Consider the following 69,584-nt stretch of genomic DNA (forward strand, 5'->3'; position numbering starts at 1 on the left):
GTAAGTACCATCCGCCATACGAGTATACTCGTAATGAGAAACAACAAATGTGTTATTGCTGGATATTGAAAGCCTTTTGATTTATACGATCTATAATTCTATACTTATACTTACTTACATTACTTACCTATTTAAATACACTGCTTTGTAATAACCACATTTATTATGGGTAATATGTATCTGTACTTACTCTACTTTAATATAAATAGATATTTTTTTAAAGCCTCCAAACCAGATATAATTGGAAAGCAGCTGTCAAGTGTTATTTTGTAATAGGATCAATTCCATCTCATATTTTATTCTGAACTTCACAAATAACTAATCCGGAATCATGTCGTGAGCATTATTACTACAGGTCTCAGGGTGAATCTTTGTGGAAATTGTATGACTTGACTAGAACTGGAACCACTAATTTCTGAAGTACACCGCGGAAGGTTAGCGCGGAAGTACACCGCGCTAACCACGGAATCATGTAGTGAGCATTATTACTACAGGTCTCAGGGTGAATCTTTGTTGAAATTGTATGACTTGACTAGAACTGGAACCACTAATTTCTGAAGTACACCGCGGAAGGTTAGCGCGGAAGTACACCGCGCTAACCACATCACTAAGGTCATATTACACAGGTCAGTGATACATTCTGCTTTCTCCGACCTCTCCAATACACAAAAGAAGGCGTGTATATTGTGCACGTACACAAAAATCGGTTCTATCTTATCAAAGTTAAAACAATATTTTTCTTATCGTTTTTTTTCCTTCCTGGAATATGGACTGACAGATTTGGGGTTCCCTTTCGCCACAGTTCCTTTGTATTGCGAGTTAGGGGTCTCCCGGGTGTTCGTACTTGAACTTTTAACCAGAGGTCATCGAGTAGATTGTAACAGACAGTACTGTCAATAAATGACAATATGGTCTATGTAGTAGTGGGGGATCTAAGGATCTATTGCTAAAATTGTTTGACTATTCGCAGATTCGTATAAGCTTAACAGTTTTTTGTGTAAGGAGTTAGAGTTAAGCTGGACTTCCTATTACTTTTATGAGTCCAGCCGCATTGCACATATTGTAATGCATTAGCTATTTCTAGGTAGGATCAAATTTCTTTTATTTCCTCAAATGTGCATGCACTGACACATTCCGCGGTATCCTTTCTCCCGTTCTGAATTGCAAATTGAAGGCTCCTCTACTGACAAGCTCTAGGTAAATAGTTTAGTATCTACCTACATTATGTACACTTTGTATGCAATAAATACATAATCAAATCGTTATGAACGTTTTGCGTTGTAAAACTCCGTTAATAATTCATTGGGGAATGTCAATATGTGCCCTTTGATGACGTTCGATTCTCACACGACCCAAAACAATACCTTGAAAATACGACGTAAAACGTGACATTTTCTATGAAATTTTCTACGAAATTAGATTTGTAATAGACTGTAAGCGGCAAAATTGTAAAGAGTGAGACAATAGCTATTAGTAGACACGAGTTGATTGTCAAAGTGGGTAGGTATAGGTACCTAACTAATAATTGCAAATAGATAATTATCTTTAGTCTGAATGGATAATTACCAAAGTTAAGGTGGAGGGATGAGGTGTAAGAGGATTTGAGAGAGAAGGGATGGAGAATAAAGGAAGCAGTGAATAGAGGATTGTGGAGGGGGAGACTAAAAGAGGGAAATGTCGACCCCCAAATTAAATTGGGAAAATGACAAAAAAAGTGAAAGAAGAAAAACATAATCATCTGAAATAAGTAAATAATAAATAGACTAGGTAATTCTAATATGTTTGATTCTCTAGGTGAATAATTAAGATTCATTGGGACCTTTTTGACCTCGTGTAAGCCAAGGAAATCATAACTTGGGCACTTAGCTAACTTGGCGTACTTTTGAGAGTTCATTGTGGCCACTTGCATCTAACGGGGTTTGTCAGACTCCATCGCTGAGACGAGGCTGAGTGCGCGAAAGTGGACTCCTACTTATCCTGTATGGATCACAAAAAGCCCACTCTGAGGCTTAGGTGTAGGAGCAAACGGCCCTAAAGGATGGGTCAAGCTTCTACGAATCTACGAAACAGCCCTCGTCAGACTCCATCGCTGAGACGAGGCTGAGTGCGCGAAAGTGGACTCCTACTTATCCTGTATGGCTCACAAAAAGCCCACTCTGAGGCTTAGGTGTAGGAGCAAACGGCCCTAAAGGATGGGTCAAGCTTCTACGAATCTACGAAACAGCCCTAAAGGATGGGTTAAGCTTCTACGAATCTACGAAACAGCCCTAAAGGATGGGTCAAGCTTCTATCAATCTACGAAACAGCCCTAAAGGATGGGTTAAGCTTCTATCAATCTAAGAAACAGCCTTAAAGGTTGAGTTAAGCTTCTACGAATCTACGAAACAGCCCAAAAGGATGGGTTAAGCTTCTATCAATCTAAGAAACAGCCTTAAAGGTTGGGTTAAGCTTCTACGAATCTACGAAACAGCCCAAAAGGATGGGTTAAGCTTCTATCAATCTAAGAAACAGCCCTAAAAGTTGGGTTAAGCTTCTACGAATCTACGAAACAGCCCAAAAGGATGGGTTAAGCTTCTATCAATCTAAGAAACAGCCCTAAAAGTTGGGTTAAGCTTCTATCAATCTAAGAAACAGCCTTAAAGGTTGGGTTAAGCTTCTATCAATCTACGAAACAGCCCTAAAAGTTGGGTTAAGCTTCTATCAATCTAAGAAACAGCCCTAAAAGTTGGGTTAAGCTTCTATCAATCTACGAAACAGCCCTAAAGGATGGGTTAAGCTTCTATCAATCTAAGAAACAGCCTTAAAGGTTGGGTTAAGCTTCCATCCACCCAGTCGCGGTCCTAAAGTTTAGTGTACCCGGGGGTGTCATCCTTACCCTTCGTCACTGACAATTATAATATTGCATCCTTGTCTAACCCTACCTCTCTCTCTCACTCTTTCCCATTGGTTCTATTTATAGGTTTCGTGTTTATTTTCGAAATATTTTTATCCGTAATGTTTCATTATGTTCGGAGATTTTCAGTTCTATTTCGAGAGTTCCAATCCTCTCTCTCACTCTTTCCCATTGGTTCTATTAATAGGTTTCGTGTTTATTTTCGAAATAATTTTATCCGTAATGTTTCATTATGTTCGGAGATTTTCAGTTCTATTTCGAGAGTTCCAATATACACTATGGAATGCTTGAACGCAAAATGAAGCGCGATTATTGCATCGAGTTGTAACTGATGGTCATTTCGGGGAGAGGAAAATGGATTCCCTACGATAATGAATGATATATATGACGTGACGTATGGACAGCTACTGTCAGAGAGCTTTAAATCTCAGGCCAAAATATTTGTTTACAAAAGTTAAACATTGAGAAGACTTTTGGACAGATAAAGATTACAAATTCTTACAAATCCAAACCCAATTACCCCATCATTGTATCATATGTACGTACCATCTCAATGGGACTGAGGAAAAGGATCCGAACAATTCCAGGAGCTTTAAACCTCAAGCCAAAATATTTGTTTACAAAAGTTAAACATTGAGAAGACTTTTGGACAGATAAAGATTACAAATTCTTACACCTCAAGCCAAAATATTTGTTTACAAAAGTTAAACATTGAGAAGACTTTTGGACAGATAAAGATTACAAATCCAAACCCAATTACCCCATCATTGTATCATATGTACGTACCATCTCAATGGGACTGAGGAAAAGGATCCGAACAATTCCATGAAAAGACGGGGCCCGCTTAAAGTTTGGACTTTAAAATGTCCTTGGCCTGTTGAAGGCAAGATATGATATCCTTGGCTTACAAGAGGCCAAAAAGGTTCCAAAGAATCTTAATTATTTACCTAGTGAATCAAACTAATTAGAAATGAATCAAATTCTACATTTCATTCCTCTCCAACGACCACTGAATTGGATTTGCTCTCAACTCTTAATCACATAAGGCCTGTTGAAGGCAAGATATGATTTCCTTGGCTTACAAGAAGCCAAGGAAATCTATTTAATTACGAAAAATTTGGTTTTTAAAGTATCTAGTTATCCTCCTCTTCATTTCTTTTGATTGATTAAGTAAGTGCTTAGTACACAAGTGAATAATTTATTTTTTCTTCCTTCTAGTTTTCCACGATTTACCTAAAAACACAAATCGCATGTCAGTTGAGATAAAATACCAGAGTGGACCAGGAAGGTGCATTTGCACTTTGGCTGGCAGGCCTGTTGAAGGCAAGATATGATTTCCTTGGCTTACAAGAGGCCAAGGAAATCTATTTAATTACGAAAAATTTGGTTTTTAAAGTATTTTTAGTTATCCTCCTCTTCATTTCCTTTGATTGATTAAGTAAGTGCTTAGTACACAAGTGAATATTTTATTTTTTCTTCCTTCTGGTTTTCCACGATTTACCTAAAAACACAAATCGCATGTCGCATATCGATTTTTCTAAAAACACAAATCGCATGTCGGTTGAGATAAAATACCAGAGTGGACCAGGAAGGTGCATTTGCACTTTGGCTGGATAGAAAACTCGTTTCCAGAAAACTCATGATTAAATTTCTAATTCGGATTGGACAGAATTTGGCTGAACAGAAATACAGAAAACTATAGTTTCCAGAAAACTCATGATTAAATTTCTAATTCGGGTTTCATTTCCCACCACACAGATCTCACAATGAGAACACACTGTATGTGTAGATTGTGTAGTACGTGTGTAGCGCACCTGCAATCATATGAGCGCACATTCCGAGAATGACGAGCGCACAAATTGTGTAAGTGGAGGGAGGATTTTCCAAGATGGAATAGGTACACCATACATTTCTATTTCTATTCTACACTTTACATTGTGATTTCTTAGGTGATTTAGTCTGCTGTATCAAGAAATCATTCAAATTCAGAAAGTCTTTTTGTACGGGGTAATTCCGTAGAGTCTGTACACAATTACACATCCTGTAAATACAAAAAGGGCTATTTAATTACGAAAAATTTGGTTTTTAAAGTATTTTTAGTTATCATCCTCTTCATTTCTTTTGGTTGCTTAGTACACAAGTGAATATTTTATTTTTTCTTCCTTCTAGTTTTCCACGATTTACCTAAAAACACAAATCGCATGTCAGTTGAGATAAAATACCAGAGTGGACCAGGAAGGTGCATTTGCAGGAAATTTTGACTGGACAGAAAACTCGTTTCCAGAAAACTCATGATTAAATTTCTAATTCGGGTTTCATTTCCTACCACACAGATCTCACAATGAGAACACACTGTATGTGTGGATTGTACTTGTGTAGTACGTGTGTAGCGCACCTGCAATCATATGAGCGCACATTCCGAGAATGACGAGCGCACAAATTGTGGAAGTGGAGGGAGGTTCCTGCGCAAATTTGTGTTGGAGCGTCTCATAGTATTAGGATCTGGGTAGGGCAAACCTCCGTGTGGCTCCCTAGAGTCTAGCAACAGAACACCTACGGGCAACAGGCACTCCGAGGTCATCTGTATTGTGATTATCATGGTGAATCACATTCGAAACATTATGTTGGAGCGTCTCATAGTATTAGGATCTGGGTAGGGCAAACCTCCGTGTGGCTCCCCAGAGTCTAGCAACAGAACACCTACGGGCAACAGGCACTCCGAGGTCATCTGTATTGTGATTATCATGGTGAATCACATTCGAAACATTTTCCATGTGTAGTGTTATACTGGGTACTGGGTGGTCCATCCGAATGACTAGTTGGTTCAGTGAACTGAAGATTTCTAGCCAACCGCAGAGGTGAAGTAGTTTTGGACGACTTGGTCCATCCGAATGACTAGTTGGTTCAGTGAACTGAAGATTTCTAGCCAACCGCAGAGGTGAAGTAGTTTTGGACGACTTGGGATCTGGAGCTTGGTGGTTTGGATCTAAATCATAAAAAACTCACCAAGATGTAGTGTAGGTGGGGAACGATATTTGTGACAAGCTTCATAAACATGCTTAACACTATCAAAATTCCTGTTGATTTCTATTTAAACTTAATGGAAACAATTATCGACACCCAGTATTCTGATACACTGTAAAAGGGGTGTGTCTTGCGATACTTTGCATGCACAATGTAACATGTGGACATCCATAAGAATAGGTATTTACGGTGATCGGATTTCGTTGGATCCTGTATGAATATTTGTGACAAGCTTCATAAACATGCTTAACACTATCAAAATTCCTGTTGATTTCTATTTAAACTTAATGGAGACAATTATCGACACACAGTATTCTGATACACTGTAAAAGGGGTGTGCCTTGCGATACTTTGCATGCACAATGTAACATGTGGACATCCATAAGAATAGGTATTTACGGTGATCGAATTTCGTTGGATCCTGTATGTGATTAAGAGTTGAGAGCAAATCCAATTCGGTGGTCGTTGGAGAGGAATGAAATCTAGAATTTTCATTCATGTTTGATTCACTAGGTAAATAATTAAGATTCATTGGGACCTTTTTGACCTCGTGTAAGTCAAGGAAATCATAACTTGGGCACTTAGCTAACTTGGCGTACTTTTGAGAGTTCATTGTGGCCACTTGCATCTAACGGGGTTTGTCAGACTCCATCGCTGAGACGAGGCTGAGTGCGCGAAAGTGGACTCCTACTTATCCTGTATGGATCACAAAAAGCCCACTCTGAGGCTTAGGTGTAGGAGCAAACGGCCCTAAAGGATGGGTCAAGCTTCTACGAATCTACGAAACAGCCCTAAAGGATGGGTCAAGCTTCTATCAATCTACGAAACAGCCCTAAAGGATGGGTTAAGCTTCTACGAATCTACGAAACAGCCCTAAAGGATGGGTCAAGCTTCTATCAATCTACGAAACAGCCCTAAAGGATGGGTTAAGCTTCTACGAATCTACGAAACAGCCCTAAAGGATGGGTCAAGCTTCTATCAATCTACGAAACAGCCCTAAAGGATGGGTTAAGCTTCTACGAATCTACGAAACAGCCCTAAAGGATGGGTCAAGCTTCTATCAATCTACGAAACAGCCCTAAAGGATGGGTTAAGCTTCTATCAATCTAAGAAACAGCCTTAAAGGTTGGGTTAAGCTTCTACGAATCTACGAAACAGCCCAAAAGGATGGGTTAAGCTTCTATCAATCTAAGAAACAGCCCTAAAAGTTGGGTTAAGCTTCTACGAATCCTGAACAAATTCAAGTGAACTTGGCGGAATAAGAAGTGAATCGTCGCTCCACTGAAAAGGTTAATAACCCCCGAGTAGCCGACCTTAGAGCCATCAATCAAACCCGGTTCTAAGTTATGAATCATCGCCCGGGGCAAAGTGGTCGGAAAGTACTTAAACAAATTGACCTGGGTAGTGATTCGGACACTAGGACGGATGGGTGGTAGGAAAGAACAACTTGCTCATCATATCAAACTTTACAACGATTATACACTTTACCATAACTATGACACTAGGACGGATGGGTGGTAGGAAAGAACAACTTGCTCATCATATCAAACTTTACAACGATTATACACTTTACCATAACTATGATACACTCTTTACAATGAAGATTATAAACTTTACATTAACGATTAGCAAACAAGGCGTCACTTCATAATGGGGCTTTCCAACTGTGGAAAGAATACAATCAAGTGAGTAATATTCTGAATTGGAAAGAATTTAGCATGCTAAAACTCTACCAAGTCAGTCTGATAATGATCTATTATAATTAATTTTACAGTCTATGGATTAAGATTCTAAATAATGGAATAATATAACCCACTTTTATACATAAAAATTGGATTGGATTAGCAAAGTTCCTATTTGCATACCTCAAAGATGATCAATGGCCGGGACCACCCCTTTCGTGGAAAGAATACAATCAAGTGAGTAATATTCTGAATTGGAAAGAATTTAGCATGCTAAAACTTTACCAAGTCAGTCTGATAAAGACCTATTATAATTAATTTTACAGTCTATGGATTAAGATTCTTGGTAATGAATAATATAACCCACTTTTATACATAAAAATTGGATTGGATTAGCAAAGTTCCTATTTGCATACCTCAAAGATGATCAATGGCCGGGACCACAATCTGAAATTAAGCTTGGTTAAAGTTAAACTGATTTCTGATTGATTCTGAAACTTTGTTAAAGCTAAACTGAATCCAAAGCGTAAACGTCCTTGTCACCTTTGCCAAGAAGATCAGTGTAACTGCCCATATGTTTCTGCCATTGCCTTCAAGAGGACATGCACACTAGTCCTCCGTCCATACCTGCAGACATCAATAACATAGCTTAAATGGCCAGATTTCCTATGAGAACAACCTTGCTAATGTCAACAGTCAACACTGGTCAGAACTAAGAATGCTTATGGCTTCGTCGCTGATTGACGATTCTGAAACTTTGTTAAAGCTAAACTGAATCCCAAGCGTAAACGTCCTTGTCACCTTTGCCAAGAAGATCAGTGTAACTGCCCATATGTTTCTGCCATTCCCTTCAAGAGGACATGCACATTAGTCCTCCGTCCATACCTGCAGACATCAATAACATAGCTTAAATAGCCAGATTTCCTATGAGAACAACCTTGCTAATGTCAACAGTCAACACTGGTCAGAACTAAGAATGCTTATGGCTTCGTCGCTGATTGAAAATTTATGACTTGATTATCTAGCATTTGTCTCAAAGGCGACATTCAGAAGTGTAGCAAAACCTCACTCAAAGTCCTTGAGGGGAAGTTGGCAAGGTCTACGTTTATACTCGGGGTGGCGTTACAATTCCTATCAAAGTATTTATTTATACTGAAGCTTTCGCTGAAACTTACTTCTTCCTGACAAATTACGGGGCGGGCTTTGAGTGTAAAAAAAGCCTGTTCTGGCGTTGAGTGTAAAGGCTTTTCAGTCCCTATTCCAGGATAATCAATGTATATTCTATTCTTTTCTAGCCAACTAACCAACTGGACAGCATTAAGCAAAAAAATCCGTAAGGGGAATTAATTACCTTATCTTATGGATGGTTCTTTTCTGCTCAATGCTGTCCAGCTATCAAGAAGGTAATGCATCTAATTATAGCAAATAGCAAGTGTAAACATCCTTGTCACCTTTGCCAAGAAGATCAGTGTACAGTTACCCATATGTTTCTGCCATTGCCTTCAAGAGGACATGCACACTAGTCCTCCGTCCATACCTGAAGACATCAATAACATAGCTTAAATAGCCATTCCTATGAGAACAACCTTGCTAATGTCAACAGTCAACACTGGTCAGAACTAAGAATGCTTACGGCTTCGTCGCTGATTGAAAATTTATGACTTGATTATCTAGCATTTGTCTCAAAGGCGACATTCAGAAGTAGCAAAATCTCACTCAAAGTCCTTGAGGGGAAGTTGGCAAGGTCTGCGTTTATACTCGGGGTGGCGTTACAATTCCTATCAAAGTATTTATTTATACTGAAGCTTTCGCTGAAACTTACTTCTTCCTGACAAATGCAGGGTAAAGCTATTTCTAGTCATGAAGCCCGGGGTGTAAAAGTTTTCTCAGTGGTAAGCAAATAAATGGTTTTCAGTTTTACTATTGTGAAGTTACCAAACAAAGTGTATTGAGGGTGATTTATTTAAATACAAGTCAGAGCTTTCAAATTCATTTATTTGTTTTACTTTTCATGGTAAGGGGATGAAATATTATATTGATTTTTATCCGATTTCAACAATTACGTCTTGCGCCAATAGACGCCCGCCGTGCATACAGTTTACCCATTCACCATTTGTACAATTGTCCTACAAAATCAAATGAAATCATACAGCATCCATTGATATCTTTATACTTTCTTTTTCGGATGCACTGAGATTGAGAACAAACATGCTTGCAACATATCTCGGAATTGTTTTGAATAGATAATTAATTCATTATCTAGCATTTGTCTCAAAGGCGACATTCAGAAGTAGCAAAACCTCACTCAAAGTCCTTGAGGGGAAGTTGGCAAGGTCTGCGTTTATACTCGGGGTGGCGTTACAATTCCTATCAAAGATCAAAGTATTTATTTATACTGAAGCTTTCGCTGAAACTTACTTCTTCCTGACAAATTTATTAATTAACAACAAGGGGGGATATGTTATACGAATCGTGAACAAAGGAATACATAAAAACGCACGATACTTTGCACTCTCAACTCCTGACCTCCCTTCATTTGATAATTTAACAGCTAGCAGCACGCGAGTATATTTGCCTACGAATATGGCACGTGTAAGTGTAATTGCCTGCTAAAATAACTATTTTCGGTCTCACATGACATTGATTTCCATAATTATCGCACATGTGTTCAGCTGTGATCAAAATACATATTTAAATTGTACTCGTTTTTCGACTGCAAAAAATGTCAACGGGTTACTTTCTGGTGTTCTCGTGTCTCTTCTCGCTCCATCTGAAGAGGCATACTCATGGATGGGCCCTAATCTCACAGCCGCAGCAGTAGTTATCTACATTTTCGGATTTTCCTTAAAATCAGCAGTGTCTAAAGTCTAAACTCTAAATCAACTGTTAAATATAAATACTTTTCGGATATGAGATGGAAACCAAAATCCACTCGTCCTGAAAACCAGCAACCGGGAGACGAGACGTGAAGATGTTACAACTTCGAAGCCAAGGTCGGCCTGTTATTATTAACATGAAACATAAAGCTGTGTCCACTCACTGTCGACGCCGTCAATCGACGAGGTGAAGAGGTTAATCTATGTTGTCGAGGCAGTGTACGATTTCAGTCGACGTCGATCGACGGTGTCGTCTATGTTCATGGATGGGCATGCTACGACACAGACCACACGCGTCTAATGTAGCAGTTGATTCATTGCTACGAAATAAAAACGGCGGTGAAGATTTTTTCAGCAAAAATGCTGCATGAGCTAATATGAGATTCTACATAACTCTACTTTGAAAGTTTAGACTAGGATTACTTAATGTTCTTTCAAACTTCAAGCATCCATCAAGGTCAACGCTTGAAGAAGGTGTAATCTTAGAAGCTTAGTACCTAATCAAGTAATTATAAAAGTTAAATTTGATTCAGTTTGCCTACTATAACATTCTAATAGCAATAAACATATTATAAATTATTATAATCGTTCTCATTTTATAGTCAATACACCCAGATGTAGGGATTCTTGGAAGCTCTGAGAAAGTGTGAGCGGTAGACAGAAAAATCGTTTTCCTCATTCAAAATTATTCAGATCAAATTTCATGTTTCCCGCCTAATATTTGAATGAAAATTATCCCCTAGTCTGAGCAACTCCTAAATTGGGCCCCACTAAACCAGAATACGTTCATTTCAAAATTGGTTTGAGAAGTTCGGCTTGTTCGGATCAGGTTTTCTAGACTAGCCAAGTCCAAAAGATACCCTTCACTCCTTCAGTATACTAACCCCGAAGTACTACAGGGAAAAGAGTCGTGGATCGTTACGGGGCGAGCTTTGAGTGTAAAAAAAGCCTGTTCTGGCGTTGAGTGTAAAGGGACTTTTCAGTCCCTATTCCAGGATAATCAATGTATATTCTATTCTTTTCTAGCCAACTAACCAACTGGACAGCATTAAGCAAAAAAATCAGTACGTACATAAATATGTACAGGCAAGTGCATGGGGAAATGGGAGGGTGAAAACGGTATTTCAAACATTTGTTTACAAAACACGAAACGAAGAGAGGGAGGAGGGACAAGGGAAATTCTACCATCCCTCTTTATATGGGAGAGAGGGAGGAGGGACAAGGGAAATTCTACCATCCCTCTTTATATGGGAGAGAGGGAGGAGGGACAAGGGAAATTCTACCATCCCTCTTTATATGGGAGAGAGGGAGGAGGGTTAATCTACCACTCCTTCTCCAATGAGAGAGATGGAGGAAGGACGAGGGAAAATCTACCAGCCCTTCTCCTATGGAAGAGAGGGAGGAGAGACGAGGGAAAATGTACCATCCCTTCTGCTGTGAGAGAGGAAAAGGGAAAATTCTACCATCCCTCCTCCAATAGGATGGAGCCACCGTATTATTCTATTCTGGTCATTTCTATTCCATTAGGTACATTTAATTATGTATCTATCGACACACCGATCATTTTATTCCATTCTATTCCATAAGTTTTTCTATTCCACTGTTTTCTATGATAATGAGTACCCACCTAAAACCGTAATACCTACATGTAGACAGCAGTTTTGATTGTTATTTTTGCTGGTATACCTACCTAATCGTATATCATAACTACCTATGCAAGCATAAATAATAAAAAATATTGAACTGAACGTTTAGGTATATTTGAAACTCTTCTTAAATGTAAAAAGCTGAAGATTAAAAAAGAAAAATTGAAAAACAAGGGACCGATATGGCGGGGTCAAGAGGGTTTTACGGCGGGGGAGGGGGAGAGGAGGTAGGATTGGATGGAAAACCTAGTTTCCCTTCTATAAGAGGGGCAGGGGATAAATTTACCATCTCTTCTCCAATGAGAGAGAAGGAAAGGGGAAATTCTACCTTCCCCTTTCCAATGGGAGAGAGGAAGGAGGTACGAGGGGAAAATCTACCATCCCATCCCCTATGGGTAAGAGACGCGAGGGAAATTCTACCATCCCTTCTGCAATGGAAGAGAGGGATACCCACCTACATTTTATTCTATTCTACCAAGCTAACACTCTGTCTCACGGCAAAGATGTATCTGTAGAGAGGCTTTGCAAAATCTCATCCCGCACGCTATTTATATCGATAACGCCGAACCATTCTATTCTATTCCATTTTCCATCTCACTTCCTCGTAACCTTGCGTTCTATTTGCGTCCTCGTTGCACGTGTGGGAGGTTTGGTGTTCTCACATATGTACATGTCGAACACATTTGGCGAACGGAGCACAACGCTTCCTCAGTAGTGACTCCCGAAAAGGGGAAGCACCTTGAGTACCCCGCGCTCGACAAATAATTCAAGCGACACAAGATAAATTTATCAATGGCATCACTCTACTACAGAGATATAACTTACTAATTCAAGTATTGGTACTAGGTGCTCACTGACCGAGTGTAATTGCCTGCTAAAATAACTATTTTCGGTCTCACATGACATTGATTTCCATAATTAGCGCACATGTGTTCAGCTGTGATCAAAATACATATTTAAATTGTACTCGTTTACTCGTTTTTCGACTGCAAAAAATGTCAACGGGTTACTTTTTGGTGTTCTCGTGTTGACCGAGTACCTACATCGGAAGTATTGTGTCTCTTCTCGCTCCATCTGAAGAGGCATACTACTGGGCATGCTACGACACAGACCACACGCGTCTAATGTAGCAGTTGATTCATTGCTACGAAATGAAAACGGCGGTGAAAAATTTTTCAGCAAAAATGCTGGATGAGCTAATATGAGATTCTACATAACTCTACTTTGAAAGTTTAGACTAGGATTACTTAATGTTCTTTCAAACTTCAACAGTGTTGTTACGCTCGAGACTTGCAATTGTCGTACCAAACTGTTGAAAATGTCGTATTTTAGACAAAATAGTCGTACACTTACATTTTGCATATCTTCATCTTTTTGAAGGGGAAACATAGGACAACTCTTGATAGCACATAAGCACACCTACCTTTACCTTTAGATTGCGAGTTCGATTCCCGCCTTAGAAGGACTTTTCTCACAAAGAAGAGTCCGCACAAAGCACAATTCTATGACGATATTACCTATGATGTTAAAGTCTCTTTAATCAATAATAATAGATAAATATAATAATGGCTAGTAAGCACTAGGCCTCGGGTTCGATTCATACAGGGGTTCTTTTTTTTCAAGAGCTGAACCAATGAGATTCCGCTTTGGACGTAAATACAGCGAAATCTCACAATCTCATTGGTTCAGCCATGTTTGATCCAGTTTTGTTTCACATAATAAAATACACCTACAGAAGATACATGCAATGTTGCCCCTATTACTTCAAGCATCCATCAAGGTCAACGCTTGAAGAAGGTGTAATCTTAGAAGCTTAGTACCTAATCAAGTAATTATAAAAGTTAAATTTGATTCAGTTTGCCTACTATAACATTCTAATAGCAATAAACATATTATAAATTATTATAATCGTTCTCATTTTATAGTCAATACACCCAGATGTAGGGATTCTTGGAAGCTCTGAGAAAGTGTGAGCGGTAGACAGAAAAATCGTTTTCCTCATTCAAAATTATTCAGATCAAATTTCATGTTTCCCGCCTAATATTTGAATGAAAATTATCCCCTAGTCTGAGCAACTCCTAAATTGGGCCCCTCTAAACCAGAATACGTTCACTTCAAAATTGGTTTGAGAAGTTCAGCTTGTTCGGATCAGGTTTTCTAGACTAGCCAAGTCCAAAAGATACCCTTCACTCCTTCAGTATACTAACCCCGAAGGCCCGAAGTACTACAGGGAAAAGAGTCGTGGGTCGTTACGGGGCGGGCTTTGAGTGTAAAAAAAGCCTGTTCTGGCGTTGAGTGTAAAGGGACTTTTCAGTCCCTATTCCAGGTATATTCTATTCTTTTCTAGCCAACTAACCAACTGGACAGCATTAAGCAAAAAAATCCGTAAGGGGAATTAATTACCTTATCTTATGGATGGTTCTTTTCTGCTCAATGCTGTCCAGCTATCAAGAAGGTAATGCATCTAATTATAGCAAATAGGACAAAGTGGGATTATTATCTCTCCACACAGCTATACATTGCCCATATGGCCATAGGTATTACTCTCATAAGTTTGTAATACACAAACCTACTGTACTGGAATCGCATGCTCACTTGGAAATGATTATAAATAGAGATTAAAATAGGTATCACAACATCATACGTTTGCAATCAGATCTATGCACGGAACTATATCTTTATAGCATTAGCTGCTGCACATATTATGCAGTAAGTACCATCCGCCATATACTCGTAATGAGAAACAACAAAATGTGTTATTGCTGGATATTGAAAGCCTTTTGATTTATACGATTTATAATTCTATACTTATACTTACTTACATTACTTACCTATTTAAATACACTGCTTTGAAATAACCACATTTATTATGGGTAATATGTATCTGTACTTAATCTACTTTAATACAAATAGATATTTTTTTAAAGCCTCCAAACCAGATGTAGTTGGAAAGCCGCTGTCAAGAGTTATTTTGTAATAGGATCAATTCCATCTCATATTTTATTCTGAACTTCACAAATAACTAATCCGGAATCATGTAATGAGCATTATTACTACAGGTCTCAGGGTGAATCTTTGTGGAAATTGTATGACTTGACTAGAATTGGAACCACTAATTTCTGCATAGGAAGTACACCGCGCTAACCACATCACTAAGGTCATATTACACAGGTCAGTGATACATTCTGCTTTCTCCGACCTCTCCAATACACAAAAGAAGGCGTGTATATTGTGCAAGTACACAAAAATCGGTTCTATCTTATCAAAGTTAAAACAATATTTTTCTTATCGTGTTTTTTCCTTCCTGGAATATGGACTGACAGATTTGGGGTTCCCTTTCGCCACAGTTCCTTTGTATTGCGAGTTAGGGGTCTCCCGGGTGTTCGTACTTGAACTTTTAACCAGAGGTCATCGAGTAGATTGTAACAGACAGTACTGTCAATATTCAATAAAAATGACAATATGGTCTATGTAGTAGTGGGGGATCTAGGGATCTATTGCTAAAATTGTTTGACAATTCGCAGATTCGTATAAGCTTAACAGTTTTTTTGTGTATGGAGTTAGAGTTAAGCTGGACTTCCTATTACTTTTATATGAGTCCAGCCGCATTGCACATATTGTAATGCATTAGCTATTGCTAGGTAGGATCAAATTTCTTTTATTTCCTCAAATGTGCATGACGCATTCCGCGGTATCCTTTCTCCCGTTCTGAATTGCAAATTGAAGGCTCCTCTACTGACAAGCTCTAGGTAAATAGTTTAGTATCTACCAATGACAATATGGTCTATGTAGTAGTGGGGGATCTAAGGATCTATTGCTAAAATTGTTTGACTATTCGCAGATTCGTATAAGCTTAACAGTTTTTTGTGTAAGGAGTTAGAGTTAAGCTGGACTTCCTATTACTTTTATGAGTCCAGCCGCATTGCACATATTGTAATGCATTAGCTATTTCTAGGTAGGATCAAATTTCTTTTATTTCCTCAAATGTGCATGCACTGACACATTCCGCGGTATCCTTTCTCCCGTTCTGAATTGCAAATTGAAGGCTCCTCTACTGACAAGCTCTAGGTAAATAGTTTAGTATCTACCTACATTATGTACATTTTGTATGCAATAAATACATAGGTAATCAAATCGTTATGAACGTTTTGCGTTGTAAAACTCCGTTAATAATTCATTGGGGAATGTCAATATGTGCCCTTTGATGACGTTCGCTTTGTATGCAATAAATACATAATCAAATCGTTATGAACGTTTTGCGTTGTAAAACTCCGTTAATAATTCATTGGGGAATGTCAATATGTGCCCTTTGATGACGTTCGATTCTCACACGACCCAAAACAATACCTTGAAAATACGACGTAAAACGTGACATTTTCTATGAAATTTTCTACGAAATTAGATTTGTAATAGACTGTAAGCGGCAAAATTGTAAAGAGTGAGACAATAGCTATTAGTAGACACGAGTTGATTGTCAAAGTGGGTAGGTATAGGTACCTAACTAATAATTGCAAATAGATAATTATCTTTAGTCTGAATGGATAATTACCAAAGTTAAGGTGGAGGGATGAGGTGTAAGAGGATTTGAGAGAGAAGGGATGGAGAATAAAGGAAGCAGTGAATAGAGGATTGTGGAGGGGGAGACTAAAAGAGGGAAATGTCGACCCCCAAATTAAATTGGGAAAATGACAAAAAAAGTGAAAGAAGAAAAACATAATCATCTGAAATAAGTAAATAATAAATAGACTAGGTAATAGAAAAGTACTTTGGTAAGATTCATATATCGGTTTATTCTTTATTTATATCCAAAAAAATGTTAAATTAAGGAATTTAATATTAATACATATAATAGACTCTTTTGTTGAAAATAACCACTAGATGAGGTGAATGCCCGCCGGAGGCGTTCTCCACTTCCTAACAATCCTAGCCCTTAGAACTCTATTATTGTGATCAAATTATTCAAATGAAAGCAGTTTAAAAGGGCATCATTAAATGAACGCCAGATCAAACTACTTCTTACCAGAAAGTCTCATTTCGTCAGTTCAACGCATCGGTATCGTCGCGTTTAATTGGGGACTTCCTGCAAGATCTACATCACGGCGTCATGATAAACAAAAGCAATCTAGATCTATTTGTAGATCCTAATTCCTATTCCTATCGTAACGATTTATACTACGCCATTCCCTCCTCCCATCACTCTACGCTCTACTTTACTATCAATCGACAAAAATACTGCGTTCTTCATTCTTTAATCCAACACATCATAGGAATTATTAGATTGACATCATCTGAAAAACAAAACATAACCCTGATTCTACTCTACTATGAAGTTATGAACACAGATGAGATTGAGCAATGAGACAGTGAATCATTGCCCGTGCATATTACGGAGCGATGGAAGTTGCACAGGAACAGCAGTCGAAACAGCAGGTGCATGAAAAGGCGTTTTTATCGTGAAATATTGCGTTCTTCATTCTTTAATCCAACACATCATGGGAATTATTAGATTGACATCATCTGAAAAACAAAACATAACACTGATGCTATTCTACTATGAAGTTATGAAGACAGATGAGATTGAGCAATGAAACAGTGAACAATTGCCCGTGCATATTACGGAGTGATGGAAGTTGCACAGGAACAGCAGTCGAAACAGCAGGTGCATGAAAAGGCGTTTTTATCGTGAAATATCGCGGTAATTTTGAGTACAAACTGGTTTTGAAATGAAAAAAGTAATTTGTTTCTAATCACAAAATACTGGTCTTCCTCCGACTCAATTATTGTCGCTGCTAGGATTCGAACCAGGATCCTCTCGGTTATAAATTCAATGCATTAATATAACTGCATCATTCGGACTGTTTTGTCCTGAAAGGAATGCGCGAAACAATCAAGAATCAGAACGATAACCGTATTATTCTATTCTGGTCATTTCTATTCCATTAGGTACATTTATTATGTACATATCTATCGACACACCGATCATTTTATTCCATTCTATTCCATAAGTTTTTCTATTCCACTGTTTTCTATGATAATGAGTACCCACCTACCTATTATTATTGGATTGACATCATCTGAAAAACAAAACATAACACTGATTCTATTCTACTATGAAGTTATGAACACAGATGAGATTGAGCAATGAGACTGTGAATCATCGCCCGTGCATATTACGGAGCGATGGAAGTTGCACAGGAACAGCAGTCGAAACAGCAGGTGCATGAAAAGGTGTTTTTATCGTGAAATATCGCGGTAATTTTGAGTACAAACTGGTTTTGAAATTAAAAAAGTAATTTGTTTCTAATCACAAAATAATGGTCTTCCTCCGACTCAATTATTGTCGCTGCTGGGATTCGAACCAGGGTCTTCTCGGTTATAAATTCAATGCATTAATATAACTGCATCATTCGGACTGTTTTGTCCTGAAAGGAATGCGCGAAACAATCAAGAATCAGAACGATAACCGTATTATTCTATTCTGGTCATTTCTATTCCATTAGGTACATTTAATTATGTATCTATCGACACACCGATCATTTTATTCCATTCTATTCCATAAGTTTTTCTATTCCACTGTTTTCTATGATAATGAGTACCCACCTACATTTTATTCTATTCTACCAAGCTAACACTCTGTCTCACGGCAAAGATGTATCTGTAGAGAGGCTTTGCAAAATCTCATCCCGCACGCTATTTATATCGATAACGCCGAACCATTCTATTCTATTCCATTTTCCATCTCACTTCCTCGTAACCTTGCGTTCTATTTGCGTCCTCGTTGCACGTGTGGGAGGTTTGGTGTTCTCACATATGTACATGTCGAACACATTTGGCGAACGGAGCACAACGCTTCCTCAGTAGTGACTCCCGAAAAGGGGAAGCACCTTGAGTACCCCGCGCTCGACAAATAATTCAAGCGACACAAGATAAATTTATCAATGGCATCACTCTACTACAGAGATATAACTTACTAATTCAAGTATTGGTACTAGGTGCTCACTGACAATAATAATACAGGATGATTGTCAGATTCTTAGGACTGAGTAGTTGAGGCTGAGTAGAAATTCAAAAGTTCTTTTTCTGAACCAAGCGACTTGAATCAATCGGGGAATAGAGGGTGGGTGGGGTCAAAGGTGTTCAACGTCCCAAATAGGGGAACTGGGGTTGACCCTCTTATCCTAACAAAAAGATACCAAAGCCACCCAGTAGATACATTATGGTTGAGAGGAAGACACAACAATAATAGGAACACCCTGTATTGTAATGATGTGTATGTAGGTGCAATTATTCTAATAGTAAAGAATAAAACGATGCATCTACAAGAGTAGAGGATGGTTCATCTATCATCTTTAAGTATACTTGGGTACTTAAAAGTACCAAAAGAGTGTACGGTAAAAGAGTACTTAGGGGGATGGGTGGTAAAGAGTTTGTTTCAAGGATTTTGACAAAGTATTAATTACTCTTAAAATTAACTTGGCTTCAAATTGCCTACTGTTCTGGTTAATTAGCCAGGAAATTTCTGTATGCAAACAACCAATAAACTCCCCCTAAAAAAATGATAAACAAAGACAAGTAGTCAATGAAAGCACAGTTCTGAGCAAAAGCACGCAATTTTTGCAACTAGAAAAAATTGGCTTAGAACAGCCTCCGGGCAATTTTTGGTTAATTAGCCAGGAAATTTCTGTATGCAAACAACCAATAAACTCCCCCTAAAAAATAATAAACAAAGACAAGAAAGTAGTCAATGAAAGCACAGTTCTGAGCAAAAGCACGCAATTTTTGCAACTAGAAAAAATTGGCTTAGAACAGCCTCCGGGCAATTTCTGGTTAATTAGCCAGGAAATTTCTGTATGCAAACAACCAATAAACTCCCCCTAAAAAATAATAAACAAAGACAAGTAGTCAATGAAAGGACAGTTCTGAGCAAAAGCACGCAATTTTTGCAACTAGAAAAAATTGGCTTAGAGCAGCCTCCGGGCAATTTTTTCCATTCCCACAGTAATTGTTATGTTTGATGTTTCTGACGTAAGCCTTCTTCTTCTTCTCTTCCTCCTCCTCCTCCTCCTTCTTAAGAACGAGAAAAATACACATTAGGTAGGTCTCTCAAAATAAAACTCTAAGAAAAAACTGTTTTCTTCGGGCAATTTTTTCCATTCCCACAGTAATTGTTATGTTTGATGTTTCTGACGTAAGCCTTCTTCTTCTCCTCCTCCTCCTCCTTCTTAAGAACGAGAAAAATACACATTAGGTAGGTCTCTCAAAATAAAACTCTAAGAAAAAACTGTTTTCTTCTGTTTTTTGTGTGTGTTTTCTTCGCGATTAATTTTACGTCATGCTCCCGGTAGGTATTTGTAGAGTGACCGGGAAAAGGGAGAGAGGGAGAGAAGAGGGGAGGAGGTGTATTTCGTAGAATTCCAAAATTAAAATTTCATGAATGGTAAACATAAACACATCTTCTGACTCTTCTTGTTCATTGATGAAAAATGTTGCTATCGCTCAGATTGCATGTACCAATTCGGTGAGTGTGGAGTCTTCGAGACAGCCAAGTCTGCAACAGAAACTAGAAATGTTAGTGGACTGTAGAACTCAGTCAGAGCAAGTGGGGGGGGGAGGGCTCAATGGAGCAAAAACTAATTGGCGTATAAGTAGAACTAATATTGAAACCTCAGTTTTAGAACTAATATTGGAGGCTTTTTACACCACCTGGGTAGCTTTTAAAGTTAAATTCTCAAAATAAATCCAGACAACCTGAAATTGAACCGTCAAGTTATACGCTGAACCCAGTATATGACAATTTTAACAGATCAATTTAAACTGTATGAAAAGTAAACAAATACTTGATATAATTAGCAAGTCTCAACCTACCTGTTTGTAGAGTTAAATTCTCAACATAAATCCAGACAACCTGAAATTGAACCGTCAAGTTATACGCTGAACCCAGTATGACAATTTTAACAGATCAATTTAAACTGTATGAAAAGTAAACAAATACTTGATATAATTAGCAAGTCTCAACCTACCTGTTTGTATTTATAGCATTAGCTGCTGCACATATTATGCAGTAAGTACCATCCGCCATATACTCGTAATGAGAAACAACAAAATGTGTTATTGCTGGATATTGAAAGCCTTTTGATTTATACGATCTATAATTCTATACATAAACTTATACTTACATTACTTACCTATTTAAATACACTGCTTTGTAATAACCACATTTATTATGGGTAATATGTATCTGTACTTACTCTACTTTACCTATCTAAGTAAATCTGGGTGGCACCCATTTGGGTGGTAAGCTCTAATCGGGTGCTTATAATTACAAGGCAGGTCACCTAAAGTTAGATCTGATGTTCTACGTAAATCTGGGTGGCACCCATTTGGGTGGTAAGCTCTAATCGGGTGCTTATAATTACAAGGCAGGTCACCTAAAGTTAGATCTGATGTTGGGTTTTAGTTCGGATCGATGTAAGTTTGGTACCATGAAAATGTAACATATTTATTTCTCTGTGTTATGCCCAAGGCACGTCACTACTTTGGCAGACATATTAGGTCCGCCGATCCATGGCAGACCGAACGATTTTGGTCCGATGCAGTCTGATCCGTCTAATGTGTCTTAATATATGTACAGACGCCGATCCATGGCAGACCGAACGATTTTGGTCCGATGCAGTCTGATCCGTCTAATGTGTCTTAATATATGTACAGACTCCGATCCATGGCAGACCGAACGATTTTGGTCCGATGCAGTCTGATCCGTCTAATGTGTCTTAATATATGTAGTATATGTACAGGCCTTATTAGTATACACGTATACAGGTAGCAGGTAGGTACCTAACTTTGGCTAATTTACATCCTGTAGGTCTTTTTTACTTTCTATTACCCTTACGTATAGGGAACCTATACAAGGTAATGAGAAAGTATTGCAATCGGTCCAAATTTTCAAAATCATAATAGGTAGCAGGTAGGTACCTAACTTTGGCTAATTTACATCCTGTAGGTCTTTTTTTCCGTTCCTTGTATCTACTTGCTATCAGATGGATGTTTATAAGTAGGTATAGGTACTCACGGGGTTTAATACACCCCAATCCAAAAACAAATCTTATCAGTTTAGAATAAAGTCCGCCCCGGGCGGCAATCGAAGTATATAGGTAGCAGGTAGGTACCTAACTTAATTTACATCCTGTAGGTCTTTTTTTCCGTTCCTTGTACCTACTTGCTATCAGATGGATATTTATAAGTAGGTATACTTAGTTACTCACGGAGTTTAATACACCCCAATCCAAAAACAAATCTTATCAGTTTAAAGTTCGCCCCGGGCGGCAATCGAATTCGCGACCTAGCGCATACAAGACGGGCGTGCTACCTTCCACGCTAATTAAGCGGGACATGTTTCGTTCTCATTTGAACTCATCAGTTAGGCACAGTTCTAAGGTGCTGACTAATTCGATGTCGTTAAACTTCCGTAGTGCAAAATGCCTGTACATAAATATGTACAGGCAAGTGCATGGGGAAATGGGAGGGTGAAAACGGTATTTCAAACATTTGTTTACAAAACACGAAACGAATTCGTACAGTCTACACATTCACATATCCTGGGGGGAATGAAGGTTAACACAAAAAAGGGGAAAATGAGCAGCGCCGCAGGCGAAATTTTTTAAAATTGTGAGCTACAATTTATAGGAACCAGAATTAACGAAATTCAAATTTTTATGGCCACAGGCGAAAATTTTGGTCTCTAATTTTAAAAAACTTAGTTATCATGTTATCAAAAACACAAAATTTGGCGCCGCAGGCGAATTTTTTGAAGATTTTGGTCTACAATAGTAAGAGAAACAGACTTGTCAAAGGTGTAATTCCACGCTAATTAAGCGGGACATGTTTCGTTCTCATTTGAACTCATCAGTTAGGCACAGTTCTCAGGTGCTGACCAATTCGATGTTGTTAAACTTCCGTGATGCAAAATTTTGGGAAAATCAGAACTTGTATGAGATGTTTTGCGTGCCACATAAGTACGTACATCGCAGGCGAAACTTTTCAGTAAGTATGTAACATGTAGCTTGTCATGTGTCAGTTTTTTATGTAATTAAATACGTGTAAAAGACGAGTATAGTTATTCCCTTCAAGGTTGCATACTTTTTTTTACTGACCAAAGTCCTTTTCTCGTTTATAGGCTTTGTAATATTCCCAAAACTTTTTCATGAAGAGACAAAATTTCAGCGCCGCAGGCGAAATTTTTGAGAGATTATATGTTGCCCCTTCATGGTTGCATACTTTTTTAATTGAAATCTTTCTTTGTCCTTTTTTAGGCTTTGAAAAATTCCCTGACTTTTTTTGATTTTTGGCACTTTTTCGTGAAATTCCCTGATTTTCCAGTCTCCATGAAATTCCCTGACTTTTCCCGGTTTTCCAGTCTGGTAGACACCCTGTAAATACCTACACCACTTCTTGGAGTAAGAAACCAAGTATTAGTAATAACTTAAACTCAGGATACGCTTCTGATAATCAAATACCTGGGTGCAAGAACATTCTGATCATCAAATACATATCTACATACTTAGTCACGTACGTAGGTAAGAACTAATGAATGGTCAGGTCTCAGGTCATTATAGAATGTAATTCAATTCGGTGATTTTGAATGGACTTCTTTATCACTTCTCGTAAATTATTTGGATAACAGACTTATTGATTAATTTGGAATGGAGTAGGGGGGGATTGATAGTATTACAACTTGAGTCTAAATTTAAACTGAATTGAACATTTTCTGGTTAGGGGAGTAAGAAGAAAACAGAAACTCGAACAGCATCATTGATGAAAATACTCGGGTTTTATTTTTAACTTGAAATAATTTTAAGTTTTTTTTTTTATAATAATAAACGAATACCTACTTGTTTCTCGTTTCCCATGGCCGTAAGTATAAATAGACTTTGATTTCCCACAAGCACTACTCAGGACAGAGCTGGTGGCTGCATCTAGCTCTCCTAGCATTAGCATCTCTCACAACAAATTCAAATTTATGAGGATAACCACTTAGATAACAACCTGTCCTCGTGATTTTATTTTTAACTTGAAATAATTTTGGGATTTTTTTAAATAATAATAAACGAGTACTTGTTTCCCATGGCCGTAAGTATAAATAGACTTTGATTCCCACAAGCACTACTCAGGACAGAGCTGATGGCTGCATCTAGCTCTCCTAGCATTAGCATCTCTCACAACAAATTCAAATTTATGAGGATAACCACTTAGATAACAACCTGTCCTCGAATAATAATAATAATAATAATAATAATAATAATAATAATAAACGAGTACTTGTTTCTTGTTTCCCATGGCCGTAAGTATAAATAGACTTTGATTCCCACAAGCACTACTCAGGGCAGAGCTGGTGGCTGCATCTAGCTCTCCTAGCATTAGCATCTCTCACGACAAATTCAAATTTATGAGGATAACCACTTAGATAACAACCTGTCCTCGACTTCTGTGCATACGTACAGGGTGTTTTAGTTTTCGTTGACAAAATTCTGGAATATAAACTCAAATTTACCCGCTCATCAAAAGATAAAAATGGCAGTGGTCAACATTTGAATCTGCAGTAAGGAAAATTAGCAGGCAAAGGATGTAGAACCTAGGAAATAAATTGATACTTTGGTCTGATTCTTTTTTCTTTTTTTTCTGCTGTTAACATTTATGTACATATTGTACATATTATGTTATTAAACCCATAAAATATATGAGACCTTGTTTAGACGGCTGGGGGTGCTGGGATAAAGGGACTTTATAGACTCACTCGAGCAGAATAAACAAGGTATATTAAAGAATTAATTACCTGCAGAAAACACCCTGCATTGATAGTAATGTTTGACAGGGTTGTAGTGTAACTATGAAAGCACCTGTCTCCAATAAAAGTAAGAGGGTAATAGGTAAGTACATGGGTTGAAGAGTACAGATGTCTAAAGAATGAGAGAGTTATGAGTAAATATGTATTCTTTTTAACGGACTACCTACTTACTCAGTCAGTCAATGGAACACTGAGAAAGACCCTAGTAATTTTAGGACCTCACTCATTTAGTGATTGGTCCACTCAAAAGAGTGATTCTTTTTTACAATGCACTTGTTGTACAATGCTTAGTTATTACTAGCTTATCACCCAAAAGGATAGATGCAATTATTTTTTAAGTAAATCATCTAACTACAACACAATCTTTTATCGAAGATTTCTCTTATCATTCAATTTTCTTATTTATTCTCTTTTTGATCTTCTTCAACCAGTTGATCTCATTAATCTGGGGATCTACAGTGACGTTAAACGCCATCACGACTATATGTTTTATGTTTATATAGTTTACACATGTAGCTGCCTGTTTACAACCTCTGTACCTATCTGCTTACTTAACTCCCAAGGCCTTATAAATATTATAAGTTATAAGTCCAAACTGATATTATTAATGTAAAACAAGCGGGGCCCGTCCCTCCGGGAATTTTTCGATCTTGGTTAAAGAAAATCAGTATTTATGTACCTACCTATCAACCAACCAGATCATTAGGTTCGCCTTATATCTAGATTTTGTGTGTTTGAGGAGGTTTACATCTCAGCACTGAGCGAGTTCATTGACCAGATCATTAGGTTCGCCTTATATCTAGATTTTGTGTGTTTGAGGAGGTTTACATCTCAGCACTGAGCGAGTTCATTGAATACTTCGGGGGTGAACAAATATACGCAAAGGGTAGGTAGGCAACATTTTGTATGTCACATGACGAACTAATAAAAATAAACAAAGCGACCAAATATTGGATTGGGTCCAAATCCAAACTGTTAGTGTGCACTACATGGTCATAGAGTAGCATTGGGTACTTCCCCATTGCGAATATTGTGAGCGACGAGGGGCGTGAACTATGCCAAATTTCCAACAGGTAAAATCTAGTGGTCCACTAAACTACAGAACTCACTAAAGAAGGACCCCTACGGAGTCATCATAGCCCCGATCAAGCTTTAAATTAATTGAGGAAAATATCCTTCAGGTGTTCAACTAGGCAGCGAAGGCCTTATAAATATTATAAGTTATAAGTCCAAACTGATATTATTAATGTAAAAAAGTAAAAAAATGTAAATGCAGTTTCTTTGTGTTATTATGTCACAACTTTGGTGCTCACTGCAGCAATGTAGGATTTTCCCAATATCTCAATAATCCTAAAATCCAATGTTTACCTACCATGCTGGCACCGGTCGCTATGCGCATTTATATGTCATAGCCATAGCTATAGCTACTCATTTTCCTCACGAGGCTGAGTGGGCCCCGCAACAGCCAGTCACGGAATCAATCATTTGCATGATACAAATTTCATGACCCCGCCGGGAATCGAACCCGGGCCTCCCGCGTGCAAGGCGAGCGCAGTGACCACTATGCCATGGGAGCTGACTCCCAAATGAGTAGCTATATTATTAGTAGGTAAACTAGCTCATGTTTGCTAGTGAAAAAGCAGATGGTGAAAAAAGCAGCTGTTAGTGAATTTGAACATGCTCAACTTTCCTTTTTACCTACTGCTTTGTGGGATTGTTAGCTTGTAAAAAGCAGTAACAGTAAGTGTCATCATGATTGCTTGTGAACTAGCTACAAAAGTAGGTTGTAGTGTACAGTCTACACAACAAGTGCTTCCACTAGCTGCTAGCAAGGAGATAAAAATATTATTTATATTTATTCAAAATGAAATTTTATCAATAAACAATGTCCTGAATATTGAATGTATTGGGCAAACATTTACTTAACTAGTGAAGGCTGGTCTAATAATGATAAAAAATCACAACCATTTCCTATATCCTTCAAACACCTCTGCATTATCTGTTTCCCTGTCAACTTACGTGTGAAAGTTATCACTTGTGCAATAAAATAAATTACTTATTTACCTATTTATAAATTTAATTTATTTATTATGTACATAATTTCCAACATATATGTACAAAAACACCAAGTAACATTGAGAATAGGTAGGTAGTAATCACTGCTATTTTATTAATAGTGAACAGGTCAGTCATTCACTTGGGGTTACCAACACCTTTGAGCAATATAATGATGCATTTTGTTATTAGAAATTAGCTAGACATAGGTCTAGGGAGCTAAATTTGCCAGTATAAGTAGTATCCATGACTGCATAACACAAAATCAAAAAATACAATGAGCCAGTGATTTCTGACAGAAAACAATAAGAAGTTACAAGAAAATAATATCTTTGCCTCTGTAGTGACACTTTATTTTATGGTTGCATATAGGTACCTGAATGCCTAGTGCCCACTGCTTCAATGTGAAGTGAGGTAAAAAAAAAATCCCCTCCTGATAAATCTACCATCCCTTCTCCAATGAGAGAGAGGGAAAGGGGAAATTCTACCTTCCCCTTTCCAATGGGAGAGAGGAAGGAGGTACGAGGGGAAAATCTACCATCCCTTCTCCTATATAGGAGAGAGGAATAGGGGAAAGTCTACCATCCCTTCTCCAATGGGAGAGAGGGAGGAGATCCGAGGGAAATTCTTCCATCCCCTCTCCAATGAGAGAGGAACGAGGGAGATTCTACCATCCCTTCTCCAATGGGAGAAAGGGAGGAGGGAAAATCTACCATCCCTCCTCCTATGGGAGAGAGGAAGGAGGGATGAGGGAAATTCTACCATCCCTCCTCCAATAGGATGGAGGGATGGAGGAAGGGAGAGAGAGAGGAGAGACGAGGGAAAATGTACCATCCCTTCTGCTGTGAGAGAGGAAAAGGGAAAATTCTACCATCCCTCCTCCAATAGGATGGAGGCATGGAGGAAGGGAGAGAGAGAGGAGAGACGAGGGAAAATTTACCTTCCCTTTTCCCCCGCGCCAGCGCTTCCACAAGCACAAACAACAAAATTTGAGTTCAAGGACGAGAAAATATTTCAGTCTAAAAATAGAAATCCTCTCCCCTCCTCTCCTGGCCCTTCCACTAGCACAACATCGTAAGCCTTTCGATACCTCGTGTCTTTTTGATATTGCAAAAACGAGCTTTGACACTTTGGTCAATACCTGTCATCCGATGATTTGAGACTTGAAGATGACATGACTAAAACCTGGATATGTTGTAGGTAACAGCTCAGAATGATCGGAACAGCTCCGAAACAGTGAGTCTGATTTGGTGAACTTTGGCAAACGTAGTATTTACACACTGAATTAAGTAAGTAAGCAAAGGATAATTGTTAAATTTTGGGCTCGATCACACCTATGGGGTTCCTGAAGAGGCTCCTTTTTCCGAGAAAATTCTACAGTTCACTGAACCACTAGTAATTTAACGAGGAATTTTCAATCTCCAGAAACATTTTTCCATACGTACCTACGTGACATTAAGGTGTGTCCACACACAGTCGACGATCATCGATCAATGTGCACCGACAGCCGGTCGATCAAGTTTGGACACACCTTCAGGTATGGTGGGTCACCTCACGACGTCCACCACCTATTCAACTGCCAGACCTTCCAACCATCCTGGACCTAACAGCCTTGTGGACCAATCCTGTAGAGGTGACGCAGTTCCAGGGCTTAGAAACGGAGATGTAGTCGCCAACATTAGCAACAACACCTTCAGGTGTACCGCCTAGTGAAGAGTTTTCCCGACAAGGCACTCAACTTCTGGCAGTGGAAGGGCTACTCTCGGCTCGCTTGCTACATCAATCTTGTACGATATAAAATATTTACTTCCCAATGCGCATGCACCCGGGTCCCTCCACTCTATCAGCTCTCAACCTTGTTTTCCATTTCTCAGATGAAAATTTTTCCTTCAAGTCTTCTTCTTGAAGAGCTTTTCTTCCAAGTCACACTTGTTGAGCACTTTCGACAACATAGTGAACATAGATTCACTTCGTTCTTCGTTGATCGACCATCGATCGATCGACGGCCGTCGACTATGTGTGGACACAACTTTAATTACTCTAAGGTCCATCTGAAGACCACCACGCTAAATCAGGGTGTCTACCAAAATGGAAAAATAAAATTCCCTGACTTTTCCCGGTTTTCCAGTCCAATTTTTCAAAATTTCCAGTCTACCGTACACAAAAATCGGTTCTATCTTATCAAAGTTAAAACAATATTTTTCTTATCGTTTTTTTTCCTTCCTGGAATATGGACTGACAGATTTGGGGTTCCCTTTCGCCACAGTTCCTTTGTATTGCGAGTTAGGGGTCTCCCGGGTCCAAAGTGATATTATTAGTAGGTAAACTAGCTCATGTTTACTAGTGAAAAAGCAGATGGTGAAAAAAGCAGCTGTTAGTGAATTTGAACATGCTCAACTTTCCTTTTTACCTACTGCTTTGTGGGATTGATATTATTAGTAGGTAAACTAGCTCATGTTTGCTAGTGAAAAAGCAGATGGTGAAAAAAGCAGCTGTTAGTGAATTTGAACATGCTCAACTTTCCTTTTTACCTACTGCTTTGTGGGATTGTTAGCTTGTAAAAAGCAGTAACAGTAAGTGTCATCATGATTGCTTGTGAACTAGCTACAAAAGTAGGTTGTAGTGTACAGTCTACACAACAAGTGCTTCCACTAGCTGCTAGCAAGGAGATAAAAATATTATTTATATTTATTCAAAATGAAATTTTATCAATAAACAATGTCCTGAATATTGAATGTATTGGGCAAACATTTACTTAACTAGTGAAGGCTGGTCTAATAATGATAAAAAATCACAACCATTTCCTATATCCTTCAAACACCTCTGCATTATCTGTTTCCCTGTCAACTTACGTGTGAAAGTTATCACTTGTGCAATAAAATAAATTACTTATTTACCTATTTATAAATTTAATTTATTTATTATGTACATAATTTCCAACATATATGTACAAAAACACCAAGTAACATTGAGAATAGGTAGGTAGTAATCACTGCTATTTTATTAATAGTGAACAGGTCAGTCATTCACTTGGGGTTACCACCAAGTAACATTGAGAATAGGTAGGTAGTAATCACTGCTATTTTATTAATAGTGAACAGGTCAGTCATTCACTTGGGGTTACCACGACTATATGTTTTATGTTTATATAGTTTACACATGTAGCTGCCTGTTTACAACCTCTGTACCTATCTGCTTACTTAACTATTGACATGGAAGTAGGTTTTGAACTACCTACTTTAGGTAACTAAGTAGTAGGGAAGAAGAAAAATGCTCTGTGGGAACTCTGCGCACAGTAGGTACGAAAATTGTTTCTTTATCTATACTTTCTACTTTTTTTCAGGTCAACATAATGAACATAATATGGAACTGATCATGATACCTTCATTGAACCAACTCATCTCGCAAAATCAGGAAAAAGTCATAAAATCCAGTTAAAACTGGAACCCCTGTACGACACGACAGGCAATGCTCATTATGCTCCACTTAAATAGGTATTGACACTGCCCAGCTATTCTGTGTCTATCCAGAATAACACTCCTCTAAGTACAGCATGTGATGTGCCACAAGATACATATTTATATCCTCTCACCTTTCCATTTAGATAGAAAAGGATTATAGTAGAGACGGCCGTTGATCGACGTCGACTGAAACCCGACAATTTCGACAACATAGATTCACTTCGTTGATCGACCATCGATCGATCGACGGCCGTCGACTATGTGTGGACACAAATTTAATTCCTCTAAGGTCCATCTGAAGACCACCACGCTAAATACACCACTACTTGGAGTAAGAAACCAAGTATTAGTAATAACTTAAACTCAGGATAAGCTTCTGATAATCAAATACCTGGGTACAAGAACATTCTGATCATCAAATACATATCTACATACTTAGTCACGTAGGTAGGTAAGAACTAATGAATGGTCAGGTCTCAGGTCATTATAGAATGTAATTCAATTCGGTGATTTTGAATGGACTTCTTTATCACTTCTCGTAAATTATTTGGATAACAGACTTATTGATTAATTTGGAATGGAGTAGGGGGGGATTGATAGTAATGTTTGACAGGGTTGTAGTGTAACTATGAAAGCACCTGTCTCCAATAAAAGTAAGAGGGTAATAGGTAAGTACATGGGTTGAAGAGTACAGATGTCTAAAGAATGAGAGAGTTATGAGTAAATATGTAAATTCTTTTTAACGGACTACCTACTTGCTCAGTCAATGCAACACTGAGAAAGACCCTAGTAATTTTAGGACCTCACTTTTTTACAATGCACTCACTCTTTACACATCTCTACTGAAGAGCACGGAGCACGGTGGTTGGTTAAATATTACAGTTTCGATCATAAAGTATAACAGTAATAATGCAAATAAGATCAGCTAAGAACAGATTTTCATACTCTACATAGGCATACGGGGTGTTCCGGTGTGATCGTAGCCGAGACCACAATCTGACTTTAAACTTGGTTTAACTATTAACCAATATGATAAGCTTAAAAGTTAAAAACGAATCCAATGGATAAACAACTACGTTGAATCTAAAATTGGTCCCGGCCATAAATAGGGGTAAATGAAAATCTGGAAACAGATTTTTGGGGGAAATGGAGCTCTTTCGTTGAAAATTTTTGAATAAACCGGTTCGTTCTGGAAAAAGTTGGTTTTCTCCTAGATTAGTACTCGAAAAAGCTGAAGTCCCTACAGATCCGATTGAATCCACAATCTAATGAGCAAAAGTTCTTCCGGTGTTGAACATTTTCGTGAAAATTTCATCAACATCGGACAAACAGTTCGGAAGTTATGCCGAATTAAATCATTTATGAGTCCATACAGCTATACACGGCTTCCAAGGGTGAGATCGGACTTGAAATTTAATGATCAAATTTTCTTTGTTACAATGTAGGTCTGCTTTTCCAAAAAATCTGACAAAAGCTGTACCTACCAACCAACCAGATCATTAGGTCCACAAAGATATACTGTTGAACAATTCATGTTTCCCTTAAATTCCATTAATAAACAATCATTTCATTTAACACCGTAATCAAATTAGGTTATACTATACATTTTAATCGTACCTATGTAAATTAGGCTAGGTAATTCATAATTATCTTATGATAGTAATCTGATTAAGTTTAAAAGAAAACACTAATTAAATTTCTAAAGGTTTACTTGTTAAATTAAATACCAAATACATTGGTAACACAGAGTATAGGTAAATAATGAAAAAAAATCTTACACCAAAGGATTAGCTTTACTTAAATATTGGAGTAATTTTTTACACGAAAAATAAGTATTTCTCAAGTTAGGTACATTTTAATTAAAATTTTGTATGCTTCAAATTATTATTATTTTTTTTTTTAAATAGGCAAAAAGAAAAAAAATCTATTTCTATTACGTATGGGTGGGTACCTCTGCTGATAACAAAAATATTTCAAATTTATTAAAAGGTAAGTACTTGGATAACTTTCAAATCACTCTCAATCAAAAGCATTAACACTCGATTCAATTCACTCTGCCTGGGTACTATGGATATGGATAACAAAAACTGCTAATCCTCACACACAAAAAATTTCCCTTCAGCGTGAGAGCAAGCCCCGAACGAGAAGAAAATGCGAAACTATCTGAAACAAACGGAAAAGAAATTAAAACATTAGAACATACATGATATACCGAGCCGCTGATTAAAATAAATATGAAATGAGAAATGTACGAAAATAAAATTGGAAAAATCTAATACGGAGAGCAGAGTATAACCTTGAACAAAGTAAATATAAACGCGGACGAAAATGTTCAAATGTTGCTCGTTAGTGACGGAGAGGTAGGGGATAGCACTTGGGTAGCGCGCCTGTCTTCAAAAGGCTAGGTCGCGGGTTCGATTCCCGCCGCCAGGGTTAACTTTTCCTAGGCAGATAAGGTTCGTGAAAAAAGATCAACACATCGTTTTCTGACATCACAAAAAAAGAACAATGGGCCAGTTGCAAAATGAATTTTTTTTTCTTTTCAAGTAGTGATTTTTGAAAAGGCCAAATGACAAGTCAATACCTATACCTAGATACTTATTTGAATCTTCAGTACCTTCCCACATAAAACTTGATTTTCAAATATATTTTCCTTTCAGAACCCGTTACGCGTTCCGTTTTAGAATCTGGATTTTCAACTTCAACATGTTGGCTGCACCGGCCAACAAGAAATTCTCGAGCATCAACAATGATTATGAAATGTCCTTCACTCACAGCACCACAGTAATTCCTTGTAATGAAGATGAAGTGGGCAATATGCCGTCTGTTAAATATTGCTTTGTACCACTCAAGACTATCGCCGAAATTTCACCAGATGAAAATATTGGTGAGTCCCTATACATGTAAGCTGTAAGGATTTCCCTTCAGGGAAAAAAATAATTGTTTTGTTGTGTTTTAGTAATTTTCTTATTTAAAATTAAATAGACGAGCCTCTTTAGCCCCTAACAGCCATGTTAAGCCTATAAAAATTAAATGGAACTTAACAGGCTGTTAGCTCCAGAGGCCCTGATATCACAGCGGTAGATCTTGGGACTGAAAAAATATTCATGAAATCCACCTTTTTCCTTTCTTCTTCCTATTCAATTTTCTTATTTATTCTCTTTTTGATCTTCTTCAACCAGTTGATCTCATTAATCTGGGGATCTACAGTGACGTTAAACGCCAATTCTCTTGTCTGCCTTCTTTATTCTGCCATCACCATTCGGCTACAGCTGAAGCTGCAATAACTTCTTATTCAATTTTCTTATTTATTCTCTTTTTGATCTTCTTCAACCAGTTGATCTCATTAATCTAGGGATCTACAGTGACGTTAAACGCCAATTCTCTTGTCTGCCTTCTTTATTCTGCCATCACCATTCGGCTACAGCTGAAGCTGCAATAACATCAACCCATTCTCTTATGTTTTTTCACACAGATGTCCTGGGAGTTTGTATTGATGCAGCTGAGCTCTCTTCCGTCACGGGCAAGACTAATCAGAAGACCTACATGAAGCGTGACATCACACTGGTAGATCAGAGTCAGGCATCGGTCACCATGACTCTGTGGGGGAAAGAAGCGGAAACGTTTGACGCTTCCAACAAACCTGTGATTGCTGTCAAGGCAGCCCGGGTATCGGAGTTCCAAGGTGGGTGAATCTTTGATGTCTAAAGGAGTGAGTGAGTGGGGTACTTATACTTGGGTATGGGATACCTGCAGAGGACACAAAGCAAATTTCACTTCATTTGACGGGCAAGCAAAGTAAGAGGACCGCATAGGGGACAGGGGAAAAAGAAGAGAGGGAGAGAGAAAAAGGTAAGAGGGAATGGGAGACCGAGGGAAAGGTGGGGAAGAGAAGGAGAAAGAGAGAGAAAAAAAAGTGAAAATTAATTATCAAAGAGATAAATGCTGCTTAGAGTTTTTAAAAACGAGTGTTGGGATTTTGCCAGTGATACGGTCGATCGAGTGAGTAAAAAATACAAGTAACTATCAATCAATCTCAAATTATTTGTGGTAAAGCAGAGCTTTTTCACAATTTTTGTGGATATCACTGCATTACTAAGTGCTTTATTTGCAATCAATTTCCATACTTCAATAATCTTTTCACACTGGTAATGCCGCTACTGGTTGCTACTTGATTAAAGTAGCTACTCAATTGTCCTCACGTGGCTGAGTGTACCCCGAACTCCAAGCACAGAGTCGAAAAAACTTCGACCCCGCGGGGAATCGAATTCCATCTCGAGCTTTATAAACATTGAGCTGAATCCTCCTTGTCTAAAACTTTAGCAAAATAGCCAAAGTTTATGTGGACTGAGGAGAAAACAGCTCAGGTCTATAGCAATTGGTTCTTTCGTTTCTAATGTCCTATTTTGATCGTTTTATCCCCAGGAGGTAAAACCCTATCCCTCAGCATGAGCAGTGTACTCAGTCTGAACCCTGATATTCCCGAGTGCCACAAGCTACAAGGCTGGTTCTCAACTCAGACCAACACCAGATTCGAACCCGTGTCCCAGAGAACAGGAGGCATGGGAGGCGGTGCTGCAGGTAGGCGTACAACCTTCTTCCTCTCCTAGGCCAGCCACTTACTATGAGGTAGACCTGATCAGATTCAACTAATCATGTCCGCCTGTCAAGTCTACCTGATACTTTCGTTAGTAATCAATACCTCATCCCTAAAGGGAATTTAGTGACTTAAAAAAAAAAAAAATAGCTGTCTCTTCAATGTCAAAGTTTCAACTTTCTCTACTCCAACCCTATTATTATCTTTCAGGCAACTTACTGCTGATGCGAGAGATCCAGGATCAGCAGCTAGGCATGGGGGATAAAGCTGACTATTGTTCAGTCAGGGGAATAATACAAGTGTTCCGCGGTAGTAACACGACTTACAAGGCGTGTCCATCCCAGGATTGTAACAAGAAGGTAAGAACATGATTCCATCTACATTATGTTTTACATTAAACAGGTTTTGTTGTTTTTCTTTAGAAATGTTATATGTGATGTATTACTATTACAAATACAAATCAAATGTATAAAACCTTGTTTAGACTGCGAGAGTAAAGGGACTTTTCAGTCCTATGCTGGCAGTATAAAGATATTTTCTCTTCTATGTTCTGAGATATCTCATGCTTTTTTTTATCACTGAAAATTTCATACGAACTAACCTCTTTATTTTACAGGTGATTGATCAAAACAATGGAATGTACCGTTGTGAAAAGTGTAACAAAGAATTCAACACCTTTACCTATCGTCTTATTTTACCAGTAAGTATTGCCCATGAAAACACCTTAAGGATTGAGGACTAGGCAATTTAAGTCATAGTTTTTCAATATTCTAATAAGCATAGGTACTTTTTTGTGCGAAGAGCGAAAAGTAGAAAGATACTAATGTTAAGTGCTATCTGAAATAACTGTAGTAATTAGGTAGCAGAGCTCATGCAAGGGAGGATCCAGCCACCAAGCTCTCCGAAGGTTCTCTAAGGGTATGTGTCTTCACTAGAGATTCTAGTAACTTTACTATGCTAACACTATGGTCCATCACAGATGGAACATGAAACAATGGGTATGTACCTATTACCTATACACAGGGCTGGATTTGGAGGGGGGCTGAGGAGGCTGATGGGCCCAAGCTCCATTTTTCTCCTTTACTGTACGTCAGACTCCAAAAATTTGGGGTCAAGGGGGCCTGGCCACCCCCCTACCCCCCCTCCCCCTTTGAGCTTAATTTACCTCTTGTAATGTGAACCAGGCTCCAAAAATTTAGAGCATTATATCCCCCCTGGTACATCACTGTTAGGACCCTTGCCCCCCCCCCCTGACAAAATCCTGGATATGGCCCTGCTGATACCATTCAATGATCTCTAATGTTAAGTGCTATCTGAAATAACTGTAGTAATTAGGTAGCAGAGCTCATGCAAGGGAGGATCCAGCCACTTAAAATATATCCTTTAGGAAAGGTCTCTGGACTCCTTAAGCTGTGTCCAAGTCCAAGCATAGTCGACGACGGTCGATCAATGTCGGCCAAAAATCGTACCCTGCCTCGACAACATAGATTCACCTCTTCTATCGAGTCGATCGACGGCCGTCGCGTCAACTATGTGTGGACACAGATTTATGATTACAGTGTGGTCTCGACTCGTAACCCTTTGTATTCTCTCCCTCAGGTTATGATAGGCGACTGGACAAACAGTGTCTGGGTGACCCTATTCCAAAATGAGGCCGAAAGCATACTGGGTGTCACTGCTCAGGAGGTCGGCGAGAGTACCGAAGATCATCCCGCTCTCAAGAAGGCCCTGTTCACACAGTACATATTTCGCCTGCGTGCCAAGCTGGAACATTACAATGTAAGTACAATATTACCTTCTTTCTTTCTTTTTTCACAAACCTTGGTTCTGTTCGATATTGTATTTCGTTAAAAAAGTTAGTTTTGTTAAAATTCCACCGGGCTTAAGGATACAAATTGTACATTTCCCTAGCCATTAGGTTGTTATAAAAGTAAAAGTGAGAGCAAAGGAAGGAACACTCGTAGTCCTACATACTGGACTCCGCATACAAAGGTTTTATAAGAAAAGACCCATTTGAATAAAATGTACCCTATCTTTAACTGTATACCCCAAGGATTATGGCAACCAATTGAAACAACCAGTTTGACATGTATAAGAAATAGAATACGGGAATGGCTAAAAACGCCAAATAATAAAGACCTAAAAGCCAATTACTAGGTAGGTAATTATTGTGACTTGTGACATTGAAATTGAAGTTGGGTTTGAAGAGTTTCTTTTATTATCTAGGTATAGTAAAAAGGTTCAAGACAAACATAGTGTAAGTAAATGTTTTACTTAAGTAAATTTAGATCATTCAATTTGGAGACTGTTACATGGGAAGGTAGTGTCTCAACATTTTCAGATGTTAACAAACACTTCATACAACCATGTTACATTTATTTTAATTTATTTTATTAAAATAAATGTTCAATTGTTTCCCTCATGGACTGTATAGGTAGTACATTGGACTCTATGTACACAACTTTCCTACCTATAATGTAATGTTGTATGATAAAATAATACAGTTCAATATTTTTTGACAATCAATTCAATAACAGGTAGGTACTCTATGAAGTTTTAAAGGTAGTGTTTCCCTCATGGACTGTATAGGTAGTACATTGGACTCTATGTACACAACTTTCCTACCTATAATGTTGTATGATAAAATAATACAGTTCAATATTTTTTGACAATCAATTCAATAACAGGTAGGTACTCTATGAAGTTTTAAAGGTAGAATAGAATAGAATAGAATATACCTTGTTTATCCTGCTCGAATGAGACTAAAAAGTCCCTTTGCCCCAGCAGTCTAAACAAGGTCTCTCCAATTTTCCTACAGAACCAATATAAATTATAAGAATGAGGGTACTTGAAGCTGATATATCTGCCTTTCTTCTAAACTAAACTGCCATATCAAGTTAAGATAGGTAATTGGATGAGTGATATTCCAAAGAGAGGTGGAAAGCATCTCAGCTTGAAGAGTGGAGAAGTCCTTTGAACAATCAGCTTATCACCCAAAAGGATAGATGCAATTATTTTTTAAGTAAATCATCTAACTACAACACAATCTTTTATCGAAGATTTCTCTTATCAATCTTATATCAGAGGATTTTACTTGGACCTTATTCTCCAGTAAGTAGAAAGGTAAGTACTACTGAAGCACTACAATTTGTACATTAAAATTTTCATTAACTTGATATAAAAATCAATTAATTAGACTCACCTGTGCTTGAAGAAAAGAATATTCCTAGGATTTCTTACGGAGAAGATCAACAGACCTCAAGATTCAAGAAAACTTTTCATTAACTTGATATAAAAACCAATTAATTAGACTCACCTGTGCTTGAAGAAAAGAATATTCCTAGGATTTCTTACGGAGAAGATCAACAGACCTCAAGATTCAAGAAAATTACTGGGAGTTCAAGGTTATTTGCGTATTTTTTTTACTCAACCCTCAAGCGATTTTATTTATTTTAGGAAAACTTTTGCACTTTTTACGGCGTGTATTTTGTCACCTGTCGGTTGAAACAAGTTTCCATGATCAGCTTGATTGTTCCTCCGGTCTAACTAACTTTTTACTGCTATTTTTTATAAAACTGTAGGCCGAACTCGAACTTTTCAAGGAAAATTTGATAAAAATGGAAAACTTTTGAGCTGGTCTGCTGGAAAATCCTGTTCATTTTTATTTCTGAGAAAAACAACTACAGACCACAGCCCTCTCATATCAAAAAAAAGATCAACACATCGTTTTCGTTTTCTGACATCACAAAAAAAGAACAATGGGCCAGTTGCAAAATGAATTTTTTTCTTTTCAAGTAGTGATTTTTGAAAAGGCCAAATGACAAGTCAATACCTATACCTACTTACTTGAATCTTCAGTACCTTCCCACATAAAACTTGATTTTCAAATATATTTTCCTTTCAGAACCCGCGTTACGCGTTCCGTTTTAGAATCTGGATTTTCAACTTCAACACGTTGGCTGCCAAAGCATATTCCATGGTTCCCTTGATGGACTCTTTCTGAGAATTTCTTCATCAAATCAGCTATTATGTAGAAAGATTTCACTCAAAGGTCCCTTCTTCAGATTACCATTTTTACAGGGTCGAGCGGGTTTCGAACACAATCAATTGTCTTCTGACAGTTTCATTTGTCCATACACGGTGGGTTTTGAGTCAGCTATGTGTGATGTGTGATACATCCCTAGGGTACACGTACGTGTATCATGCCCATGATTAATTCACCGGGTATGGAGTTGATATTCAAAGGTGACTTGAAAAAGTTCATACTGGATAAATATTCACGCAACTCGTTGCAGTCAGAAAAAATTAATGTTCTTAAATACATACGGCTTTACCCATGCACGTCGGATCAAGCGGTAATAATGCTTTCTATGTGCATGAAAGGGTTAAAGAAAAGATGTTGGCTGCCAAAGCATATTCCATGGTTCCCTTGATGGACTCTTTCTTGGAATTTTTTCATCAAATTAATATTAGGTATTATGTAGAAAGATTTCACTCAAAGGTCCCTTCTTCAGATTACCATTTTTACGGGGTCGAGCGGGTTTCGAACACAATCAATTGTCTTCTGACAGTTTCATTTGTCCATACACGGTGGGTTTTGAGTCAGCTATGTGTGATACATCCCTAGGGTACACGTACGTGTATCATGCCCATGATTAATTCACCGGGTATGGAGTTGATATTCAAAGGTGACTTGACTGATTTGTTTACAAATCAAATTGCTATGAGCTCGTTGTGAAATTACGCATCAGATACATATTTTTCGGACCCGATAGGTGGCGCCAGTTACCAGAAAAGTCCAGAAGACCAAGGTACAACGGGGGCCAAGGTACGACTAGACACCCTACGTGTATCATGCCCATGATTAATTCACCGGGTATAGAGTTGATATTCAAAGGTGACTTGAAAAAGTTCATACTGGATAAATATTCACGCAACTCGTTGCAGTCAGAAAAAATTAATGTTGTTCTTAAATACATACGGCTTTACCCATGCACGTCGGATCAAGCGGTAATAATGCTTTCTATGTGCATGAAAGGGTTAAAGAAAAGATCCATAAGGTTCGTTCTGGAAAAAGTTGGTTTTCTCCTAGATTAGTACTCGAAAAAGCTGAAGTCCCTACAGATCCGATTGACTCCGCAATCTAATGAGCAAAAGTTCTTCAGGTGTTGAACATTTTCGTGAAAATTTCATCAACATCGGACAAACAGTTCGGAAGTTATGCCGATTTTTTTGGATTTCGGTTTTTTATTTTTACTTTCTATTTTCAGTATTTTCGGCTCTTTTTATTCAATAATTCAATTATTCTAGTTTGACTTCAATCTGATTTCTGTCTGATTTTCCTGCCGGAGGTTTTTCATTTTCCTATTACTCGTGATCATAACATAATAGCGTTCAATTTTATATTTTTTGGATTTCGGTTTTTTATTTTTACTTTCTATTTTCGGCTCTTTTTATTCAATAATTCAATTATTCTAGTTTGACTTCAATAAGTTCAATCTGATTTCTGTCTGATTTTCCTGCCGGAGGTTTTTCATTTTCCTATTACTCGTGATCATAACATAATAGCGTTCAATTTTATCTTTACAATCTTGTGAAATTCTGTGCACTTACCCTATGTGGTAGAGGTCCCAAGTGTTTTCTGTGTTTGATTGCTTGTTGCACCCTATTGTACCCCAACAGTGACTTGAAAATGACTGATATTAAGCTCTCCGAAGGTTCTCTAAGGGTATGTGTCCTCACTAGAGATTCTAGTAACTTTACTATGCTAACACTATGGTCCATCACAAATGGAACATGAAACAAGGGGTATGTACCTATTACCTATACACAGGGCTGGATTTGGAGGGGGGCTGAGGAGGCCGATGGGCCCAAGCTCCATTTTTCTCCATTACTGTATGCCAGACTCCAAAAATTTGGGGTCAAGGGGGCCTGGCCACCCCCCTACCCCCCTCCCCCTTTGAGCTTAATTTACCTCTTGTAATGTGAACCAGGCTCCAAAAATTTGGAGCATTATATCCCCCCTGGTACATCACTGTTAGGACCCTTGCCCCTCCTGACAAAATCCTGGATATGGCCCTGCTGATACCATTCAATGATCTGTAGAACTCACTCAGAAACACAGTCCATATGGAGGTCCCTCCTGTTTAATTTAAGCTATCAAGCTTGATGTACTTACTTGAACATGAACATTTATTAATTTGAACTTTTCCTTCCTCAGGCCATCATGAATGGAGAAGATGTGGCTAATCCTGTGATGCAAATATTGGTAAGAAACAATATCTTCTAAATTACATACACATACAAACTTATCTAATTATTGAATTTTGTAGAGAGCAACAGTTTTGTGATATAGAGCCCCATTACCTGAAACCCTCAGGGTGAAACCTTCAACACCCATTTAAACTCTACTGAGTACTGAGGTCTCCTTTTAGGTACATTTTGTAATTTTCAGTTTGGTCTAACAATTCCTTTGCCCTAAACCACTAAAAACAATTTTATTATTTTCTTTTTCAATGTTATCATGAACTCTTACAGGGCACCAAAAAAATCCCAGGTGGTACTGCTGAAAGATACCGTGTCCTTATCTCAGATGGGAGTTTTGTGATATAGAGCCCCATTACCTGGAACCCTCAGGGTGAAACCTTCAACACCCATTTAAACTCTACTGAGGTCTCCTTTTAGGTACATTTTGTAATTTTCAGTTTATAACAATTCCTTTGTCCTGTACCACTGAAAACATTTTTATTTTTCAATGTTATCATGAACTCTTACAGGGCACCAAAAAAATCCCAGGTGGTACTGCTGAAAGATACCGTGTCCTTATCTCAGATGGTTTTATGGTTTTCTGGACAAAATTTGCACCACCATTTTCGTGTTCCTGGTAAAAAGACCTTTAAGTAATTTGATATATAGGTCGACCAGGTTTGGATAAGTCCTTCTATGGGGACAGACAGACTGACTGACAGACAGACCGACACCGAAGCGAATACAATAGTCCGTCCACTATACCTTTTATTATTAGTAATAATAAAGGAGGACGGACTAAAAAATGTAAATGCAGTTTCTTTGTGTTATTATGTCACAACTTTGGTGCTCACTGCAGCAATGTAGGATTTTCCCAATATCTCAATATCTCAGATGGAGTCAACATCAATAGTTTTGCAATGCTTGCTACTCAACTGAATGATATCATTACTGATGGCACTCTGAGTGAATTCACCATTGTCCAGATCAAAAGATACATTGTCAGTGGAGTCTCATCAGGCTCAGCAACCAATAGGTGAGTTGGAAGTTGGAATGATGTTTTGCCAAGTCAAAACCAAGACCTGTTGGCAGAGAGATTATAAGAGTGCTGTTCCAAGAAGTATAAATATGGTGAAATTTTGATGAATGCATGTATTGTATACCTAATCTGTGAAATTTAGTGTTAAGAGACATCAAAAACATAAATAGGAGTGTACATTTATATTTATTTATAATTTTTGTTCAAGGTATAATAAGTGTTTAGTCACCCACTCAGACATTAAATAGGACATGAAGCATCATACAAACGTGTCTTACAAATTTTGTTTCAGATCTGTTCTGATTATTTTAGAGCTGAACATTATCAAACCAGGTACAGAGATAGGATTCAAAATTGGCAACCCCCACATATTTATTTATAATTTTTGTTCAAGGTATGATAAGTGTTTAGTCACCTACTCAGAAATTAAATAGGACATGAAGCATCATACAAACATGTCTTACGAATTTTGTTTCAGATCTGTTCTGATTATTTTAGAGCTGAACATTATCAAACCAGGTACAGAGATAGGATTCAAAATTGGCAACCCCCAACCTTTAAACACAAACACAGATAATTCTTCCACTCAGCAAACTCCTGCTGCTACTAATACTAATGGAAGTAATGGAGTCCATAACAATGTGGCAATCCCCAGACAAGCATGTAAGTAAATATTATTGAATGCATCAGCTCCTAATGGATCATTGAGCTTGAGCAATGCTATGCATGGTTGGACAGCTGGGCTTTCCCAATACTACTTAGGCTAGGTGAGGTTAATTTTAGGAGATGAATAGCTAGTCATTAAATGGATTGTAATAACCCCCCCCCCCCCCCCACTAAAAAAAGAAAGCAAAAAAATAGGAGTTATACAGGGATAAAAACCCCCCCCCCCCCATCACTAAAAATAGAAAGTAAAAAGTTAGTAGTTATACAGTGACATTACTTAAACCCCTAGAAAAAATCAATGCTACAATATAAAAATGGTGATTTATTTACACTCTAAGTGACAAGACCATGTGTGAAGAATGGTGATGAACAGATGAAATATTTATTTTCCTTCTAATAGCCAAAATCATCAATAAAGATTTCAATTTTCACACACTCTTCTTCTCTGCACGTTTCAGCTGCACCAGTTGTTCAGACCCATCCTATTGTCAGTCTGAGTCCATACCAGAACAAGTGGACAATCAAGGCTCGAGTGACAAATAAGACACCGATACGAGAGTGGAATAATGCCCGTGGCAGTGGAAAACTGTTCAGTATTGATTTATTGGATGAAAGTGGAGAGATTCGGGCTACCATGTTCAATGATGAATGTAATCGCTTTCATGATATGATTGAGGTTGGTAATTTCCATTTCTTTTTTTTTCTTTTTAGTTTAGGGGGTTTAAGCCACCAAATGGCCCATAGGATTAGAACCCCTTCTTAGTGATATAAATGAATAAGTCCATTCAATGTTTCCTGGTATGGTTCAAACTCTTGGCTTGTATGTGCCTTCCAGCACACTCAATATTAATAGTCCTTTTTTACGATGACTTGATGTTCTTTGAACGTGAAAAGAGATGTTTGATTTTATACAGTTTATATACCTTCTTGGATAAGCAACACATTATTGTTATTTTCAAATATTCTAGCTTAGAACTACCTTATTATTCTAACTATCTCATATTATAAGCCACCTATTAGTTAAGTAACTACATTATTTTATAATATTAATCCATCAATTGTTTCGTTTTCACAGAAAGACAAAGTGTACTACATCAGCAACTGTACTCTCAAACCGGCCAACCAATATTAATCCATCAATTGTTTCGTTTTCACAGAAAGACAAAGTGTACTACATCAGCAACTGTACTCTCAAACCGGCCAACAAGAAATTCTCGAGCATCAACAATGATTATGAAATGTCCTTCACTCACAGCACCACAGTAATTCCTTGTAATGAAGATGAAGTGGGCAATATGCCGTCTGTTAAATATTGCTTTGTACCACTCAAGACTATCGCCGAAATTTCACCAGATGAAAATATTGGTGAGTCCCTATACATGTAAGCTGTAAGGATTTCCCTTCAGGGAAAAAAATAATTGTTTTGTTGTGTTTTAGTAATTTTCTTATTTAAAATTAAATAGACGAGCCTCTTTAGCCCCTAACAGCCATGTTAAGCCTATAAAAATTAAATGGAACTTAACAGGCTGTTAGCTCCAGAGGCCCTGATATCACAGCGGTAGATCTTGGGACTGAAAAAATATTGATGAAATCCACCTTTTTCCTTTCTTCTTCTTATTCAATTTTCTTATTTATTCTCTTTTTGATCTTCTTCAACCAGTTGATCTCATTAATCTGGGGATCTACAGTGACGTTAAACGCCAATTCTCTTGTCTGCCTTCTTTATTCTGCCATCACCATTCGGCTACAGCTGAAGCTGCAATAACATCAACCCATTCTCTTATGTTTTTTCACACAGATGTCCTGGGAGTTTGTATTGATGCAGCTGAGCTCTCTTCCGTCACGGGCAAGACTAATCAGAAGACCTACATGAAGCGTGACATCACACTGGTAGATCAGAGTCAGGCATCGGTCACCATGACTCTGTGGGGGAAAGAAGCGGAAACGTTTGACGCTTCCAACAAACCTGTGATTGCTGTCAAGGCAGCCCGGGTATCGGAGTTCCAAGGTGGGTGAATCTTTGATGTCTAAAGGAGTGAGTGAGTAAAAAATACGAGTAACTATCTATCAGTCTCAAACTATTTGTGGTAAAGCAGAGCTTTTTCACAATTTTTGTGGATATCACTGCATTACTAAGTGCTTTCTTTGCAATCAATTTCCATACTTCAATAATCTTTTTACACTGGTAGTGCCGCCACTGGTCGCTTCTTGATTAAAGTAGCTACTCAATTGTCCTCACGTGGCTGAGTGCACCCCGAACTCCAAGCACAGAGCCGAAAAAAAAACGTGTAAACACTGAGGACAACCAAGCCATAAGAGCGGAAACTCTAAATGAAGTAGAGCCAAAAAGTGTGGAAACTGCGAAAAGAACTAGCAAAGTGGAAACTACAACGACCATCAGCAAGACTGAAAGCAAACTTGCCACAAATACGCCCAAACCAATTGAGGGAACCAAGACTGAACTAGATCCAACTAAACATGACCAAAGTGAATTGAATAAAGATACTAATAACAGTACAGTTAGAAAAGAAACTAACATTAGTGTTAGTAAAGATAGCATCAACTAATCATGTCCGCCTGTCAAGTCTACCTGATACTTTCGTTAGTAATCAATACCTCATCCCTAAAGGGAATTTAGTGACATATTTTTTTTAATAGTTGTCTCTTCAATGTCAAAGTTTCAACTTTCTCTACTCCAACCCTATTATTATCTTTCAGGCAACTTACTGCTGATGCGAGAGATCCAGGATCAGCAGCTAGGCATGGGGGATAAAGCTGACTACTGTTCAGTCAGGGGAATCTTCCTTTTCGGGAAGATAAGACCTTAGCAGTTACAGTTCCCTCTATCAAACCTCAAATCAAATCAAAAAAGTCTTGTTACCTTTCAGGCAACTTACTGCTGATGCGAGAGATCCAGGACCAGCAGCTAGGCATGGGGGATAAAGCTGACTACTGTTCAGTCAGGGGAATAATACAAGTATTCCGCGGTAGTAATACGACTTACAAGGCGTGTCCATCCCAGGATTGTAACAAGAAGGTAAGAACATGATTCCATCTACATTATGTTTTACATTAAACAGGTTTTGTTGTTTTTCTTTAGAAATGTTATATGTGATGTATTACTATTACAAATACAAATCAAATGTATAAAACCTTGTTTAGACTGCGAGAGTAAAGGGACTTTTCAGTCCTATGCTGGCAGTATAAAGATATTTTCTCTTCTATGTTCTGAGATATCTCATGCTTTTTTTTATCACTGAAAATTTCATACGAACTAACCTCTTTATTTTACAGGTGATTGATCAAAACAATGGAATGTACCGTTGTGAAAAGTGTAACAAAGAATTCAACACCTTTACCTATCGTCTTATTTTACCAGTAAGTATTGCCCATGAAAACACCTTAAGGATTGAGGACTAGGCAATTTAAGTCATAGTTTTTCAATATTCTAATAAGCATAGGTACTTTTTTGTGCGAAGAGCGAAAAGTAGAAAGATATTAATGTTAAGTGCTATCTGAAATAACTGTAGTAATTAGGTAGCAGAGCTCATGCAAGGGAGGACCTAGCCACTTAAAATATATCCTTTAGGAAAGGTCTCTGGACTCCTTAAGCTGTGTCCAAGTCCAAGCATAGTCGACGACGGTCGATCAATGTCGGCCAAAAATCGTACCCTGCCTCGACAACATAGATTCACCTCTTCTATCGAGTCGATCGACGGCCGTCGCGTCAACTATGTGTGGACACAGATTTAGGATTACAGTGTGGTCTCGACCCGTAACCCTTTGTATTCTCTCCCTCAGGTCATGATAGGCGACTGGACAAACAGTGTCTGGGTGACTCTATTCCAAAATGAGGCCGAAAGCATACTGGGTGTCACTGCTCAGGAGGTCGGCGAGAGTACCGAAGATCATCCCGCTCTCAAGAAGGCCCTGTTCACACAGTACATATTTCGCCTGCGTGCCAAACTGGAACATTACAATGTAAGTAGAATATTACTTTCTTTCTTTTTTCACAAACCTTGGTTCTGTTCGATATTGTATTTTATTAAAAAAGTTAGTTTTGTTAAAATTCCGACGGGCTTAAGGATACAAATTGTACATTTCCCTAGCCATTAGGTTGTTATAAAATTTAAAAGTGAGAGCAAAGGGCTTTTTTTTTTTTTTTTTTTTTTGTTGTGAAGAAGTAGATTTCACATTTGGATTGCAGTAGTTTTTACCATCACTCCAACAGTCTTTTGCAGTAGTTTTACCTTCGTTAGGAGTAGTTTTTATTTCCTCACTTTCTGACGAGGTCTGCGCTTGGTTTTGCTTCAAGATTGGTAGTTCGAGTTTATGAAAAATACAGTGTTTGTAAGTGTATTGTTTAAATAGTGCTTTGTTTTGGGTATAGACGTTTAGACTGTCGAATTGACTAATTTATTCGTAGTCCTATATATGTACATAGAAGTAGATTTCACAATTGGATTGCAGTAGTTTTTACCATCATTCCAACAGTCTTTTGCAGTAGTTTTACCTTCGTTAGGAGTAGTTTTTATTTCCTCACTTTCAATAAGTAAGAAGGATTTCTAATCCGAAGATTGATAGTTCGAGTTTATGAAAAACATAGTGTATGTGTGTATTGTTTAAATAGTGCTTTGTGTTGGGTATAGACGTTTAGACTGTCGAATTGACTAACTTATTCGTAGTCCTATATATGTACATGTACATAGAAGTAGATTTCACATTTGGATTGCAGTAGTTTTTACCATCATTCCAACAGTCTTTTGCAGTAGTTTTACCTTCGTTAGGAGTAGTTTTTATTTCCTCACTTCCTGACGAGGTCTTCGCTTGGTTTTGCTTGTGCAGGATGAGAAGCGGCTTAAAATAACCTGCGCTGGAATCAAACCGGTTGACCATCTGGAACTTAGCAAGAAATTCATAGCCGAGATCAAAGATCTGGCGGGATTGGGATCTCAGGGTTTTGCTTGTGCAGGATGAGAAGCGGCTTAAAATAATCTGCGCTGGAATCAAACCGGTTGACCATCTGGAACTTAGCAAGAAATTCATAGCCGAGATCAAAGATCTGGCGGGATTGGGATCTCAGATGGATACGAGAGCTTAAAGTGGAAGTACTTCAAAACCTGTTTACAGAGCTTGAAGTGAAAGTACTTTAAGACCTGTTTTCAGAGCTTGAAGTGGATGTACTTCAGGACCGATTTTCAAAGCTTGAAGTAGAAGTACTTCAAGTCCGAGGATTGGGATCTCAAATGGATACGAGAGCTTAAAGTGGAAGTACTTCAAAACCTGTTTACAGAGCTTGAAGTGGAAGTACTTTAAGACCTGTTTTCAGAGCTTGAAGTGGATGTACTTCAGGACCGATTTTCAAAGCTTGAAGTAGAAGTACTTCAAGTCCGATTTACTATTTACAACTGACTTATATGTTGGATATCCGATCTGATCTTCTTAACGAATCACAGGAGAGTGTTTTTCCGACCTTCGTAAATACTCTACTCTGATTGGATAAAGGTTGTTTCGGTAGACCTGACTTATATGTTGGATATCCTATCTGATCTTCTTAACGAATCACAGGAGAGTGTTTTTCCGACCTTCGTAAATACTCTACTCTGATTGGATAAAGGTTGTTTCGGTAGAGAAAGTATAATACATAAATAGGTTGTCCAGTAGTTTTGTAGAACTACTGGTTTGGCTGTTTGCCTCTGAGGCGACTTCACATTTTCAATCTTTTGTCTCTTAATAGGTTGTCCAGTAGTTTTGTAGAACTACTGGTTTGGCTGTTTGCCTCTGAGGCGACTTCACATTTTCAATCTTTTGTCTCTTCTGATATAACCGTTGAATGTTCCTTATTATGTTGTATAATATTTTTTGTATTAGATTTAATCAATAAGTACATATGATATTTCTGTATTGTGCACGTTTAATGTTATTTTTCTCCTTCAATTAAAATTCTAGAATGATTATTTTGATGATTTCGAGTCTTTTAGGAATGACTTGATAAGAGAGTATTTCTACTAGGTATTGTACATGTCGTTGTGGCTTGGATTTCCTTGCTAAAATTGTACTCGTTTGGCTTACTGGAGAAAGTGGTTTCAGTTTATTTGAAGTTTCGTATTTCTTGTATTACTTACAGTCCTTTTTTACGATGACTTGATGTTCTTTGAACGTGAAAAGAGATGTTTGATTTTATAGTTTATATTCCTTCTTGGATAAGCAACACATTATTGTTATTTTCAAATATTAATTTCAAATATTCTAGCTTAGAACTACCTTATTATTCTAACTATCTCATATTATAAGTTATAAGCCACCTATTAGTTAAGTAACTACATTATTTTACCTTATGTTACTCCCTTTATTGTATAATGGACTATCTTTTCTATTCTTTAAAAATATTCGTACCTACCAAACAAGTTAACCAAACTTTGAATAAAAGATCAAGAGATCCAATTTTGTGAGAATGTAAAAAGAAACTTCTTGGTATTTGGACATTTGATATTCGTCTTTCAAGGGAAAACTAGCTGATGGAGTTACAACAAAGTTCAAACTTCAAAATGCTAAAAACTGGAAGTAAAGTGTATGCTAGGTGCCTATACATAGTGTATGTAGTATGTACATTTGTACATTGTACAGTCACAATTTTATTGATATTCCCCACTAGTTTGCCAAATTCTGAATGAAAAAGTAAAAATTGAAAACTGATAAATGAAACACAAAAATAAACATTTTTCTCATCCCCTTATTATTTTCGAAATAGGTCGATACTACCTCAATTCTTCCTCGATTCAGTTGAAATGTAGGATGCCTATTATTATTTAACTAATTATTTATTATACCTAGAACAGTTTTTTTTTTTTTTTTTTTTTTTTTCACGTGGATTGTTCGATACAGATTCTGGGGTCCCGAAGCTCAAATACCTATGTAGTCAGATTACACTTTTCATAGGTATAAATAAGGGGTACTTATACTTGGGTATGGGATACCTGCAGAGGACACAAAGCAAATTTCACTTCATTTGACGGGCAAGCAAAGTAAGAGGACCGCATAGGGGACAAGGGAAGAAGAAGAGAGGGAGAGAGAAAAAGGTAAGAGGGAATGGGAGACCGAGGGAAAGGTGGAGAAGAGAAGGAGAAAGAGAAAAAAGTGAAAATTAATTATCAAAGAGATAAATGCTGCTTAGAGTTTTTAAAAACGAGTGTTGGGATTTTGCCAGTGATACGGTCGAGAGCGAAGGGATGGGGTTCTGATGATGGGATATGCTGGTAAAAATTCAATACTGAAATAGGTAGTGAAATACCCTGGTTGTATCCTGAGGGACTTATATTCTGTAGTGTCAGGCATGGGTCAAAGAATAGAATATATATGAGTATGCAGATACCTTGTTTACCCTGCCCGAATAATAAAGAATATACCATGTTTATCCTGTCCGAATAGATAAGAATATACCTTGTTTATCCAGCTTTCATAATTATGTAGGACTGTAAAGTCCCTTTACCCCCGCAATCTCACCAAAGTCTTAAATATTTTTATACAGTTTATAGGAATATACATAGTTCACAATGATGAGATATAACCAGCGTTTTATAACCGATAACCAACCATCAAGTCACAAAAGATCTAATCAGGTCGCACTGACATAGGGCGTTTATTACAGCCGGTGGCCCTACTTACACCAACCATCATGATATGTCCACCTGCCAACGCGACGAAGGAATCTTCCAAAGTTGCCACATTTCATCATTTCATGACACTCAGTTGTGTTCAAGTCCAACCCTGGCGTTTCAGCAGTATATCCATTTGTTTAGTGTACCTTGTACCGTTGTATACCCTACCTATTGCACTATACATAGTGTACTGTTATAGATCTAACTCAACTAGAAGTATAAGTATACACTTCTATACTAGTAAGTACCAACTATAAGTAGATATACTCGATGTTACTGCTGTAGCACTTCTAATCTTTATTGTTTCCACGTCCCTATAATTATAGTGCTGGGACCTGACATACCTGCAGAATAAAGTGAAGACTACACAACCAATTCTGGGACAATTTTACGACACGAATCATGTCTACATGGACACAAATAAAAGTTGTATATTTACAATAGAGGAGAGGATATGCTGGTTTGTTTATTATAATTTTATTACAAATCCTGGTTTGTTTATTGTAATTTTATTGCAATTCCTGGTTTGTGTATTGTAATTTTATCGCAATTCCGGGTTTGTTTATTGCAACTTTATTGCAATTCCTGGTTTGTTTATTGCAACAATTCCTGCTTTGTTTATTACAACACCTGGTTTGTTTATTGCAATTTTACCACAATTCCGGATTTATTTATTGCAAACATTCCCACTAGTGCAGTTGCCAAGGTCATTGGATTGCAGTGTTTTGGATAACACCTTCCTTACGTTCCGGTAGCTTGACCCATGGACAATATCTTGAAACTTGTGTTCTTAACGTTAACTAATTCTTGGCTCTCTGGAGTAGTCCAGTTAAAGTAGAACACATAGGATAGGAAATATTCTTGTATCTTCATTGGCAAGAGTCTGAAATCCAAAAGGAAAATTCGATTAGTTTACAGACAGCGGAAAGGACCTCACTGTGACATGACATGACATTGGGAAACGGCTTTTCTCCTATGGATTGTTGTTAAATTAAGAATTAGTTTGATAGGTCAAAATTTAAAACTTTAAATCTGTCTCAAAACGCGATTAGTAGCCCCATTATTGTGTACAAATAAAGGTAGATTTCTGTTTCTACTCTCACGTCACGTGAGTTTATATAGAAGTGGTTCAAAGTTCTCCCATAATATAGTAGACGATTTCGTTCACTATAGCTTCTCTGCCCTCACATCGCGTGAGCAGCCTTTAGACTTACTTGGTGATATACAGCATGAATCTGAGTTCCTCAGGTACACTGAATATGGGGGTGTCCCTTCTAATATTGCTAATGATCTTCCGTGCCGTGTAATTTGGTTCTAAAATTGGCAACCTGAAACAGTTGGTTTTTCGTGTAAAAAATAAATAATAATCTTCTTCTTCTTTTTCTTCGCCTTTTCCCGTGTACAGACGGGGTCGGCGTTTTTCGTCAGCCTCTCAATCAGCCCTAACTAGGGTGATTTCTTCGCCTTTTTCCGTGTACAGACGGGGTCGGGGTTTTTCGTCAGCCTCTCAATCAGCCCTAACTAGGGTGATTGCTTTGGGCTGACATTTGGTTTTGGCTACAAATTTTACGAGTAGATGCCCTTCGCACTCAACCTTTGCTATTTCTTTAGCAAGGGAAAAAGAAGCAGAATTTTGAAACTCTAGAAAAGTTTTACATTCTTGCCAGAGCTGTCTCGAAAAGCCAAAATGTGGGATAAATGAAGTAGGTTTATAGCTATCTATTGAATGCCTTGAAAATATTTCTTAGGCAGTGTAGGTATAGCGCTATAGCATTAAAAAAAAAAAAAAAATCATCCCTAAAGGGAATTTAGCTAAAAAAAATCAATTAATACTATGTGTTGCCAGTAGTAAATATTGAATGATCTCACCAGTTACTGCCCATTTAGAAGCGGCATAGGCACTCGCATTAGCAACTCCAGTCATGCTAGACATTGAGGAGATGGCCACAATATGGCCTTGGTTTCTTTTGACCATGTCGGGTAGAAATGCGCGCACCATCTGGGAAATAGAGACATAAATATATTATAAGATAGAATAATCAATGCGGAAGGATCTCGTCTCTCCAAGGCATATTTTATCTTTTCTCCTAGGTATCACCAAAATCGGACTAAAGGTGTGTCCACACATAGTCGACTCAACCGTCCACACTGCCTTGACAACATATCGATGACGATCGACGGCCGGCCGACTATGTTTGGACATTACAGTTCGAGAATCTCGCATTGCAAAAAAAAAAAAAAAAAAAAAAAAAAAAAAAAAAAAAAAAAAAAACACGACAACAACAAGACGTCAAGAGTATCAAGACAACCTGAATGTTTTTTTTTTTTTTTTAAAGATTGAAAAAAATGTCGAATTCACATCATTAGTCCTTCTCAAGGTCAAGAACACACTTTTTTTACCTATGAGGATTATGGATCTAAGTTAGGTAGAGGTTAAGTATATCGACTTTATAGGTATCCTGATTAGGATTGATTTGAAGGTCACTGATTCGTGATTTTTTTGCTCTCTTTTTTAGGCAGGTAAATACAAAGTTGGGGAGAAACCCCCAATATTAATCGTACCTACTACTAGGTGTTTACACAATATTGTGTGCTACAATGCTACATACAGTGAAACCCCAATTCGTGATTTCTTTTTTGCTCTCTTTTTTAGGCAGGTAAATACAAAGTTGGGGAGAAACCCCCAATATTAATCGTACCTACTACTAGGTATTTACACAATATTGTGTGCTACAATGCTACATACAGTGAAACCCCCGAATATCGGACACTCTCGGTCCCAGAGATTTTGTCCTCTATTGGGAGGATAGGAGGTATTTGTTAAGGGAGGTTTCGCATGAGTCAATTACCCTGAAGTGTCCTGTGATGTTGATGTTAAACAGTCGCTGTATCTGCTCGGGAGGTATTTGTTAAGGGAGGTTTCGCATGAGTCAATTACCCTGAAGTGTCCTGTGATGTTGATGTTAAACAGTCTCTGTATCTGCTCATGAAACCCCCGAATATCGGACACTCTCGGTCCCAGAGATTTTGTCCTCTATTGGGAGGATGGGAGGTATTTGTGAGTCAATTACCCTGAAGTGTCCTGTGATGTTGATGTTAAACAGTCGCTGTATCTGCTCGTCCGTAATATCTGTCTGCAAAATTTTGAACTGAGTCAGAATTCCGGCGTTGTTAATCAAGATGTCAACTTTGCCAAAGTCTCTGTGTACATTCTTGCCCAGCTCTTTGACAGATGCCTCGTTTCCAATATCAACATGGTATGCTTTGGCACTCCCTTGTCTGATTTCATTCAGCATGCGAACTGTTTCTTCATTAGGTTCATTTTGTATGTCCGCGCAGAGCACTTGACTGCCTCGTTTGACAAATTCGAGGGCAAGTTCTCTGCCCAATCCAGATCCTGCCCCTGTTATCTGAAAAAAGAAGTGACTTTGTTAGCGGTTTTTCTGACATTTGCAGTTTGAACTCGATCGTTTAGTGGTCAAAACGCTCGCTTGGTAAATAGGGGAGCGTGAGTTCAATCTTCAATCCCGGCAGAGGTATAGATAGAATTTTGTCATCAATATTGTACCTAATTGGAAAATCTGACAACAGTAATAGTAGTACTCCCAAGATGTTTATTTTGAAAACTTTTCAAGGCGGACCAATTCAAATGGTTCCAACTTCTAATATAATTCTACAGCCTTCAGTGTAAAATTTAACTTACCAAAACAATTTTATCCTTGATCTCCTTACGAGGTGGTGGCGAAATTAAGGAATATCAATTCAAATGGTTCCAAATTCTAATACAATTCTACAGCCTTCAGTGTAAAATTTAACTTACCAAAACAATTTTATCCTTGATCTCCTTACGAGGTGGTGGCGAAATTAAGGAATAAATGAACTCAGGGATAGTCATCAAAATATAAAACATCGCCAACAGGAATTGAAACAACAACTTCGTTGGTTCTTTCACACCCCGAAAATCATGGAGGGACATCTTGTGATCTAACGAGAAAAAGATTATAATTGAGACGGGTGCTATCTACCTAACGCCAAGTCACAAAATAGTCATCGTAAAAAAATATTTTACGAAAGAGCTCCGGAATCAACGTAAAAAAGGGTTTCCATTCTTGAAGTCATAAATGTGGAAAGAAGCTTCTTAAATTCTTCCCAGAGCTCTTTAACGAAACCTCAAACCCTTCGGCTACACTTGTATGACTTCACGGTACATTTTGGTTTACCTTACGAATCAAACTGCTAAAAAGAAGTACTTACCTAAGGTACGTAATAATAAAAATATTTTAATTGACACAATCACTTCAATGTTTTTCACTCAAAGATATAACGAATAGTTCTTTTTAGTTAGACAGAGTAAAGCAGAACTAAAGTCTCTAATGGTATACTGATTTCCCTTTCTTCTGTTTTGATTGTAACCTTGATCATATTTTAATTGACACAATCACTTCAATATTTTTCACTCAAAGATATAACGAATAGTTCATTTTAGTTAGACAGAGTAAAGCAGAACTAAAGTCTCTAATGGTATACTGATTTCCCTTTCTTCTGTTTTGATTATAACCTTGATCGTGAAATAAAATACATAAATAACTTTGAGTATATATGATGTATGTAGGGAGGAGTAACCAAAACAAATAATCAAAGTAAAAATGAGAAAAAAAATTGGTGTGAACTTTACAGGAACTCTCCGCAAAATTTGAGCGAATTTGGCGAAAAAGTCAAGTCCTGAGGAACGTGACCTCTTTTGGGTTATTTTAAGACTCGTGCCTTGAATAGATTTTGGAGGACGAATAGCGGTTGAACCGTACATTTCTCGAGCTTTGGCCGTAGGAGACTTTTCATCTACTTTTTATAAAGAACCTAGCGTCTTGGTTCGAAAATTAAAGTCGAAAAACTCATACCCACCTTTGTATAAAAATACAATAATAGTCATAGAACTCTCCTCCTCCGACTCAGGCTTAACCTAATGGAGGAAGAGAACCTGATCCTAAAAACCTAGTTTGTTTACATAATATGTACCTATAGCTACAAACCTACATAGTATATAAGTTAAGTATCATTAAGAAGACCAATGATTGTAATTATGTACTTATTATATTGTATTGTAAACAGAAATTATAAACGATAAAAAATAAAGGTTTATATATAAAAAAAAAGTCATGAAAATTAAGTGAAACTTGGGGAGCTTTTTCAAAAGTTTTGCCCTGAATAACGACCGAACCGTACATTTGATCTAAAAATGCTTAATGTAAGTAATAGAAAATAATTAAATCGAACCTGTTTGCAAAGTCTGAGCAACTTTGGCAGAAAACTCGATGCCTGAGAAGGAACGAAGCGAAGATCGTTATTTTTGTGTTTAGTAATCTGTTTATTAATTTGTCCCTCCATAATTCTCGGTTACGCAATTTTGATGAAATCGACAACTCCAAAACATTATAAAGGAAATTAGTACGTGTATTATGTATAAGCTCTTTGATTTACCTACATGATAATTAATGTTTATGTATTCAGTAATTATTTCCGAGTTTGGCGTTATTAATCATATAGAGACATGAGGAAATTCAACATATGTCCTGTCTGTCTGTATAAAGCTCTTTGATTGACATGATAATTAAGTAATGTTTATGTATTCAGTAATTATTTCCGAGTTTGGCGTTATTAATCATATAGAGACATGAGGAAATTCAACATATGTCCTGTCTGTTTTTTGTAATTTTGTTTCTACGTACACATTTACAATGTACCAAACTACCGTCCTATGAACATGCCAATTTTGTCGTGTCGTGGACATACCTAATTATTATCTACTAATTACCTACTTTCACTAGTTGGATATTGAGAGATGTCAGATCTTTTCATTACATTTAAAAACTTCCTAAATAAATAATACCCTTCCTTTTGCTTCAATCATCTCCCTCTCCTTCTCTTTTACTTTATCCTCCTTCTCCTTCGTTCTCCTCTTCCTCCCTTTGCTTCAAACTCGTCTCTCTCGCTCCTTATCCGTTGATCAATGGAGAAGAAGAATAAGAAAGAGGAAGGAGAGAAGGAGGTTGAGGAGGATAAATAAGAAGAGGATTTAAGAGGAGGAGGAGAAGGAAGAAGAGTAGCCGGAGAAGGAGGAAGGGGAGGGGAGAAGAATGATCACGCATGATCAAGCAATATACAACATCTAATTTTCGTGTCAAAACCACCAAAGTTTTAAATAAATTTGAATTTAAATTGAGGCTTCAGGCTTGTGGAGGGGTTCATGTCTACTTTATTGCTTGTTCCGAGTCATGTATAATAACATGAGAAGGTTCACATATTGGGACATTGACATGACAAGCCTGTGACAGTGTGACTCACCTAATGGTGCTCTAGATTAAGTCGCGTCCACACTATACTTCGTGTCGATCGAACAGTCCATCGATCTCAGTTGAGTAGCCCAGTTCCAAAAGGGGAAAATTGTTTTAACGGCGCCAAAACTGGACATCTCGGAATTTTGACCTTAATATTACTAATTAATATCAACTTTTCCAGAAATACCATACATACCAACAGATTTTAGCTTTTTTTCTAGACCAAAACCATTAAAATCGGCTGCTTGTTTCAAAAGATATGAGTTTTTCTTGTTTTCCCTAAAAATGTCACTTTTGGAACTGGACTACTCAGTTAGACCCCATAGAAAGGAGGTATATGAAGATCAAAGGATTTTGGCGGAATGATATCTGTTTTACATTGTTTCGTGGAAAAAAAGTAAAGCAAGACTAATACGTTTGTCAGAAAACAGAGTTTTGATACTGGTACTCGGGTTTCCATACATAGGTATAGGTACCCAGGTCTTACAGCTAACCAACTACATAGTACAAAATTAAAATTATTTTGTATGTGTACAAGTATATTTCCAATTGCATACATACATTACCTACTTATCTTTATTTGCCATCTGCAATATTCTGCAGTAGGTACCAGTGCAGTGCAGTACCTATTCCGAATTTAAAATTCACTTACAGTCTTACACTATAAAATACAACCTTCAATTAATACACTGTTTATTACTACCCACTAACATTAGTTTCCTATTTATATATAGGTGTCTACACATGAAGGTACCAGGAACTTGTACCGACTATAATGTGAGTAGCTGAGTAGGTACTCAGTAGTCCATTTTCGTTGTTATCAATCTTTATTATGTGAACAAACTGTTTTAACAATGTTGGTTGGGTGCGATGTAACTCAGTAGTCCATTTTCGTTGTTATCAATCTTTATTATGTGAACAAACTGTTTTAACAATGTTGGTTGGGTGCGATGTAATGAGGGGTTTTCTATATAACTTACAGAATTATAAGACACTCGGTGAAGAAAAAACGATGGCGGAACATTTATGTACATTCCCGCCCGGGGTGGTTTGTCCTAAACAGAACAGATAAGATTCGTTTTCGGAAAGGCTGGCTTTCTCCTATCCTGTCTCCCTTCGACTTTCGATTTCGGGACGTTAAGACCTATCAAAGACCTATTCGATAAATCAGCATCAGTTCCCTCCATTAAAAATAATAATAATAATAATAATAATAATAATAATAATCTGACCTATAAGAATACATTTTTTCGCGTTCCCACATGTTCTATAGCAAGGCCATGCGCCATCACGCGTGATCTTGAAATGTTCTATCAATGTTTAGGCTACCTAAGTCACAAATTGACTAGTTTGTACGACATTGAACGTATCTATTAGGTTTAGGGGTAGAGTATCGATACTAAGCAGAAAAAAATATCCACATCTGGTAATGTGACAGAAAAAAAAAACATCTTTCATTATGAAAAAAAAAAAAAAAAAAAAAAAAAAAAAATCTAAACTTTATTGTTTGGTGGAAAAAAAGTAAAGCAAGACTAATACGTTTGTCAGAAAACATAGTTTTGATACTGGTACTCGGGTTTCCATACATAGGTATAGGTACCCAGGTCTTACAGCTAACCAACTACATAGTACAAAATTAAAATATCTGCTGTGAACATCACACGACTTTCCTTATCCTGTTGAATGGTGCTTATTTGGGTGTTCTGTGGTAACATTTACAATATCTCTAACCGTTTAGTCGATATAGCTAAAAACAGCCAAAAAACGGTCAAAATACCGCCAACCGCAGCACCTATTTTAACCAAACGTTTTGTGTTACATCCTTGTCACATTTGTGAACTACATACCAAATTTAGGTAGGATAATAAAATTATACGTGAGTGCGTCCCACGGCAATTTTTCCCTATAATTTGCTCCCTGTATGTACGATTGAACGTACCTAATTGAAGGAGTTCTTAATTCATCCCATTCATAAACAATGGGTATAATATGCCCTAAAACTATAATATTATTCCATTCTCTTCAAGATGTCTCAAAATATTTCTTTCTTTTATTTCTCCTGTTGTCCGTTCTTCTCATTACTTTGGTAAAATGCCGCCAAGCGTTGCACCGGTCTTAACCAAAAGTTTCGTGTCGCATCCTTGTCACATTTGAAAGATACACACCAAATTTCAAGTCTCTAGCTCTTACCGTTCTCGAGATATTTTGTTTACAGACAGACACACACACACACACACACACACACACGGACCAATGGCTGAAACATTGGATTTAGGCTCTAGAGACCTCAAAACGTGTTTTGGCACTAAAATCTGACCATCGAAAATTTGACCCGATTACATTACTTTCCTTCCTATAGGATAAGGAAAGTAAAAAGGGGAAAAATAATATCTTCAAAAACGAGGAAGTTTTGTGATGTCCAGAGAGGCCAAATGTTGCTTTTTTTTCTTGAGCAATAATAATGGGGAAGTGTCAATCACTCATATGAAGTACCTACTGAAGTAGATAGGCATAGGTACCTACGTATACCTTTACAAGGTAGTTCTTCAGGCCAAACTCTATACATAGTCTGACACAGTAGCACACAGTATGATTATTACCTACATATCTACTTGAAGCCATCCATGTCCTTTTGACATTTCCAGTATGTAGGTAGGTACCTTATTCAATTGCATACATACATTACCTACTTATCTTTATTTACAATCTGCAATATTCTGCAGTAGGTACCAGTGCAGTGCAGTACCTACTCCGAATTTAAAATTCACTTACAGTCTTGCACTATAAAATACAACCTTCAATGAATACACTGTTTATTACTACCCACTAACATTAGTTTCCTATTTATGTATAGGTGTCTACACATGAAGGTACCAGGAACTTGTACCGACTATAATGTGAGTAGGTGCTCAGTAGTCCATTTTCGTTGTTATCAATCTTTATTATGTGAACAAACTGTTTTAACAATGTTGCTTGGGTGCGATGTAATGAGGGGTTTTCTATATAACTTACAAAATTATAAGACACTCGGTGAAGAAAAAACGATGGCGGAACATTTATGTACATTCCCGCCCGGGGTGGTTTGTCCTAAACAGAACAGATATTTTTCACTCAAAGATATAACGAATAGATCTTTTTAGTTAGACAGAGTAAAGCAGAACTAAAGTCTCTAATGGTATACTGATTTCCCTTTCTTCTGTTTTGATTGTAACCTTGATCGTGAAATAAAATACATAAATAACTTTGAGTATATATGATGTATGTAGGGAGGAGTAATCAAAACAAATAATCAAAGTAAAAATGAGAAAAAAAATTGGTGTGAACTTTACAGGAACTCTCCGCAAAATTTGAGCGAATTTGGCGAAAAAAGTCCTGAGGAACGTGACCTCTTTTGGGTTATTTTAAGACTCGTGCCTTGAATAGATTTTGGAGGACGAATAGCGGTTGAACCGTACATTTCTCGAGCTTTGGCCGTAGGAGACTTTTCATCTACTTTTTATAAAGAACCTAGCGTCTTGGTTCGAAAATTAAAGTCGAAAAACTCATACCCACCTTTGTATAAAAATACAATAATAGTCATAGAACTCTCCTCCTCCGACTCAGGCTTAACCTAATGGAGGAAGAGAACCTGATCCTAAAAACCTAGTTTGTTTACCTATACCTACAAACCTATATAGTATATAAGTTAAGTATCATTAAGAAGACCAATTGTAATTATGTACTTATTATATTGTATTGTAAACAGAAATTATAAACGATAAAAAATAAAGGTTTATATATAAAAAAAAAGTCATGAAAATTAAGTGAAACTTGGGGAGCTTTTTCAAAAGTTTTGCCCTGAATAACGACCGAACCGTACATTTGATCTAAAAATGCTTAATGTAAGTAATAGAAAATAATTAAATCGAACCTGTTTGCAAAGTCTGAGCAACTTTGGCAGAAAACTCGATGCCTGAGAAGGAACGAAGCGAAGATCGTTATTTTTGTGTTTAGTAATCTGTTTATTAATTTGTCCCTCCATAATTCTCGGTTACGCAATTTTGATGAAATCGACAACTCCAAAACATTATAAAGGAAATTAGTACGTGTATTCTGTATAAAGCTCATTTGTATGAGAAAATGTGAAAAAAATCCTCCAAAAACCAGTTTTTTTTTTTTTTTTTGGCTTTTTGGTTCTCTGGACAAAATTTGCACCACCATTTTCGTGTTCCGGGTAAAAAGACCTTTAATTTGATATACCTATAGGTCGACCAGGTTTGGATAAATCCTTCTATGGGGACAGACAGACTGACGACACCGAAGCCATTACAATAGCCCGTCCACTATACCTTTTTTTACTATCGTAATAATAAAGGAAGGACGGGCTAAAAAGGGTTTTTTTCTCGGAACGGCTGCCTTTCTCCTATCCTGTCCTCGCTTCAAATTGCGGGACGATAAGATCTCTTTTGTTATAGTTCACTCTATTAAACCTACAAAAAAGGTTGTAGAAAATGGCCTGAACAGGACCTTGCCTGTTCGATACTCTTGGTGGGTAAGCGATGAAATGAAACAGCAGCTACATACCTATATACGTATTAGACTTTACAAGCCGTGTGAGATTTTGTGGTGAGAAGAGACACAATAGTCCCCAAATTATGTGCCAGATCAACACAGCACACTAGAGAGTAACTAACCCTTATTAGTTTAGTCAACTGAACTCGCTCATTAAAAGGACCTCTATGTGTGTGATATGCCTCATCGGATTCAAAATTTAATTAGTAAAATGTCTTTATGTGTTGAACATGTTTGTAGAGGCTCATTTATTCATTTGCTTTCCCAAAACAGTTTCCTCTCATTTGAATGTGAAAATTACGTAAATAACACGTGGCCCCGGTGAATTCCGGTCAAATAATTCGGTGTTCGACGTAAGTCGAGTGGTTTTTATGTAGATTTTACAACGAATCACCCAAATTATTATTATGAATTTATGTCTATTTTTTAATTGGCTTACATCGATAAATGGATGTACTTTAAATACGTTTGTGCTTAATTGTAAATCTAAAAAAGAATAAGTTTAAAGTTTTTATATTTTTAAGGTGATATTCTTTACATTACATAGGGAAATGAAATATCAATATTACCAGTTAGCATAATCGTAGTTTCACCTGTAATTATTACCTACTTTTGTAATTATCTTTTAATTATTACCTACCTATGAATGACACTTTGTAAATCGAAGCACTTACGTAGATGTCCTTTGTAAAGTTGGGATCTAAATATTATGAAGTTCTAAACCTCCAGATCAGATATGTAGACCTTTCTTTAATTACAAACAAGGCTCTACTCATTTATTTACACTAATTAAATACTGTTTTGTGCACTAAGAACTCTAATCCAGGCGTGTGCTTTTCTTCTCTTTTTCTTTCTTTTGTAATAATGCGTTGTAAAAGTTGTAATACAATTTGTAATTTAATCTAAATATAACATTTTAATAAAAGTTTATTTCTTCTGACACATTAACTATCCGAACTGCATAAACACTGTGTGAGGTTGGTGCATCTAGCTTTTCTGGTGAGAATTCTCATTTATTAACCTATTGTATTAACCAATGTATGAAATTGTAATTATCCTAGAATTGAATAAGTTATTACCGCTACTAATGAAATTATACTCGGATGATCCTTATTCTAAAAATGGAGCAGTTGCAAATGAGTAAAAATTATAAATAAATGGTCGATTCCTAAATCCAAATCCGAAGTCAAAACTCCGAAAAAATAACTATAAAAGGTCGAAAATTCAATTTTTATTTTCCGTTTTAATGAAAGAGTTCAAAGATGTGTGACGTCAGATTTTACGCAGTTGTTTTTTCGTCCGCTAGGTAGCGCCAGTATGCAAGCACGCTTGCGGAGGAGCAGAAAGAAATGCGCAGAAACGTATGCCCTCTTGGTGGTACCTAGAGAATTCCCTAGCCCTAGCGGTACCACAATTTATGTACTTTCAGTCCACTGTGAAGAACAGTGTTCAGGTATGCCTGAGGCAGCTTTGTATCACACCCTGACATCGTTTGGTCTCCATTTCTTCTGTGGTTGGTTATTTAAATAAATAAAAATCAAATATTTATATTAAGCTCCTGTGACTATTTACCTTCCCGCTAATTTTATTATCTATTTTAATCACCGACGGTGGGGCTGTGTTAATCCCACTCTCTATCAAACATTATTCTGTTGAATGGTTCTGTTTGTAAATAATACCCCAAAATGGTCTCTCCTAAATAATTAAGGTTAATGGTTTCAACTTTACTGATCACTAGCTTTTGGAATTTGCGTCCAAATGTCGAAATATCCAAGTATATTTACATGCTCCCTTATAGGTAAATGAATAAAACATTTAGAATAAATACAACTTTCCCATGTTCCCCTAATGGAAAAGAAGCCTCTTGGCGGACCTAGGGAATTCCCTAGCCCTAGCAGTACCACAATTTATGTAGTTTCAGTCCACTGTGAAGAACAGTGTTCAGGTATGCCTGAGGCAGCTTTGTATCACACCCTGACATCGTTTGGTCTCCATTTCTTCTGCAAACATCACGTTTGCATTGTTAGGAACGTAACAACATTGTTATCAGTGGAAAAAGCGGTATAGGGTAGGGTTGGGACATCGAGACGAAAACATCGATGTTCGATACATCGATGTTTTTAAACTTCGATATATCGAGTATCCGATGTATCTCTCTTGGTTGCCGCACGGCAGCCGCAAAATAAAAACCGTGCGATTTTGGTGTGTCTAGGCCTTAATGGAAAAGAAAATTACATCCCTATCTAGTTCCATCTTGCATACTCCTTATCAGACCTGTTTGATATATGGGAGCAGCTGTGTTTCTCTGACTGATGTCCATAGCCCACTGTCAGCTTGACAATAGAAAAGTACTACGACATATTGTGTTTAAATTTAGTCTTCGAGGATTAAGGAGTGAGGGAGGACCCAATTCCTGAACGGGACGGATTTATTTATACTTTACATGCGAATCGCAAGGATTCAGGAGTTGAAACATGAAACCCTTTGGACACTTGGAAAAAATATCTGGGCTTTTGCCATTCATCACCACTATAACTCCAGGGAAAGTCCTAGGTCTATCAAATAGATTTGAATAAGGAGAAAAAATACCTTCTAGGTACCTACAGCGAAGATGCAAGGATTCAGGAGTTGAAACATGAAACCCTTTGGACACTTGGAAAAAATATCTGGGCTTTTGCCATTCAGCACCACTATAACTCCAGGGAAAGTCCTAGGTCTATCAAATAGATTTGAATAAGGAGAAAAAATACCTTCTAGGTACCTACAGCGAAGAATGTAGGGTATCCTATTCAAGGTTCACGAGAAGTAAACTAGTCATCGCCATTAATGCGTGTGTTGCACATTGCATACTCAAATAGCTTCACGGCGTTCATACAAATTGTTACTTCATTTCACGTATCAAGAGTGTTCTTTTCTGGAGTTTTTCCCGGAAACTGGTGTAGGTACCCACTTATTGGTACCTGTTGCTCAAATATCAAAACTTTGTTACCTACATACGTGTTTATGATATAGATACGAGAGCACACAACACCTACTTAATGTTTACCTACCTACATCCTACATGTAGGTATAATGTAAACTGGTATTATGAGTGTTATAATGTCAATAACTTGAAAAGACATTGGCTGAGGTAGGAACAAAAAATATTAATTAAAAAACTCCCACGTGGGTTTTATTTATCTTAAATTTTAATTAAATGATACCTGTATAATAAATTTTATATTCCAAACTTTACGCGTGATAGGAACAAAAAATATTAATTAAAAAAACTCCCACGTGGGTTTTATTTATCTTAAATTTTAATTAAATGATACCTGTATAATAAATTTTATATTCCAAACTTTACGCGTGCTTATAAAGTGATGACTACACAACCAATGACGGTTCCTGGGACAATTTTATGACACGAATCTAGGTACATGGACACAAATAGATATTGTATATTTAAAATTTCGGTTCTGTTTATTGCAATTCCTGGTTTGTTTATTGTAATTTATTGCAGTTCCAGGTTTGTTGACTACACAACCAATGACGGTTCCTGGAACAATTTTATGACACGAATCTAGGTACATGGACCCAAATAGATATTGTATATTTAAAATTTCGGTTCTGTTTATTGCAATTCCTGGTTTGTTTATTGTAATTTATTGCAGTTCCAGGTTTGTTTATTGGAATTCCAGCTTTCATCATTGCAATCCCTGATTTGTTTACTGTAATTTTATTGCCATTCCTGGTTTGTTTATTGCAATTTTGTTACAATTCCTGATTTGTTTATTGTAATTTTATCGCAATTCCTGTTTTTGTTTATTGCAATTTTACCACAAGTCCGGATTTATTTATTGCAAACATTCTCACTAGTGCAGTTGCCAAGGTCATTGGATTGCAGTGTTCTGGATAACACCTTCCTTACGTTCCGGTAGCTTGACCCATGGACAATATCTTGAAACTTGTGTTCTTAACGTTAACTAATTCTTGGCTCTTCGTTCTTTTGTTGAGAAAGTAAAGTCTTCTTAAAAAGTTTGTTAGGTTTGGAAAATTACAATTTTTTTCTCCGATTTTCTTGTTGCTTTTGTTATACACTTTAGAATGAACGTGAAATTCGTGTGGTGCAGATTTTCCCTTGGTTATTGAGTCCTGACGTAGAGAGGTACATAATGTGCTCTTCTTTACCAAATACCAACCACTTTGGAATTTGGGATATATTTTTTTTTTTTTTTTACTGTCCTCTATATTAGGAGCATATTGCATACTTAAATAAATATACGGCGGCCACACAAAAACGTTCTGCTGGATTTTTAGCCCAAAGGCGAGACCTTGTAAAGCCTGATGTAATGTAGACCTTAGCTATTGAAATTGATGACTAAAAAATAAGAGGCTATTGTCGTTTTCAAAATTTTCAGGTAGACTTTTTCCCTTGACGACCACTGCTTCATCATCAGATAACATAATTCTTTTGATTCTATGACACTCTTGTTTTTGTGAGCTTATACATAATATTATGTAGGTATCAGGATAAATATATAAATAATCATAGCATTACCTATACTCAATAGGGTAAATATACTATCACATTAGGTAGCATGTTGAAACTTTTTTACTGACATTTTCAGCTTTGGGAAGATAAAGGGATACCTGGAAATAATATGCTAATCCATACCTATACAGCAATCCTTTCTATGCCTATACATACTCAATAGGGTAAATATACTATCACATTAGGTAGCATGTTGAAACTTTTTACTGACATTTTCAGCTTTGGGAAGATAAAGGGATACCTGGAAATAATATGCTAATCCATACCTATACAGCAATCCTTTCTATGTACCAGATGTACCTATATCATGTACATGAATATAATATTCATATATGAGGAGATTTAAAAGAAATAAATATGTAAATGAAAAAAATATATAAACAAATTCCGTTTGAAAAGCTTTATGTCTGAACTTGGAGTGAAAGTTGAAAGTTATGGGAATATGATGAAGGTGGGGTAGGTATCTGTATATTAACTTGGAAATGATACCTTCAGGCAAATTTTATATATTTTCAAATATGGAGTGATCACCTGTCTTCGACAGAAAAGAAGGGCTGCCCCCTTCGGGTCGGTGTAATGAGATCTAAATGAGTCTCAAAAGGCGTCCGTCTACGAGTACCGATTTCTAACATTCTCCTAACAAAATATTGCTAAGTCAGTAGAAAAGTTCCCCCATGCTTGTTGGGATTTTTTTTTTTAATTTTTATTTTACAAATATCATTCTACGACGTCCTACCTACATCTTTTTACCAGTGGCTTATGTTTGTATACCTTTTAGATTCCCCCGAGGCAGATATTTTTAGTAAGAAGAGAAGGAGAAAGAGAAAAAAGTGAAAATTAATTATCAAAGAGATAAATGCTGCTTAGAGTTTTTAAAAACGAGTGTTGGGATTTTGCCAGTGATACGGTCGAGAGCGAAGGGATGGGGTTCTGATGATGGGATATGCTGGTAAAAATTCAATACTGAAATAGGTAGTGAAATACCCTGGTTGTATCCTGAGGGACTTATATTCTGTAGTGTCAGGCATGGGTCAAAGAAGAAGAATAGAATATATATGAGTATGCAGATACCTTGTTTACCTTGCCCGAATAAAAAAGAATATACCTTGTTTACCCTGCCCGAATAATAAAGAATATACCATGTTTATCCTGTCCGAATAGATAAGAATATACCTTGTTTATCCTGCTGGCATATGTAGGACTGTAAAGTCTCTTTACCCCCGCAATCTCACCAAAGTCTTAAATATTTTTATACAGTTTATAGGAATATACATAGTTATAATATGTACCTATAGCTACAAACCTACATAGTATATAAGTTAAGTATCATTAAGAAGACCAATGATTGTAATTATGTACTTATTATATTGTATTGTAAACAAACATTATAAACAATAAAAAATAAAGGTTTATATAATTACCTATATAAAAAAAAAGTCATGAAAATTAAGTGAAACTTGGGGAGCTTTTTCAAAAGTTTTGCCCTGAATAACGACCGAACCGTACATTTATATAACCAGCGTTTTATAACCGATAACCAACCATCAAGTCACAAAAGATCTAATCAGGTCGCACTGACATAGGGCGTTTATTACAGCCGGTGGCCCTACTTACACCAACCATCATGATATGTCCACCTGCCAACGCGACGAAGGAATCTTCCAAAGTTGCCACATTTCATGACATCATGACACTCAGTTGTGTTCAAGTCCAACCCTGGCGTTTCAGCAGTATATCCATTTGTTTAATGTACGTTGTACCGTTGTATACCCTACCTATTGCACTATACACAGTGTACTGTTATAGATCTAACTCAACTAAAAGTATAAGGATACACTTTTATAGTAGTAAGTAAAGTACCAACTATAAGTAGATATACACGATGTTACTGCTGTAGCACTTCTAATCTTTATTGTTTCCACGTCCCTATAATTATAGTGCTCTTGTACCGTTGTATACCCTACCTATTGCACTATACATAGTGTACTGTTATAGATATAACTAAACTAGAAGTATAAGTATACACTTTTATATTAGTAAGTACCAACTATAAGTAGATATACACGATGTTACTGCTGTAGCACTTCTAATCTTTATTGTTTCCACGTCCCTATAATTATAGTGCTTTCTACGTACACATTTACAATGTACCAAACTACCTTCCTATGAACATGCCAATTTTGTCGTGTCGTGGACATACCTAATTATTATCTACTAATTACCTACTTTCACTAGTTGGATATTGAGAGATGTCAGATCTTTTCATTACATTTAAAAACTTCCTAAATAAATAATACCCTTCCTTTTGCTTCAATCATCTCCCTCTCCTTCTCTTTTACTTTATCCTCCTTCCTCTTCATTCTCCTTTTCCTTATTCTCCTCCTCCACTTCCATCTCCTTCATTTTCTTCTCTCCCTTCCTTTTGCTTCAATCATCTCCCTCTCCTTCTCTTTTACTTTATCCTCCTTCTCCTTCGTTCTCCTCTTCCTCCCTTTGCTTCAAACTCGTCTCTCTCGCTCCTTATCCGTTGATCAATGGAGAAGAAGAATAAGAAAGAGGAAGGAGAGAAGGAGGTTGAGGAGGATAAATAAGAAGAGGATTTAAGAGGAGGAGGAGGAGAAGGAAGAAGAGTAGCCGGAGAAGGAGGAAGGGGAGGGGAGAAGAATGATCACGCATGATCAAGCAATATACAACATCTAATTTTCGTGTCAAAACCACCAAAGTTTTAAATAAATTTGAATTTAAATTGAGGCTTCAGGCTTGTGGAGGGGTTCATGTCTACTTTATTGCTTGTTCCGAGTCATGTATAATAACATGAGAAGGTTCACATATTGGGACATTGACATGACAAGCCTGTGACAGTGTGACTCACCTCATGGTACTCTAGATTAAGTCGCGTCCACACTACACTTCGTGTCGATCGAACAGTCCATCGATCTCAGTTGAGTAGCCCCGTTCCAAAAGGGAAAAATTGTTTGAACGGTGCCAAAACTGGACATCTCGGAAATTTGACCCTGATATAACTAATTAATATCAACTTTTCCAGAAATACCATACATAACTCTAGATTAAGTCGCGTCCACACTACACTTCGTGTCGATCGAACAGTCCATCGATCTCAGTTGAGTAGCCCAGTTCCAAAAGGAAACAAATGTTTGAACGGTGCCAAAACTGGACATCTCGGAAATTTGACCCTGATATAACTAATTAATATCAACTTTTCCAGAAATACCATACATACCAACAGATTTTAGTTTTTTTTTTTTCTAGACCAAAACCATTAAAATCGGCTGCTTGTTTCAAAAGATATGAGTTTTTCTTGTTTTCCCTAAAAATGTCCACTTTTGGAACTGGACTACTCAGTTAGACCCCATAGAAAGGAGGTATATGAAGATCAAAGGATTTTGGCGGAATGATATCTGTTTTATATTGTTTGGTGGAAAAAAAGTAAAGCAAGACTAATACGTTTGTCAGAAAACA

At 37.3% G+C, this 69,584-nt stretch overlaps 3 protein-coding genes, 3 long non-coding RNA genes and 1 other non-coding gene across 7 annotated transcripts; 3 read left to right on the forward strand and 4 right to left on the reverse strand.

Moving 5' to 3' along the window:
- Nucleotides 1-12,070: 12,070 nt before the first annotated feature.
- LOC113473284 lies at nucleotides 12,071-12,948 on the reverse strand. The gene is made up of 2 exons (XR_003395305.1): nucleotides 12,576-12,948; nucleotides 12,071-12,102 (listed from the first exon to the last, which is right to left on the reverse strand). It is a non-coding gene; the product is annotated as an uncharacterized LOC113473284 (long non-coding RNA).
- Nucleotides 12,949-26,466: 13,518 nt separating this feature from the next.
- Nucleotides 26,467-26,538, reverse strand: Trnaa-ugc. The gene has a single exon. It is a non-coding gene; the product is annotated as a tRNA-Ala (tRNA).
- A 2,018-nt stretch (nucleotides 26,539-28,556) lies between these two features.
- On the forward strand, nucleotides 28,557-39,078 carry LOC108254232 (replication protein A 70 kDa DNA-binding subunit). Its single transcript, XM_026832888.1, has 8 exons — nucleotides 28,557-28,714; nucleotides 33,139-33,365; nucleotides 33,954-34,163; nucleotides 34,904-35,059; nucleotides 35,286-35,434; nucleotides 35,692-35,784; nucleotides 36,675-36,854; nucleotides 38,980-39,078. Exons 1-8 carry the CDS (start codon nucleotides 28,557-28,559, stop codon nucleotides 39,076-39,078), a joined length of 1,272 nt encoding a protein of 423 aa, XP_026688689.1.
- A 1,419-nt stretch (nucleotides 39,079-40,497) lies between these two features.
- On the forward strand, nucleotides 40,498-48,219 carry LOC103523318 (replication protein A 70 kDa DNA-binding subunit). Its single transcript, XM_026832890.1, has 14 exons — nucleotides 40,498-40,803; nucleotides 41,296-41,343; nucleotides 41,613-41,667; nucleotides 42,216-42,357; nucleotides 42,839-43,023; nucleotides 43,485-43,702; nucleotides 44,184-44,391; nucleotides 44,825-45,038; nucleotides 45,395-45,573; nucleotides 45,745-45,810; nucleotides 45,915-46,063; nucleotides 46,321-46,404; nucleotides 46,828-47,007; nucleotides 47,999-48,219. The coding sequence occupies exons 1-14, from the start codon at nucleotides 40,768-40,770 to the stop codon at nucleotides 48,125-48,127; spliced, it is 1,893 nt and encodes a 630-aa protein (XP_026688691.1). The 5' UTR covers nucleotides 40,498-40,767; the 3' UTR covers nucleotides 48,128-48,219.
- A 49-nt stretch (nucleotides 48,220-48,268) lies between these two features.
- LOC113473288 lies at nucleotides 48,269-48,746 on the reverse strand. The gene is made up of 2 exons (XR_003395307.1): nucleotides 48,547-48,746; nucleotides 48,269-48,434 (listed from the first exon to the last, which is right to left on the reverse strand). It is a non-coding gene; the product is annotated as an uncharacterized LOC113473288 (long non-coding RNA).
- LOC108254277 lies at nucleotides 48,427-49,429 on the forward strand. Its single transcript, XR_001809893.2, has 3 exons — nucleotides 48,427-48,531; nucleotides 48,644-48,678; nucleotides 48,764-49,429. It is a non-coding gene; the product is annotated as an uncharacterized LOC108254277 (long non-coding RNA).
- A 1,346-nt stretch (nucleotides 49,430-50,775) lies between these two features.
- Nucleotides 50,776-54,922, reverse strand: LOC103523327 (epidermal retinol dehydrogenase 2-like). The gene is made up of 5 exons (XM_026832895.1): nucleotides 54,505-54,922; nucleotides 53,756-54,094; nucleotides 52,508-52,683; nucleotides 51,899-52,012; nucleotides 50,776-51,567 (listed from the first exon to the last, which is right to left on the reverse strand). Exons 1-5 carry the CDS (start codon nucleotides 54,658-54,660, stop codon nucleotides 51,426-51,428), a joined length of 927 nt encoding a protein of 308 aa, XP_026688696.1. The 5' UTR covers nucleotides 54,661-54,922; the 3' UTR covers nucleotides 50,776-51,425.
- Nucleotides 54,923-69,584: the final 14,662 nt, after the last annotated feature.

This window comes from Diaphorina citri, unplaced genomic scaffold, assembly GCF_000475195.1.
Source record: "Diaphorina citri unplaced genomic scaffold, Diaci psyllid genome assembly version 1.1 scaffold83, whole genome shotgun sequence".
Taxonomy (NCBI): Eukaryota; Metazoa; Arthropoda; class Insecta; order Hemiptera; family Psyllidae; genus Diaphorina; species Diaphorina citri.

Bases quoted from the DNA above. Each gene is read 5' to 3' on its own strand.
- LOC103523327 (XM_026832895.1), bottom strand. From the start codon at position 54,660: ATGTCCCTCCATGATTTTCGGGGTGTGAAAGAACCAACGAAGTTGTTG. The intron at 52,013-52,507 runs ATTTTTTTTAGC...CAACTGTTTCAG, and splicing joins GCAACACATAGTATTAATTG to GTTGCCAATTTTAGAACCAA. The intron at 51,568-51,898 runs GTAAGTCTAAAG...TTTGGATTTCAG, and splicing joins TTCATGCTGTATATCACCAA to ACTCTTGCCAATGAAGATAC.
- LOC108254232 (XM_026832888.1), top strand. From the start codon at position 28,557: ATGGTGGGTCACCTCACGACGTCCACCACCTATTCAACTGCCAGACCT. The intron at 28,715-33,138 runs GTGTACCGCCTA...TTTTCCTTTCAG, and splicing joins ATTAGCAACAACACCTTCAG to AACCCGTTACGCGTTCCGTT. The intron at 35,785-36,674 runs GCCCATGAAAAC...TCTCTCCCTCAG, and splicing joins TTATTTTACCAGTAAGTATT to GTTATGATAGGCGACTGGAC.
- LOC103523318 (XM_026832890.1), top strand. From the start codon at position 40,768: ATGACTGATATTAAGCTCTCCGAAGGTTCTCTAAGG. The intron at 46,064-46,320 runs GTAAGAACATGA...TTTATTTTACAG, and splicing joins CCCAGGATTGTAACAAGAAG to GTGATTGATCAAAACAATGG. The intron at 46,405-46,827 runs GTAAGTATTGCC...TCTCTCCCTCAG, and splicing joins CCTATCGTCTTATTTTACCA to GTCATGATAGGCGACTGGAC.